The 72,089-nt window shown below is 41.8% G+C and overlaps 2 protein-coding genes across 6 annotated transcripts in view; both read left to right on the forward strand.

Moving 5' to 3' along the window:
• Nucleotides 1–4,264, forward strand: part of LOC306973408 (coiled-coil domain-containing protein 106-like) — a gene marked incomplete at its 5' end in the record, with an annotated part of 5,722 nt that extends 1,458 nt beyond the window's left edge. The window contains 6 exons of the mRNA XM_079570334.1: nucleotides 1–39; nucleotides 896–1,087; nucleotides 2,349–2,492; nucleotides 2,648–2,845; nucleotides 3,026–3,186; nucleotides 4,011–4,264. The exon at nucleotides 1–39 is cut by the window's left edge and continues 120 nt beyond it. Coding sequence (XP_079426460.1) covers nucleotides 1–39; nucleotides 896–1,087; nucleotides 2,349–2,492; nucleotides 2,648–2,845; nucleotides 3,026–3,186; nucleotides 4,011–4,166 — 890 coding nt within the window. The 3' untranslated portion in view covers nucleotides 4,167–4,264. The remainder of the gene's footprint in view (nucleotides 40–895; nucleotides 1,088–2,348; nucleotides 2,493–2,647; nucleotides 2,846–3,025; nucleotides 3,187–4,010) is intronic.
• Nucleotides 4,265–5,318: 1,054 nt separating this feature from the next.
• Nucleotides 5,319–49,675, forward strand: LOC306973841 (CCR4-NOT transcription complex subunit 3-like). Of its 5 annotated transcripts, none has more exons than XM_079570891.1 (19): nucleotides 5,319–5,576; nucleotides 9,303–9,359; nucleotides 19,194–19,261; nucleotides 19,320–19,409; nucleotides 22,096–22,185; nucleotides 26,715–26,843; nucleotides 28,583–28,678; nucleotides 31,618–31,746; nucleotides 31,932–32,022; nucleotides 32,169–32,302; nucleotides 34,470–34,526; nucleotides 35,787–36,750; nucleotides 40,021–40,144; nucleotides 40,285–40,429; nucleotides 41,771–41,861; nucleotides 42,173–42,374; nucleotides 47,295–47,427; nucleotides 47,637–47,762; nucleotides 49,281–49,675. In XM_079570891.1, the coding sequence occupies exons 2-19, from the start codon at nucleotides 9,335–9,337 to the stop codon at nucleotides 49,377–49,379; spliced, it is 2,793 nt and encodes a 930-aa protein (XP_079427017.1). In that variant the 5' UTR covers nucleotides 5,319–5,576; nucleotides 9,303–9,334; the 3' UTR covers nucleotides 49,380–49,675. The 5 variants fall into 5 exon arrangements, with proteins under 5 accessions (XP_079427017.1, XP_079427021.1, XP_079427018.1 ...); XM_079570895.1 differs by having other exon boundaries at nucleotides 40,039–40,144; nucleotides 42,173–42,371; XM_079570892.1 differs by having other exon boundaries at nucleotides 19,335–19,409.
• Nucleotides 49,676–72,089: the final 22,414 nt, after the last annotated feature.

Raw genomic sequence — 72,089 nt, forward strand, 5'->3', positions numbered from 1 at the left:
CAGCCTACCGCATGAACCACGGCCAGAGAATAGTGGACGGTATGAGGCATAATACAGCTCTTACAACTACTTCAGTGACTATTACTGCAAGTACCAACAGAAGTACTACATTTATAATAGTGCTTATTCTTTCAACTGTAAGAAGAGTTACTTTTGCAAACCACAAGTGCGTTCATCTTTGATGCTGTTCCTGTTTGCATTGTTACGACTCAGAGAACAACAGTCTGGCTGTTAATAAGGATGTGCAATTACAAGCTGTCAGGCTGTCAGGAAGCTGAACTCTCTCTCTTCCCTTCTGCTTCACAAACTGCGGTCCACTACAGCCCCTGAATCGCCCACACTTGTGTACATTTTGAAATGTCATTTAAATTTGCACCAAGGGTTTGAGAATAATGCAATTTCTTTTTCTCTGTTTGATTCATGTGGATGAAATGACAATAACATTTTCTTATCAAAAATCAATAGCAGTATTGCAGTAACTCAGTCATAATGTTTGTCATGCATTTTGCACTGGTCTGTTTTGACAATTCATATTAATAGCATATACTTTAATCAGTAATTCTTCACTTAGTATTAGACATTAATTTTATTTCATTTGCTTCAATACATTTATGATCAGGAGTCAGAGTCTTCAACCTTGCTTCCCTTAATGATCTACTCACAGCATTAGAATGACTGAAAGCTACTAATGCTTTGAGAATACTTGAACTATGAGGCTTCTCAGGACAGTTAGTATCCAATTACCAACATGCTACTTCAACGCAAAGAAGGAAAATGTATTTAGTTTCCTACAATGTGGAGACGTCACCTTCCATCAGCAAGGAAATATGAAAAAAAACAAACTTAAATGATCCAAAAAGGATTGACATGCACACATTTCTTCTCCTGGTTGCAGAGGGGGTGGTTCAGGAGCCGCTCCACTCCCCGTACAGCCCGTTCATCCTGGTGTCGAACCTGCGCGCCCACCTGTATGTGGCGCTGGAGAAGAACTCCTGGCTGCAGAAACGCATCGAGGAACTGGAGGAGGAGAGGAACTTCCTGCGCTGCCAGCTGGATCGCTTCATCGTCAGCATGAGGACGCAGGACGGTACGGAGCAAATCACAGGTCACCGAAGTCATACGGAAACATTGATTAATCTTGTTTGAGGAGAACTAAACTACATTTAGTCTTCTTATGAGAGACCAACAGGCCCGGTTTGAACCATGAGGCCGTCCTTCTGTGGACCCACCACCTGCAGGAGGAGCCATGGGGGGCTGGTGCAATGTGATTAAGAAAATGGATGGATGGATAAACTCCAGGGTTAACAGGGCTGCTACATAGTTAGACCCCATGAGGACAGCTTTATGTTGTTTGTGGAGGATCTTTCTAACTGAATGTGTAGCATTTGTGACTGTCAGAATGCAGTTTCACTTTGATTGCACATGAATAGGATATTTAAGTTTGCCAAATGGGTACAACTTTATGTCGATATCGGGCCGATATATGGGTATTTTATCAGATTATTGGCCGATTAAAGGCCAATACTGAAGCTGATAGCAACTTCCATGAGAAAAAATGGTACACCTTGGATCGTATTTAATATACTTTATGTTATGCAGACTTTTGCTTATAATTTCAGAACCATAAGAGACTTTTATTTTTGGAAACTGCTGATTTTGTCTTTGAAACAAGCTCTCTCTGGAGTACCCACGCTAAACATAAATGTCCTGAATAAATCATCCCTATGCTTTTAATAAAGCGCCCCCTGCTCCCACACCGGCCCGCGAGATGATTCAATCCGGCACCTGACTTGTAGAGCACAAATTCCTGAGCATGTCTAAAACAAAGTAAGTCTCTAACCCATTCCTGTGCGGAGTTATGAATTTGTAAATAATGCTCACTTCAGCCAGTAGGGGGCAGCTTAAAGAAAGGAAGTAATGCAATAGTATCTTACCACCAGTGCTGAGTGATTGAATAATAGTCCTGACAGGCTCATTATTATTCATTCATTGAAAAAAGTATATTCCCAATTTTGGCAATACACACCCGGTATATTTTAGCCCCCAGGGAAATTTACTTGGAGACCCCAGGTTCAAGACATTTTAAAAATTGTCCAAAAATATCAGCAATGCATTTCGGCATCAGCCAATCAACATGCCCAAAAATCGGCCTTTGAAAAACTCGACCCTCCTGTAGGTATAACACAGTTTCAGCAACATCCAGCGCCCAGGGCTCAGGGTCCGGGTACAAAGGCAGCAAAAATGTGTAGAATTTTAAAACTACTGTAAGAAACGTGCATCTGTTTTTCTCCGTGGTTGTTTTGTATTGTGTTTTGTATTGTTGTGAGTATTGTTGTGTTCACTGTCAGACTGGTGTGCAGACCCTCAGCGCAGCCTGAAGGTTCAGCCGGACAGCTCTCCGTCTCCTCCGTCTCCCATGACCACTCGATCGGGAATGGCCCTGAAGCGGCTGCAGGGAGGGCCCCGGACACGCCGCGCGACTGCAGTACCCGGTAATACATCCAGCTCAGCCTGACAATGTATTTATACACAGTTATTTTTGCTTTCAGATTGTAAGAAAATGCGATTACATTCTCCTATTATGTAATTCCTCAGACTTTAAACACTTCATATCATCCTGTTACATTTACTCCTGCTGTGGTTGTAGTGAAGCAGGAGTACCATGTGGAGGAGGAGAAGTTCTACACCGAGGATGAGTTTGTGGAGGAGGAGGAGGAGGAGGAGGAGGACGAAGAGTCGTCGGTGGAGAAGGGTTCGAAGAAGAGCCGCAGCAGAACGAGCGCAGAGCCGCGGATGAAGATGAGGCGCATCTTCAGGATCACGCACGGCCGCGAGAGGCAGAGAGGTCAGACCAGCAGCTCGGACTTTCACAAAAACATAACAATCATTTCAGAAGTGGTCACTGAACTCCTGCTCTCTGCATGTTCCTTATGACTTGGCGATATCCCGATTTATTTTCTCATATCAGTTTCAGGTTGTGACTTTGCACTTTGGACTTACAGTATGTTTACTCTGTCATCTATAGTGAAGGACCCAGACGGCGTGTTGATCCGGTATAAGAAGATCTTGACCACGTACCAGAGAGTGAGGAGCATGTCCCGGGCCTTTCAGATCCACGGAGTCGACAGGAACACCATGGCCTCCACCTCCCCCATCGCCGAACTGCTGCTGGTTTCTCCCGAGAAGGTGGGTAGGTTTAATGGAAAGGGTCAGGATATTTGGTACAGCTAAAAGTATCAATAATTTAAAAGAAAATACACCTAATAAAGATGTTAGTGGTGGTAGTGGGCAGTAATTTCAGTTATAGGACTATACCGTTACTTGGTTTTAGGGCTGAATGCAACAATATTAGGATTCTGAACAAAAGATGTATGATTGAGTAATTGTGCTGAGCGTACAGTTGTAGAAATGTGAGTTTTGAGTCCGATTAATATTTTGTCTGCTTTATCTAGAGCTCGAGCACAATAAATGTCCTTCATAGGAACTTCCTAGGATTTTGCTTGCAACTGTACCTATTTTCCTAGGGGAGTTCTTTTGCGCCTCAGTCATGGCCCCGTATCGACAGATGATGCAAAAAGTCAGAGCACTCTCCACAAAAGCATTGTAAAACGTTTTCAACATGATATACATAGTATGACCAGTGTAAATATGAAGTGTGAGTAGGTAAAAATTAAAGTGAGACATGAAAACATTCAGAACAACTGGCTTGGTGTCATTCTCAACTATTGACAGTACATTCAGTCATAGGTTGACTGTACGTACATCATGCACACCACAAGGCCAAATCTAACCCTCGGCCTCACTTAAGGCGCTAGAAGTAATTGCATGTATTAGATTTTCTATCTATACAAAAACGTTTTATGCAAGAAACATTTGATTTAACTTGTTGAGTTTGATAAGGAGGCTTTGTTCCTAATAAGCAACAATGTACAGAGGTGTGTGAGACCATAGTATGTACAGTATTTTGTGTTGTTTGTTGTACTAATTGCTGTGCATATGCCCTCCTGTAGGTGGCAGAAGTAGGAGAGTTTGAGGCCTCAAAGGAGAAGCTGCTGGATTACGCTCGCCGCTGCTACAAATCAATGGACGAAGAGACTCACTCCGTAGTCCAGAGCCTAAAGAAGACGCACAAACTGCTGCCCATCTCCTACAGGTTCAGAAACTGACCATGACCACAGGAGGCGGGTCGGGGTCAGCTGCTGAGATGAAGTCCAAAATAGTGTTACGTTTAAAAGTATTTGTTGATCCATGGACCTTTTGTGCCAAACGCTTTAAGTTGAAACTCAATCGATTTGTTTCTTTATGTTACTTAACCTTTTTCAATGAGAAAAGAGAAGATATATTTCTGTTATTTAAATACTATTTATGTTCATTCATTTTGGTGCAGATGTTCTTTCTGTAGGTTGATTATGTAAAGTCTATTGTTTATATGTAGATAAAATGTTGCAATGAACAAAAACATGAACCTCAGTGATTTGTACATAATATATTTGGAAAAGTAACCTTTGTGTTGGAGATATTCTTTGAAACTTGGGTTACACATACAGTTTACATGACAACAGCACCACCCAGAGGAAGTACGGAGGAACGACTGGACTACATGATTTTCTCATTCAAAAGTTTTGGACCAGCTGAAGATTATTGGCTTTTATATATTAGTTGACGATTTAATTTGAGTGATTATAGTCGTGTGCTTTTGTCAAGTTTCATATTGCAATATTTTTCACCGATCCTGGGCGGCATAGACGATGGCGTGTTTTTGCCTCTTACCCCGCCTGAACCAAACGCATTTTCTCCACTTCGGCTTTAACCAAATCTAAAAGCGTCTGGAGTGGAGAGCAGCAGTGTAATGCCTCATTTGAAAGCTCAGACATGCAAAACAAAGGGAACTTTTTGGTCACTTTTTTGTAGGTTTTTCATCGCTCTTTTTCATCACGTTTTTGTCATGTTTTTGTCACGTTTTTGTCACTTTTGTGGCTTTTTTCGTTACGTTGTGGTCGCTTTTTACTTGCGCTTTTGTCGCATTTTTATTGCTTTCCCGGCACATTTTTTTAATCGCTCTTTTTTTTCTTTTCTTTTTTTCTTTTGTGGCTTTTGTGTGTGTTTCCGTCACATTTTTGTTGCAATATCATTTTTCGTTTTTGTTTTTTGTTTTTCAGATTTAACTGGAGAAAATGTGAACGGTTCAAAATATGATTAAAAGTTGGAAACAATAAAAACACTACATTTCCCAGAATACACCGCAGCTCGCCCTTTAACCCTCGCCACCGACCAATCAAAACGAAGAGTTTAGCGGGAAGTTGTAAAAGTAGTATGTTTTGACGGACAGCTGTGTCGGCCCAATAGAAAAGCGGGAGATGCCTCAGCCGTCCAACCAGGGCCGAGGTGGGCGGGGCTTGTGTCCAGCGGGGCAGCGGAGGAGGAGGAGGTGTTCCTGGCGGCCATCTTGGATGTGCGGAGTGATTGTTTAGCGAGAAGAATTGACATTTTATTCAATAATAGCTTTTAAATCCACTCCCTGAAGATTTGCTGCAGACGCACGTGTAAAGAAACTAACTGGAAAAAAATCAGGTGAAGTAATCGGTGACAGAAAAGGTCTGAATGTATTTGCATGCTAGCTCTTGCCTCTGCCTCTCTCTCTTTTCCAAATTGTCTTGTTCCACATCAAACAGCGCAGCCGGTGGGAGCTGCAGCGCCCTCGCAACTTCCCTGCTCTTTTCCTGCCCCCCGAAGGCACCCCGACTCCCGATGTAGAAATATTACGCCTTATACTGGAGTTTGTTTGGAGAAGCGTGTGCAGCAGGATGGTGCCCAGGGGCTGCTGCAACTAAAGATGCCCGCATTGTTTATAAACATCCCGGGCTGTCCAGTCTGTGACACTGTGTCCTGTGTGGGGCTGTCCTGGTGCAAAGGCTGTTTTTTTAGAAATGGGAAAGGCATTTTAAATGTGCTTGGCTGTGTGCAGTAAGATGTGTCAGGACCATGGCTTCATGCCTCGCGCGCCTCATCTCTTTTGTAAACGCTCCAGCCTCCAGAGTTGAAGCTTACATTTTTACATTGTCCAGAAATGACAGAAACATGTTGTAACAGAATGATTGACTACATTCACACGTTGAAGACATTATCTTTATTTATTTTTTTACAATTTAATTTAAAGATTACTCACGTCCACAGATTCAAAGCCATTTATTGTCCTGTATTACACACACTGTTTACTTGTTTATTGGCAATATTCATGCTTAAATATTAGGGCTGGGACAAAATATCGGATCGGACTTGGATCGCAATACTTTGTGCTGCAATACCAAGTATCGTTACTTTATGAAGTATCGCAATGCTTTCAATACTTGTGTTTGGAGGCATTTTTTATCACATATTCCTTTGTTTTCCAGTAACCGTTACACAGCACTTTGTTACAGTTTGTGGTAAATGTCAAATGGCTTCTAAACTTTGGACCTGTGACTTTTTTGTGTGTGTACATTCTAAGGTAAACATATCACTTGTTATAGAAGAAGATCTTTATTTATTTCACAAAGCGCTTTACATGAGACTATACTACATTCGCTCCATACTCGGTGGTGGTATGGGGAAGCTACTGCTAGTTTGTAGCTTCCCACTGCATAAGTCTGCGCCAACACCATCATTCATCCTGGCCTATTGTACATGTTTTAGTGGTAGAGGAAACCGGAGTACCCAGAGGAAACCTACACAGACACGGGGAGTACATGCAAACTCCACACTGAAAGGCCCCGTCCATGTGGGAATCAAACCCTGGACCTTCTAGCTGTGAAGCCAGAGCGCTAACAGCTGCGCTACCGTGCCGCCAATACTTACTGTATCGCAATACGTATCGGATCGGCCCCTGGGTATCGTGATATCGTTGTCCCAGCCCTGTTAAATATGCAGTGATTAACATGATAGAACTGCATTCATCTCTGACCCAGTTACTACAGTTCTTTCTATTGAAGGCTGTGGGGAAACACAAGTGTACGCATTAAGCAACAGTTCAAAGCTAACCTGTGTATATTAAAGTGACCCTGTGATATTCTCTGATGGAGGACTGGTTTTTCGGTCCCACCTGCTCTTGTCTCTGTGCGTGATGCGAGCTTCATGTTTCAGTATTGACTCTTGTGTGGAGCTGCAGGCGGCTCCACTGGGGCTGCTTGATCAAGTTGTGTTGTTGTTTCTGTGGGACGCTCCGTTAGACTTTATGGATATAATGTAAACATGTGGTTTCTGTCTTTCAGGTCTAGTGTAAATGCTGATCATTTCTGCCTCTCATGTTGCCAGCACTGACGTTATTACATTTATAGAAATAGTTGAATTATCTCATGTGAGCTATAAAGATGAAAACTGATTTATACTCAATTTATCCACGTGAAACAGAGGATTGAAAGTGTATTTCTCTCAAACCCACCATGTGCCTATTGAATGAAATCTTAAATGTGTATATTTTTTGGGGTTAATGACTTTGAAGTGCTGGAGTGGAAAGAAAACAGCGCAAGCTTAGTTTTAATATGCAACAGTGGCTCGTCATCTTATAACAGGACAGGTTAGTGGTTCAAATAGACTGTTGACTGTCCCGGGCCGGTGGCACTGATTGGCTGCCTCGCTTATGACAATGTACCCCAGGGCAGCTACTCGCTACAATATTAGTTGCTTACCATCTTCAGGTGTGGATACCCATATTAAATTATGTGTCTTCTAGATCCACAAAACAGAACAATAATGTTCATTTATTCCATAAAAGACTATTTCTTTTAAATGTGTATAATTTCTTTGAGCTGAAACAATCAAGTCACTCCCTTGTAATATACGGTATTTGTCAATACCTGCTTTTGCTTTGATACTTCTATTTTTTCCGATATCAGTAGTGCCTAAACTCTCTCAACTGGTCAGGGTCCAAATGTGGGTCGCGGGATCGTTTTCTGTGGGTCGTGAGCCTTTACCAGAAAACATTACTTTAAAACGTTTAATACAGAAAAGGTATATTGTGCGCAAAGATGTTATTAGCATTTAGCCTCTCCCAGCATATTCCTATGGACCGAAACGGGTGTGAAGATAGAAACGACCACACTCTTACACATTTTCCCCTATTTAAATACAGTTACATGAGTAGTTACACGATCCAAGTATAGTCACACAAAATGAAACGTGGATTTTCTAAGCGGATAAAAAGGGGAACTATATTTTAAGGCGTAATAATACCTTAGGAGCACTTTGGCGTCTGTGTAGTAATATCTTCACTCCTAAATAATTCTGAAGATAATTCTCCTCCGCCTTACAACGTCACCCCCGTTTGGCCCCATAGAGGAGAGGAGGAGAGGCTAAATGCTAACAACATCTTTGGTCTTTTTGCGTGACTGAGCGCACGCGTAAAGACCAGACAGGTACGCATCAACTCGTCTAAGCTCCGGTAAGAACATATCTCATTATGGAAAAACGGTGGCCTGTTTCTTTAAAATGGCTTATTGGGTTGATTATGTTTTTTTTTTTTTTTTGTCATAATTTCAGCTTTTTGGCTTATTTAATGCTTATCGAACCATAATTTGTGTGGAAATTGTTCATTTACTTGTTATTGCAGGGTAATAGTGGGTCCTAATACCAGTTGAGAATCACTGGTTTAAAGCAGTACTAAGTAACTTAATAAATCCTTTCCGTAGTCCCTCTGGGGTAAATACAAATGTAAACCACAAATGCAACTTCGCTGCCACCAGGTAGGAGGCCCCATTACACACTAATGGAATCACAAAGAAGAAGCTAACAGGCTAACGGGCAAAGCTAACTGCGGGCTAGCACCACTTAAACTGTATTTACAGCCAAGTTTGAGTGAAAAAAATGATCTCCATTGAGTAATTGGATGTACAATATCCCTTTCTCCCTTTGTCTTTTCTGTCAGCGTAGTATTTACTCTCACGGACAATTAATGAGTAAAAAAACGCGAGTTACTTAGTACTGCTTTACCGGTACACAGCCCTAGTCAGCTGTTGGCTACTAAAGATGTGCTTGGTTAGTATTAGTGTTGACACGTCACTGCTGTGCTACATCGACCTTTATAATATGACCAAACAGCAAAGTAAATACTATTTGTCAATATTCTGGAAAAGAAAATCCTTTTCCCAAAGAGTGTCACCATGTAAGACAAAACTGTAGCTCTCAGTCATAACTTAATCTCCCACTCCTTTATTATCCCTGTCACCCAGTGTGAATGTGAACATACTCATAAATCAAATAGTATTTTGTGTTTGTAATCATAACCGCCCTCTCATATGCCTCTCTCCTCTTGTCTGTTGCAGTGAAAGAAGGCATGAAGACATCATCCTAGTCGTGAGTCATGGCCGATAAAAGGAAACTTCAAGGTGAGGGCCGTCTGGTGTTCGGAGGAGATGCAAATGAGCGTTTCGTTTGTTCTGGTTCAATCGTGTGTCATTTCGATCCGTCAGCGCCGCTACTTTCACGTCTCTGGATCACATCATTTCACTGTGCATTAATTAGTATTAGAATATTTAAATGACAAGGTTTCAGCGAGATTCAGGACCACGTTAAATCCTGATACTGAAGAAGTGAGTGTGTACATACTGTAGTGGTGGTAGCAGCAGCAGCAGTAGTAGTAGTCGCCAGTATCATTGCATCTGCCAAAACAGTGCCGTGCCCCTGTGGCGTCTTGTTGTTGTTGCTTTGCTATGAAAGCTGTCATCCCGCAGGTTTAAGCTTGCACAATGCACTAAATCAGATTGTGATCTCTGCTCACTCATGCTTTTGTCTCCCTGTTTTTAAAATTAGGACACTGAAATAAAAGAGCCGAATAAGACGTTTTTATGCACAATGTCACGAGTGGATACTGTCTGGAATAGTCCCAAAGTCATGATTTATTTTCAGCCTCTACGTCAAACTCTCTAGTAAACTGTGGTCTAATTGTTTCACCACTGATAAAAAACTAAAGATTATTTTGGCAGGACATTTTGTGTTAAAGGTACTAGACGGACTTCAAACATTTTAAAATTCTGCATCGATGCGATACGCGTATTGTCACGTACTCCATATATTGCTACGCTATAATGAGCGCAGCCCTAATCGTAACAGAGCCCCCTTTATAAAGATCTTCATTTTTATTGACTTCTCTAATGTTTAAAATGATAGCGCTTGTACGTAATTGACCTTTTTGTGACCAAATGGCTATGTGTGGTCAGCATGATGCATCAACTTTCGATCACAGCCGCCTCTACAGCGCTCCAGGGTCAATAGGTTTTCTGATGAGAGGGTCCACCAGCAGTGACAACCTACCAGAAACTCCGAAAACAGTTGATCCTGGAGCATCAATTGTTCATCCACTGTGATGGAAAGTAAAGGCACCATGCCGACCACTGGGTCATTATAAGGTCAAATACTCAATAATATTTATGTTTTTTTACATAAAAACTTCCATTATGCACCTTTAAATAACTGTTATGTATATAGCCTTAGCGATATTATTTATGTTTGACTAAACCATTTGAACATAGTACGTGGCATAGAAGGTAAGCAAATGGTTGTATTGGAAAGGTGGCACGGCAGCACAGTGGTTAGCGCTCGTGTTTCACAGCTGGAAGGTCCTGGGTTTGATTCCTGGACGGGGCCTTTCTGTGGAGTTTGCATGTTCTCCCCGTGTCTGCATAGGTTTCCAGTTTCCCCTACTACTAAAAACATGTACAATAGGCCAGGGTGGTGTAACACCGCCCTCTGGTGGCCAGAGGCGACTCCAAGAGACACTTGGATTCTAATGGGACTTCAAACATCCCAAGAACGGCTTAAAAGCCTGGCTCCAAAGAGTTTTCCTTTTTCTAAAAATCGCTGTGACCCATGTGACAATGCTGGGGAAGGTGAAATATTTTTAAACACACTGTTTTTTGTTTAAAAGCCCCAAAATTGGAAGCATTTTCAGTACATTGACTGGCTCCAGCGTCTGTCAATCAAGCTCTGGAGCTCTGTGAAGGCTCCGCCCACCCCGTGAGAGCAGGGCTTCCCGCCCTTTTGCCCTTTTAAGGCACAGGCTGCGTAGGAGGAGGCAAAGTGGCCATTAAGGTTCACACACGACTCGGGAACTTTTTCAATGAATGGGGCTGAATGAGACCCGCTCACCTTTATTATATTATATCTATGGGGACGACGGAGGGAAATTAGACCAAGGCTGCAATCGGGTGTGGCTTGTTTACATGCATGAGACCCATGTATGTTCACCAACATGCACTATCCTGGCCTAATAACTCCAAAAATTATAACTACGTCTACATTTTGCTTGGAAAAAAAGGACTTGTCAAAAAACACAGATGTTTTTGATGAATGAAGTGATTTGTCTCTTGTTAGTCAGTTATTCTCGCACGACGGGACAGACAGGAGCTCAATCTGGAGACGTTTGAAATCAGCCGTGGACACATGTCAGAACGATCCGCTGCTGACTTTGGTGTTTCTGCTTCTCCCTGTTTGTCAGCGCCGCGCTCCTCCTGCTCTTTCCTCCGTAAAATATTCAGACCGTGTTAGCGACCAGTCGAGTTGATGCTGACAGATATGAGCAGAGATGATGATGGTGCAACTAACCCCACGCGCGATCCACAAACGGGACGCCTAACCCACCCCGGGACCTTAGCATGAGCCTCGAGTCAAGCATTTCTCCGTCTCCCTTTGACGCTCCCTTAAGTTGGCGTTCGTCACCGCGGGCAACGAACAAAAAAAAAGAAAAAGAGAGATCGGCTTCGCACGGGCTTCGGCCTAGTTTTGCAGTAGGGCTGAATGAGAAATTGAAATTAGTATTAAAAGGTATTTACTTATTCATTTTGATTTCAGCATTCAGTTCACAAATCATTTAAGGCACTATATTTGATTTTATTTCTACAAATGGAATGAAATTTGTTTGGCTATAAGTATATCATCCTTTAATGTATTGTAAACTAAGGCATTTGATAGAAAAATACACATGCATTTTCAAGTTTCAGGCTAGTTTTCTGTAGCATATCTGTGAAATTAACCCTGCAAGTTGTGAAATGTCCCCTTTAAACTCATCCCTGTGAAGAATTTGGACGTGCCAGATATTTGTTAAGAATGAGTTCAGACTAGGGCCGCATGATATTGAAGAAACTTGCGATACCGCTGTGCAATATCACGATAAATAATAATAATAAACCATTTCAACACGATATGTTCCATTTCTAATTAAACACAAATAGCAAGTTAGTCGTTTTTCAGCAAATTGTGTCAAAACAAGACTTAAAGGGACTATACAGAGTTTAAGCCTTTTCCTCCCACTACATGTTCCAGCCATGTCCTAATGAATGAGCTCAGACCTGTTCACCACAACTGCCTCTAAAATCCTGCACTGTCACTCAAAAAGGTGTTAATTTGGGTCCGAAGTGCCGTAATGTACAAGCTTAAAGGGTTATTTCAGGATTTTTGACATAGGGCCTCGTTTCCTAGTTATCCAGAGTGTTGCTGATTTCTGGAGATATTTTTTTTGTAATTCAAGCAGTTCTTATATTTGAAGAGTTTCGTGGCGCTAGGCTAATGCAAGGCTAGCTCATTTCTATGGTATCAGCTAGCCTGCATTAAAAACAGCCTGACCCGCTCCATAGGGCACCGGAGGGAAATCACTTATAACACCAGACTAACCATATAAATGTCTGTGTCGAACATATCTCCATATGGTAAAAAAGTGGCCTGTTCCTTTAATAAAACGCTACATCAGCACCAGGAAATGTTTAACTAAAACTTTAACTTTTACACTTTTAGAAATTCAGTGCATTTTTTTGGCAGAGTTTGCAAAAAATGTGTCAATCTCAGTTGGATTAAGACTTTAGTGATGTTACGATATATTGTGGCTTCTGGTTATACGGATATTGCATCACCTAATATCGCAATATGATATTTTTTTTGCAATATATTGTGCAGCTCTAGGTCAGACCACAACTAACATCTTAATTTAGTAGCTTCCTCTGTTTATGGTCCGTTTACTTCCGTTTACTTCCAAAGTGGATTAAATTAATTTTATTTGCACTCCAGCCTCGGAGCAAGGACGACCTTGGGTGCTCGGTTTTTTCTCTACCCCCAAAGTCATGTACAATATTCCCTCTTGGGCCATTCATCAACAGAAAGAGAAAACAAGAAGTTCCAGTGGGACTTTCTTGGTTTGCGTTATTGTGGCTAATGTGAACATCATCTGACGCTAAAACCTCCAATAATCACTATTTGCCTTCATTTAGCATCGGTATCGGCGACTACTCTGAGCTTGGAGACGGGATACTTCGGTGTTTACAAAGGACGTTACGAAGTCTTTTGCTACCGGCTTCGTTTGAGCGCTCAAGTCGCGACGAAGGGTTCAGCGGAGTCTCGCGGCCCGACTTTTCCAACAAACAAAACGTCAGTCAAGTCGGAAACAAAACGCAAATCCTTCTCCAAAAGCCCGGCTCCTCCCCCGGCTCGAGAGCAGATCAAGCGCCGCGTTATGTATTATTACAGAGAGGAGCGAGACTTTCATCTAAAAATACCCCCGAGCAGCAGTATCTCCACATCGCGGCTGGTTAAGGTCACTCTCAAACTACAGTCACAGCTGTCAACTCTCCCCATTCACCGTTCTGGATTTTATCATCACACTCAAGTCTTTCTCACTGTTTGGTTTTTTTTTTGTGTGTTTGAAATTTCGCTGCGGAAGACGTGACCTTTACCAAAAATACCCAAGTAACTTTGAAAGTCCATTACGAAGCTAGTTTGGTTTAGGTGATGGTGAGTCTTGAAGTGACCATAAAACATCAATGGCGGCACTAGTGCATCGTTCTGCCCTAAAGTTAAATGTAACGTAGTCATGTGTTACAAGTCATGAGTTTCTATTTCTGGTTGCACTGTTTTTGCATGAAGAATATAGATGCAATATTACAGCTAAAAGCTCATAGTTGGTCAATACTCAATAACGGCCTGTGATAACGTAACGATATTTTGAAAAACATTTTACCAAACCATTTCGAGTTCAACACAGTTACACTGATACATCCAAAAAACATAATCAGATGGAACTAAATTAGGAAGGTCATGACTAAAACTATAGGGCTGTGCAAATACAAAAATAGCATAATCGAGAAAATAACGATTATTAAGGATGTCATTCTGCTTGTCCATCTATTGTTTGTGTGAGCAGGTCTGAGCCATTGAACTACCAGTGCTTTGTGATAACTTGTTGTATTTGTCGCTGTAAAAATGTATGAAAAAAATTATACGTAGCTCTTGAGATAAGCACTCACCTTTTCAGTGAAAGGAGACCAGCTGTTTAGAAGCCGCTTATATCCTTTGCCCAGGTGTTGGTTGTGCATAACTAAACTAGCTAACTAAAACTTTTCACAAACGGAGCTCAAAGCAAACTCGCATCATTTCCTGCCGCTGGGATGATTGTTTTTATTTCCTCCACATTTCACGTGCCAATGGCAAAGGCTTTTTATCCGACATGAAAACATTAGCGCTGTGTGATGATGTCATCAGGCTGTGCGGCTCGGTTTCCGTGACGTAGATCATTTGTTTAGAAACGCACACCCCCGAACACACCCCGCACCCCCACATGCCCCCCACACCATGTAAACACAAACACGTGAACAAGAGGCGCAAATGTTCGAAGCAGAAGACGCAGCAGCAGTTAGCGGCTAACAGTTTAGCATTATGACAGAAGTTTATAAAAAGATGGTGAACTGACAAACATGTGAGCGACCTGCTCTGATGCTGCAGAAATCCTCATGTTTATTAATCCAATATCTACAGGAGCCGTCAGGTCTTTTTCCTCTTCATGATCACAAAGCAAAGCAGCACCAGAGGAGAGGCTGAGGCGTTCAAGGGTTGCAGGAAAAAAAAATTCTGCACTGTAAACTTAGTTCTAAATGGAATTATTTTGTTCTAAATGCCAAAAAAGTGACAGACTTTCATGAAAGTGGCAGTTTAGCAAATAAATGTAAGTCTCAAAACGTTTACGTTGATACAGATCTTATTATGAGATTTCCGTATCTCATTGAATGCAATCAGACCAGCTTGTACAGTGTGGAGGGGAGTGAGGGGTGTGGGTGACGGGGGAGGCCAGGTGAGGGGTTCACTACTCCACCTACTGATGAAAAAAATTCAAAAAGACATTACTTAAGGCAGCTTTTAATAGTACTTTTTTTTAGGGATGCACCGATACCGATACCAGTATCGGGTATCGGGCCGATACCACAGGCTTGTACTCATACTCGTACTCATTCATGAGGTCCCGATACCATAAACCGATACCATTTGACGTGCGGCCAGCGCACCTACGAGGCGCACCTCTCAGCTGAGGAGAGAAGAAGCAACAAACTGGAGAATTCTTTAGTGCAAATACAATAATCCACATAGAGTTGACTTTATTACAGACGACACTCCCTAAACCAGAGTCTGTGCTGGATTTAACCAAAGCTTAATGTTGTTAGTGCTGCAGCATCTGCAGTGTTTACAACATACAGGCTAACGTTGCTAACTCGCGGCTAGCGCAGTTTTGGCCATTCTGACGCCCTTTTAAGCCCAGGGGTTTATTCATCTGAAAAACTAACCCAGCGACTAAAAAGTCCTCAGAAAATCCAAATAAAAGAGATACAGCATGTCCATATAGAGCGAAAATGAGCTGCAGCAGAACAATGAAAACGCTGTAGCTACTCGCTAAGTTGCTACAAACACATGAGAAAATCTACAGGAGCTGAAGTAAAGACGACAAGAGACCATTTAAGTAACATCTCAATACTATTGATAAATAAAAATATATGAATAAAGCACAGACATTGGGGAGCTTTTGGACATGGGCTTTTCTGTCTATGATGGACAGTGCAATAAAAATTTAAAATTATATTGAATGAAAATAAAAATAAATAAATAAATGGCATCAGCACAATTCTAATAACTGCTCTTAAATGTGCAGCCTACTTTACTTAAGGAAATGTACATGAGTAAATTTACTAATTACAAACCAATATGCTGTGGAAAAAAGTAAGAATGTTGAAGAAAATGCCTTGTACTCGTATTGGTATTCGGTATCGGCGAGTACTTAAATCCAAGTACTCGTACTCGTATCGGTTTTAGAAAAAGTGGTATCGGTGCATCCCTAACTTTTTTTTTTTTATCCAAAGAAAAATATTTTGCATAGTTGTTTTTTTTAACTATATCTATTGAGCTTTCTATTATGAAGTATTATGAAATATCTATTCCTTTTTGTTTTAAGTACAATAGGCCAGGATGAACGTGTGAATGAATGATGGTGGGCGGAGGAGGTGTCCGTTGGCGCAGATGTGCAGCCAGTCTGTCCCAAAGGGTCATGGAGGTAAAAAGTCCCACTAAGCCTCTATTAAAATACAAAGTCTTTCCTTCCTTAATTATTGTCCAACCCAAATTGGGGTTCAATTGTTTCAAAAATATGTAAATGACTTTGTTTCTCTCTAGTTTGTCGAATCCTTTTTGACTCCCTCAACCCGTGACTCACGGCATATTACAAATCCCGGCTCCTTTGTGTCTCGGCCAAACGCTGCTCACATGATGCAAACTCTGATTCTGATTTATTATTTTATTCGCACTCGTCGGCGGCAGAGGGGGGTATTTTTAGCTTTTCACTGCTAACGTGCGCCATTAAACAATTTGAGAAATCACAAAAGATCAGCATCGGGGGGAAACATACAGTGTGCGTTTGCGTCACAGAATATCCAGGTCAGAAATGATAAAAAGGGACTAAAATACTCACTTCCTGTTTAGTCAACGGCTCCTCGGTGTCGCGTGAATCTGGGACGTGGCTTCAAACCGACCGAGGATTTTTTATCATTACTAATGTGTCGCAATGTTAGTAAGTCATATATTAATCCTCATACGACATATTAGTTTAACTCGATGGGAAAATGAAAACAAATCTGACCACGATTATTACAAATCACACAAAATCGATCTGACAAAGCAACAAAAACAAATTCAGTGACTAGAAGGAAACTTTCCGTGCAGCATTGGTTCGATCTTTATGAACCAAACAAAGTGGAGCTCTGGGTTTAGGCAAAAAGCAAATAAAAAGCCACAACTGTGTCGGCATCCTTGCACACCTGATTTACTGAACGTTCACACTTGTGCACAAACAGATGTTGCTAAAGCTAAAGTGGTGCAAATCACAGGTGCAGGTGAGATTTCTGTCTCTCATAAACACTTTCAGGCCACAGCGTTATCAGATTGGCACCACGACTAACGGTTTCTAATAATAAGTCACGTGCAACGCTACCAAAAAGCATGCGCTAGTTTTAGTTGTACTTTGCAGTCTAGCACATGGCTTTGTAAATCATTTTTTCCCCCTATGTTTATACAAAGTTCGGATCAGGACCCAAAAAGTATGAAAATATATCACATGACCAGAGTCTGTCACGTGACTGTTATGGGATTTTATAATATTGGTTATCGGCCGATACAAGGCTGATGAGAGGCAGATATTTCCGTAACTGAACATGATAGAGACTTCCGTTTTTCGTGAAATCAGCTTCCTAGGCCTCAGAGGAGCCGAGAAACGTCAATCCCATGTTTTTACACCTCAGATGCTCTGATCATGTTTTATTTACATTTTATGTTGCTGAATTTTGGATATAATTTCGGAACCATATGAGATAAAGACTCACCTTTCAAGCGAGCTTCCTCTGAAGTACTAAACATGAATGTCCTGAATATATGAGCCCTATGCCTACTGCACCCCCCAAAGCTCCCCCTACTGTCGCAGTTCAACACTGACACATTTTATGTGTTAGAAGCATCAGACACAGGATCAAGAGACATAAAAAGAAATTGGCCAAAAATATGCATACCGGCATCCCCCCAAATCAGCATTGGCCTTAGAAAAACCCATATCCCATGGGCCTGGGCGAGTGGTGCCAGTGCTTGATTTATAAATCAGTAAATGAACTTAGGCCTGAGTCTGACCGATGTGGACTTTTGAGGGCCAATGCCGATATGAAGGGAGATGGCCCGATAGCCGATATATTGGCCGATATTTTAAGGAATTTAATTTGATGTATGTTTTAAAATGATTATTTTAGTAAAGATTTCAATCATATTGATACATCTATATCTGGGTTTCTCTCAGGCCGATATGGTCTATAATCCTGTGCATGAAGCTTCTAAACATGTCAGTGTTGAACTATAACAGAAGGGGGCGCTGTATGAGGGGCATAGGCCTGATTTATTCTGGACAATCTGTTATGTACTTCAGAGGGAGTTTGTTTGAAAAACAAAAGTCAGCAGGTTTCAAAACAAAAAATTGGCCTATGTCTCTATCTCTTATGGTTCAGAAATTATAGGCAAAAGTCTACAACATAAAACAGATAAGATCGGTGTACAAGCTTGAGACTGATTTTCACCCCGAAGTCTCTATCACTTCATCACCGGAGATATCGGCCTTTTCATCGACTGATATCGTCTGACAGCTGATACTGGAGATACCCAGATATGGGCCGGCCCTAAAATGAATTCCTGATTCATTAAGTGTTGGATTGGAAGAACAGGCCACCCTCAACACTCCCGTTAAACTCCAGTATGACTTTATTGTTTACGGATCGATGCGATAGTTACCAGGTCCTTTACCCTCACAAATCGAGAGACGGGGAATGTGCTGCACAGAGTTTGCCACCACAGAGCATGGGGTCATTGGGGTGGAGGAATAATTGTCCCTATACGTGAGTCTTTGTTTTGAACCACTTCAGTCCCGGTTTAGTCCTTTTATTCCCCGGGTTTGGATTTGATGGCAGCTAAGTGGCACTAAAAAGTTCGAATACCACTGCCTATTTTAAGCGACCTTTTCTGAACTATTTACCATTACTTTCTCACACAGAACGACATACCTTGGATTGGATTTTTTCATGTTGTTTTCCCGCCTCCTTCCCCGCCCCGCCCTTCCCCACGCACTAATGGAGCTGAGTGCTTAAAAATGTGGTGCTTTTTGTCAGAATTGTGTATGTAAAAGAGCGCAGTGCATCTGTGGTTTTGTAAATAATGCACTTTTACCAAATCAATCTTTCATGAAAAACAGTTTTAAGTGCCGAGATGTGGGAAAGCCTGATTTTTGAAAAGTAGCTCACCTGAATAAGTGCACAAAGGCCGGTTAATTCCATGTATTTGCGTGTGCGAAGTTTTACATCTTTCTGTTCTTCTGCTGTTCTTTTTTTCAGGGGAAATAGATCGATGTCTGAAAAAAGTAGCGGAGGGAGTGGAACAGTTCGAAGACATTTGGCAAAAGGTAAGAACGACGACTGCAGCAGCATGTAAAGATCTCTGCTTGAATTTGATTTTGTAAGTGTTTACATCCGCAGCTTCACAATGCAGCTAACGCGAACCAGAAGGAGAAATATGAAGCCGACCTCAAGAAAGAGATTAAAAAACTACAGGTGAGACACTCAAAGAGACGCCATTGGGAAGAAGAAGGGCACCACAAGTAGATTTCTCATTAATTTTTTAAAGAGATTCAAACATAAAAGAAAAACATACAAACAAGAAATACAAGAAAACTGGAAGGAAAAGTTTGATAATTGTAAATGAACATTGAAATATTTTTCGACTAAAGTGCTTTACATTAGCCAGGTTTTACCAGACCCCCCCGTACTTACTGCGTTTCCTAAATGGGTCTGGAACTTCTCAATTGAGCTCCGTTATCAGGTGGAAGGGTGAACTCCTTTGAAACGATTGGATCTGATTTCCGCTAGCGTTTGGTCGTGACGTATGTAATGCGCCCGAGTGAGTGAGGAGAGCCATCATAACTCTTGGGGTCATTCCTTGCACACTCCAAGGCTTCAATTTTAATTTCTGGATATTTGGGAGCTCGGCCAGGACGGATTGAAGAGCTTCCATTCCTTTCGTATCCGCCGCCATTGCCAAACTACAACCCGCAAATCGGTGCAAATGCTTGTGGTCGCTTACAACACCCGCCTCCCCGCAGCCACTGAGATCCTGCCCAGACGTAAGGCCAGGCTAACTTGCTTGTGGGACGGGTAGAAAAGACCCTCATGGTCGGAACGCATAGGCTGGTCCATGATTCAATAAAGGACGTTTAAGTTTTGCTATAGACTCATGTGCCTCGGACTTTTTTTCCTATTGACTGTAAGCAAGATCCCTATAATTCTCTATAGTTCTCCTTTTGTCATTGTCTGCATATGACCAGATATGTTATTATTTAGTCCTCCGGGCGGCGCGGTGGCGCAGCGGTTAGCGCTTGTGCTTCACAGCAAGAAGGTCCCGAGCTCAATTCCCACCTGGACCGGGCCTTTCTGTGTGGAGTTTGCATGTTCTCCCCATGTCTGCATCAGTGTTAATTTCGTCGACTAATATATTTAGTCTTAATTTTAGTCAAAGTGTTATTTTTGACGACTAAAATTGGACTAAAACTAAATTAAAAGTTGTTAATGAGACTAAAACTATGACTAAAATGTCCAGATATTTTAGTCGACTAAAATAAGACTAAATAAAAATGACTGAATGAGACTAAAATCATCCAAACTTCTATTGACCGTCTGAAAGAGCCTCAGATCATTTACAATCCCTGCTAAAGGAGCAGCTCTGAGCTTTGTTCATGTGGGAGCAGCTCCAGGAAGCAGAAGAACCAGATTAAGTATGATTATAATGAATATTATAAATGCAAAGTCGACTAAAACTAGACTAAAATTGAAACGATTTTTTTGACTAAATCTCGACTAAAATTAATTTGCATTTTAGTCAAAAGACTAAGACTGAAACTAAATTAAAATATATTGTCAAAATTGACACTGGTCTGCATAGGTTTCCTCCTGGTACTCCTGTTTCCCCTTACCATCTAAAACATGCACAATAAGTGAATCCTCCAAACAGGTGATTCTGACCATTAGCCTGGCTCCACATCTGGAGATGGGTCTGTGGGGGCGGCCCTGCCGTCGCCCCAGCGGCACCGAAGGATGGGTCAAAGGCAGAGGAAGAATTTCTCTACGGGGCAGTAAAGTTCACCTGAACCTTTACCCCCAGGAAAAAAAGTTAATTTTAAGAGAGATAAGATAAGAGATGGTACTTTATTGATCTCACAGATGGAGAAATTGCATTCGATGAGAGAGCATCCGGCAGCAGCACCCATTCAGTGCGCACCACTCTTTTTTTTTTCTTTGGTGAAAGATCGTTGTGTCGCGGCCGCCATCTTCACTGTTTTGGTCACAGGAGGAGCACTGGTTGATGGGAAATCCGTAGACGATGACCACGGCGGTGGAGCTCTTGCGCTTGGCCACGATGTTCTTGGCCACACAGGTGTAGTTGGCCGTGTCGGACAGACGCGCCTGCTTGATGATCAGGTTGTGGTCCACGGTGATGTAGAAGTTCCTGTCCTCGGCCGGGTCGATGATCTCGTTGTCCTTCAGCCACTCCACCCGCATGACCTTGGAGGATGGAGAAACTGTAGCTGCCCTCTGTCTTAAGTAGAGTAATAACATAAAATAGATACTTTATTTGTTTTCAGGTGCGTCAGAGGAAGGCATGGATTCCCAAACTTTTCATGCCTCAACCAACAACCTCCATTGTAATTAGCATTTATAATTATTCAAGTGGCAAAACATATGAAATTTAAATAAAATATGCTCCTTGCAATCAAATATACATCAAATTCAATGTCGGAAATGTAAAAATGTGTCTCGCGACCCCCACTTTGGGAACCACTAGAGTAAGGGGTCGTCCAAGGCTTCACCCAACGTAATAAGGAACCACTGTTACCTTGCGCTCATTAATAACAGACAGTTCTTCCCACAACAGACGTCTTTTCAATCCAATAATGCGCTCGTTTCTTCATAAACATCTCTCGGATTGAAATTGCTTTTGTGTTCCTGAATTTGACAAACGAGCCGACGCCGCCGAACTGCCCACAGCTCGATTCGTGTTTACGCTTGAGACTATTGCATTTCACCTCCGTCAGCCTGGAACCAAAAGTTCACCCTCATCATCCTCACCATCATTATGTATAAAAACTGTACAGAAACAAGCCCGTGCTCGTTCAATCTTCTCATGTATCTGGTGTCTGTGCTTTTCCTTCCCCCCGTCGCCTGCCTCCTTCTCTGGGACCCGCAGCGTCTCCGGGACCAGATCAAGACGTGGGTGGCATCCAACGAGATCAAAGACAAAAGGCAGCTCGTCGAGAACCGCAAACTTATAGAGACGGTGAGTAGGAACTGCACGGAGGAGAGCGAGACAGAGGGGTAGGAGGCAGGAATGAATATTTAACACAATAACTATAATAACTCCCCCGCTATAGGAGAACAGGAGACGCTTTATTCCACAGAAAGGGGGAAGCTCCGATTTCGAAAACCTAATGCATTTTAGAAATCCAATTGAAAGCGGATATCACAGATGATTTGTAAGAAAGAATGTAGTTTTGATTTGTGTAAAGGTTTCAGAAAGTTGTTGGGACATCTTTGTCTCAGAAATAGTCCTAAAGGTGATAGACTCTGATGCAATGATGGTAAGTTCTTTTTTAGTTATAACTGATTAGCAGATGTGTAAGAAACTGTGATGTAAGCAACACATTTGGCAGGAAAACTGTCTGGGTTTTCCTCTTTCGGAAAAGCCTGACAAACACCAAAAATGATAATGTGTTTTATTATTAACCTTTAGAGGCTGACCGATATATCGAGCTGATATTTAGGAATTTTTCGATATCGGTTATTGGCTGGTCTATTGCTGATAAACGCAGGTATCTCCGGAACCGAAAGTGAAAGCCTCAAGGGGACTCGGAAACATCACCATGAAAACCGGTCTGAAAAAAGCCTGTTAAACACAAGTTTCACCGACTAAACCTCAGTGATGCTGCAGCTCATTTCGATGCTCAGAACCTGGAAAATTAGATCGCTGAGTTAGTTTTAACCTCTGCAATTGTGTTTTTGATCACCACACAAAATGCTGCGGTTAGCATCAGTGTGCTAAAGCTAACGGCAGATGCTAATGTTAAACTCAACTAAGCAAGACTGCGGCAGAAACGATGATTGGATCACATAAAGAAATAAACTAAAACCACTGCACTACAGTGTTTGTGTTTTATTATATGAAATAACTGATCTAACATATCATCAGATCACTTTATGTAAGTTGTTAAATATTAGTGCCACCTAAAGCCTGTCATTTCCCCAAGGAAATAGTGTAGAATCGTCCAGTGATCCTTGTTTAATGTTTTTACATTATTTTTGGCTTTACCCAAATCTAAATGCTTCTGGACTGGATCTTACAGCCGAAAAACTGATCTTTTTCCCGGCGTTGTTGCATGTTGTAGTCACTTTGAAGTTTGTTTGTTTTTTGCCACTTTTTCGTCTCATTTTTGTCACTTTTTTTGTTGTCCTTTCGTTGATTTTTTTTCCTGTTTTGTGGCTTTGTTTGTGGCTATTTTGATACCTTTTTCAAGAAGCTTTTAGATATGGGTAAAGCCAAACTGGACAAAACGTGATCAGTTGAGGTGGGGGTTAAGAGGTTAATTTATCAGTTTTTCTTTATTTTCAACATCAGGTACTCAGATTCTCATTGAAGGCATTAAACTATGAATGAACACGTGGGATTATGTAGGAAACCAAAAAAGGGTGAAATAACTCAAAATATGTTTTAAATTCTTCAAAGATGCCCCCCTTTATTCTTTGAGGTCGTCCCTGAAATGGCTGAACAGTCTGTGAAGTCAAAACCATTTCTGTGACGACATGGTGAAGATTAATGAGAAAATGTCGCTTCTCTTTTGAAACTTGAACCCGTTGATGCAGCCTTGACCTTCACAGACGTGTTTCATGAAAGAAAAATAGCGCATTATTAAATTTCCTCCTGAATCTGTCACATGTTCATGAGTTTACACTGCTCCAGCTCAAGCCAATGCAGAACATGGCGTCCGTCCTGAAGTATTCCTCTGCCCTTGCCCTCCGCCTGAGCCCCTCTGAGCTTAGGCCGGGCCCAGGCGTGGATCTGGGTGGATTTGCGGCACCTGTCCCCAGCCGTGCGCGTGCAGCCGCTCAGGGTTTGATGAGCCCCATTGAGAGGCTCTGAATGCCAGCCACCTGCCCCACAATGAGCCCCCTCTGATGCCTTCAGTCAGCCACTCCAGAGCGGCACGTTTCCTGCGGTTTTGGGACGATCTACCCTGAAATTATCGGAGGTTTTGAAGGAAGTGGACTGGGATGGTTAGCGGCAGCTTGTGGATTCATAGAAAGAATCCAAGAGTGGCAGTTTTTTTGAACTAGCACTCAAGGATTTTGAACATTTTTCTGACTAATAACTTTACTTGGATGGTCGTGCTGCAGATTATTATTGCAATATTAGGTGACTCCATATCTATGTTATCGAAATAAGCCACAATACATCGCAAAATCACAGAGGTCTTACATTTGTAGTCCTCTCTGCTCTTTAAAGGATCTATACCTGATTTATTTTTTTTATTTTTTTCGTTTTATAGGGTAGAATACTTTTTGCCCCATAAAAGTATGTTGTAAATAGGGATGTACCGATCCGATATTCAGTGTCGGTATCGGTAGCTGATCTGGGCATTTTCAGAGTATCGGATCGGATGGGATTTGATGGTTGGACGAGTCCGATACAGAAGACGGCCGTGAATCTGCAGTCATGGATCTGCAGTGGCTCCATCCAGACTGGAGCCACTGCAGATCAAGGAGCACAAATTCACGGCCTTCATGCTATTGCTAAGCTAGGCTACTGATTTGATTTGATTTGATTTATTCTTATTATTGTGTTTGCACATAAGTAAGTGCCCACTTATTACCACATATAAAAAATGCCAACTGGTGAAACTGTTGTATCCATAGGCTATAATATATAATGATATATATTATACAAAAATATAATAATACAAAAAGTCTATATCGGATCGGCATCTGATCAGTATCGGCCACATGTAGCGTCAAAACATCAGATCGGGAGCTCCAAAAAGCGGGTTGGTGCATTCCCAGTTGTAAAAGTAGTAATTTGTGGAAAAAATCAGCCTGATGCGTGAAGTTTGTGTCGTATTGTGACTTTTTGTTGTGACGGTAAAGAATTAGCCATTTCATCACATTTTGAGTAAAAGGCTTCAAAATCGGGTATTGTCGCTTTAAGGATCAGCCCCTGTTGATCGTTTTCTGACAGGAAAGAACTGGGACTGGGCCACTTTTCATGGAACTTTTTCAGCTCCTTTCCTGCTTTCTAGTCAGACCAGGAACTCTTTGGTGACGTGGTTTGGCAGCAAGACGCGTATGTGAATCGCTGAATTTGACAGACATCTTTAATTATACATTAAAAACGCTAAATCCAGCTGCTAATTTCAGCCCAGCATTGTTCCCTCGTCAAAGACAGACCTGGAATAGTATTTGGGGTTTTGATTAATCCTCGGACAAAGCTGTTAAATTTAGCTGTTTCTTCTTCTACGGCGTCAGCGCCTCGTTCTGTACTTCCTGTTTACAATCGCGTCAATGTTGAAACACAAAAAAATTTCCTCCCCATTTTTAAAGCCAATAATCCGACATTATCGATTCTGATCTATTATGTGCTCGAGGTGTGTTTATCACTCACTGCTGGAGTTGCTAACCACGCCCAACCTGGAAGTTTTTGTTTTGTTTTTTTTAACTGTTCCTATAGCTGCCAGCAGGAGGAGCCCCAGTCAAGAATTTCACCAGCCCTTTCTCCTGCATTTCATTGTTACTATTTAATTCTTACAGAGATGTTTTCAAACTATAAAACGTAAAATATCAAAGCTGAAGCACCCAACGTAATGTTTTAACGTTTTGCATGACATGTCCACTTTAAATCTTAGATGTGTGGAGCTCCTCTTTGTCTTGTTTTCATCATGAAATGAAATGAAATGAAGCGATAACTCAGCAAATCCTTGTTTTGTTTTTTTCTGTGCAGCCCAATTTAATCTATTCTTCTGCTTTATAAACTTCCCCCGAGGTTTACACATTTAAACATGGCTAAAACCTTGAAATACTGAACTACGTAATGCAAAAATCCCATTTCACAGCACTTTTTTTTTTCTTTTTTTTTTTTTACATAATGGGACCCCGAGGCTGAGGGCATTATTATATTATGTAAACAATAGCCGTATGACCGTTCAGATAATGATGTAATCCGGGTGAATCAGCCCGCTCCTGTTTGACGCGTTGGTCTGAGCAGCTCCGAGGCCCGGCTTTGGCTCTGAATAGATCCTTTTCCAAGTGCGAAAAACTGTAAGTGACACACAATATGGCCCCTGTTCAGAGCTGGCACTGAAAGGTGTCGTGGCGAATTGTTTATGCCATCTGTGAACTCCCTCTGTCCGTCCCGAGGTACAGTCACTTACTACGGACCGGGCGCTGTTGCCATGCTAGATTTATAAATGCGGTTGGTTGAGAGGTTTATTTGCTTTAAATGTTAAACCTTCATGTACAGCATTTTCAAATCTAAACACAGACAGTCTGACCATTTCTCTGGAGATATCAGACCTGGTGCGATATAAGGAGCAAACTCGGAGACTATAGGGATGGGTCAAGATGGCGAGAACTTACTTTCCTACAGGGACAATAAAGTCGGATCTCAAGCCTTTAATTACTTGTTTTGCTACATTGTTTTTTTTTTTTTTATGTCAGACTTTATACTCGGGAGCCAGTATTTATCGTGACCCAGACTGGTTTTCTATTCAGATGATCCAGCGTCTAATAATACTTGTCTCGGTGCGTGTTTGATGTCCGCAGCAAATGGAGCGGTTCAAGGTCGTGGAGAGAGAAACCAAGACCAAAGCGTACTCTAAAGAAGGCCTCGGTCTGGCCCAGAAAGTGGACCCGGCTCAGAGGGAGAAGGAGGAGGTCGGCATGTGGCTTACGGTGAGTGAGAACTCGAGACTGTCTCTGATTTATTACACTTTAAGTTTGGACAATCATTAAAAATTACCTCGACTGAGACCATTTATTTATATTTGTCTCTTTCCTATTCTCCATCACTGTTTATACTTCAGAGAGTAAAACCTTTTATTATGAAGTTTGGAGACAGGAGGTCATGAGTTGAAAATTCAGTTGCACTTTACAGTAGGAGTGTGACAATATATTGATATTGTGATATATCGCAATATTATGCAGGGCGAAGCGATACCGACACTTTTTAGTCCAATATAAATACTTTTGATGATGTCGTGCATATAAATGAGGTAGCAGTGCTCCTCAGTTTGCACTCAATAGAAGAAGAATTCAGTCAGAACAGTAGAGGGCAGCACTTTGGACCAAACTCTGTCACTCAAATATATGATTTTTGATGATAGTTTATATAATTATAACATTAGTTTGCAGTTGATATATATTCCTTTTGAAACAGGACTGTGGTTTCTTGTTTATTTAAAAGTAAATGAAGTGATGACACGGACAGATCAATAGGCCCATTTTCAAGTCAAGGATCGTTATTCACTTATTTATCTAAGAAGAAGACGTACAAAGCACATGAAAACAACTATGAATGATGAATAATAGTATGTTTATTAAAATATTTCTTAAAAAATTGCGATGTATATTGCAGTATATTGATTATCACAATATCGGTGTCTCGCAAAGTTGTTGTTAACGTGAGCCATTTATCGGCTATCATATCGAATCGGCCCACCCCTACTTTACAGCACAGTTATTGCTGGGTTGCAGGTTTTAGAATATGATGAAGTCATCGGACCCAACGGGGGCAGGAGCCAGTTTTTCCTATTAACAGCTTACACTTATACATGTCATAGCTAAAAAGAAAATATATGAATTAAAAAAATGATCATTAATGTCAGTCACTGGGTCCATGATCTCTCTGTACAAGACCAAAAATTTCCTCAAAAACAAAATGATTTTTCCTCCATATAATAGTATAGGCCTTTAGAAAGCTGTGATGTCACCTGCAACCCAGTAATAACATGGTAATAGGTCTAAGGAAATAGCATGGTAGCTGATGACGCAGAAGGATGATGCATTTTGCAGCCCGGTTCATGTATTACAACCAAGAAATACTTCATATTTTTCCTGGAAAATTACAATCATTCACATACAATGAAACTTGTGTCTCTTCAGTAACCGGGGGTGAATTGTAGCGCATTATTTTAAACCACAAACATTACTTTCCAAGCGTACTCTATCAAGATGACCTCAAGTGGCGTCAAATCATTAAAAAAAAAAGACTCCACAAATAGTCGATTACCAGAGTAATTTCAGTGGCAGCCTGGATCGAGAACGGCGCAAAAGGACGCATTGTAACTTGAGTTTAATTTGTTTGCACCTTTTTTGATTGAAATCGTTCATTGTTAATGACGCCTCAGGCCGCTCTGCCGGGGCCATGTTCGAAAAGCTTCCTTCAGAGAAAACATACCGCTCTCTCAAATGCTCTGCTGTTTGCCATCCTAAGAGTTTCTTTCCACAAGCCGTGATTACTCTAAACAAGGCACCTTCATTTCCATTCATGAACTGATCCATTGTATTTTAATGCCGAGGATCTGCACCTCTTTGGAACTCTTTTACATTCCTGTTTCATTGTTTTGATTTCCCTGATGAGCCCGATGTTCCGTTAATGTGACCGTGAGTAACAAAGGTCCTTGTCTCTGCAGAACACGATAGACACGTTGAACATGCAGGTGGACCAGTTCGAGAGCGAAGTGGAGTCTTTGTCGGTCCAAACCAGGAAAAAGAAAGGGGACAAAGAGGTGAGTACCACCCACAATGCATCTGTCCAGCCTGCCCCCTTTCTGAAGACCCATGATGTTCTACCTGAGACCAGAATGAATGTTTGTCTGACAATATTATTATATATGCTGCAACTGCGAGTGAGATCTTACTGTGCAAACTCTTTCAAATGTTCTATTATTGATAAATCATTAAAACTGGGATCGAAAGTGCCCTATGTAGATGCATTGTTAAATTATAAGACGTGCTCAGTGCCTCTGCGTGCATTTGTTCCCCGCATTAGCAGAACATTGCTCATTGTGGTGCATCCCCACGAACTGGGCCATTATAGAATTAATATTGACTCCAGTGAAACGCGTTACATGACCCTCAAATGTACATTTCGGGACACATGTCCACGACACGCGTTCACTGATCTCGTAATGATAATTCCAGACTGTGCGAGACACTGCAGGCAAAACTTTTTATTACGGTGTGATTTAACCTATTTTAAATCTGTGGAATACTAGGGATGGATGTGTTGATACTTAATCCATTGCTTGATTTTTGAGCTTTTAACCTAACAATACAAGGTCAATTGTTGTTATTATTTAATAGATAATTTGACAATCAAGCAATCAAGACTTTATACAATTTTTCCAAAATCCTCTCAGCAACAGATTTTGTAACCAACTTCTCTCCAAAATAAACCTATAAATCTTAATTTCCCCTTTCCATGAATGAATGTTTTGGTCATATTTATTTCCACGTAAAAAGATTTAAATAAAAAAAAATCTTAAAAAATATACCAGTCTTACATTTATACCAATAAACTACAGTAAAAGTTTCAAAGGGATGTCTTTAAATGTGCCACACCTTCATTTACCTGCAATGTCTTGATTTCAAGATTTATTTTATTTGTCTCGAAGAAAATCCTCACGTTAACGAGGGATGCGCTGATCCGATATGATCCGATGGTATCGGATATTGTAGTTGATACTGGATACTGGTATCGGCTGCAAATATCTGATACTGAGCCGATAAAAACGAAATCTCTGAGAATATGAGCTTAGAACTTGGACAATTCATTCGCTGTTTTAGTTTTAACTTCCGCAAATGTATTTTTGATCATCGTGCACTGTGCTGCGGCTAGCAGTGCTAATGCTAACGTCAACTAATCAAAGCCGGGGCAGAAATGATGATTGGATCACCTAGTAAAATAAAGTAACTACTGCTAGAGCGGTCAAGTGTTTGCATTTTAGTTTATGGAATGTTAATAAAGAATAACTGATGTAAGATACCCCTCCTGGAACCGCCACCTTAACGTGGTGGAGGGGTTTGAGCGCCCGAATGATCCTGGGGGCTCTGTTGTCCGGGGCTTCGTGCCTCTGGTAGGGTCTCCCATGGCAAACTGGTCCTAGGTGACGGGTCAGACAAAGAGTGGTTCAGAAGCCCCTTATGAGAGACCAACAGGCCCGGTTAGAACCATGAGGCCGTCCTCCCGTTGACCCACCACCTGCAGGAGGAGCCATAAGGGGCTGGTGCAATGTGATTTGGGCAGCTCCAACGGCTGTCCCCACGACCCGGCAACGGACAAGTGGAAGAAAATGGATGGATGGATGGATGGATGGATGGATGATGTAAGATAGTCGAACCATTCACTTTTTTCACTCACAACAGCCACTTTTAAGAAAGTGTCTTATTGGTATCTCAAACCCCCAGTATCTGTATTGGAAGGGCAAAATCTGGACTGGTGCATCTCTAGCGTCAACAACAAACCCCGGTGTCGCCTTTGCTCTGAAACATAAACAAAAACATGAGTTTATGCTTTTACAGAGAGTGAAGGGACTTATGTGGAGAATTAAATATTGACATCCCAAGTGCGTTAATCCATTAGCAGCTCTTACGCTGCTGTACCTGAACTGTTTAAACTTTAATCAAGATGTTTTTGAGCTCTGGGAAACTACGATGAATAATTTGCTCTTAATTATTGATGTCCAGTGTGTTATGTGTCGCAAAGCCCCCAAAGTGTTCGATACATTACCATTATATAATACACTAATGCATAAGTGATGGCGTTGTTAAGTGAACGCCGTGCTTTGACAGGGCGTGAAATGTTCTTTATTATTGTGTTGCTGTGTGTGCCAGAACAGATATTTCTGTCTGAATAACCAACCACTTATTGAAATTATTAATAGTATTATGTCATACTGAAGTTGACTATTGCTGCTTGTGAAATTCTATTCAGATTTGATCAAGTCATTGGACTGCAAAGTTTTTCATCAGGGGTCACGACATTTGCCCAGTCTTCATGTCAAATGACCTTCTGTCACAAGTGATTGGAAGTGGGGGTGAGGTGTCTTGCCCAAGGACAGAATGGTAGCGTATCTTCTGGCTGGACTTGAACTGGTGACCATATGATTCATGGACTAATGCTTACTTAGACTTGACTTTTGCGCTAAACTCCATGCCCAAGCATTTCATTCAGTTTTGTACAATTTCCGAAAACTTGGTTGTTTCAAAATTTGACTCTCGCTGGTGGTGGTGACTGTCTTTATGTCCTTAGGCAAGACACTTCACCCACTTCCACATGAATGTAGTTTGTGAGAGAATGGTTGGTGGTGGGAGGGGCTTACGGTGCAGATTGGCAGCCTCGCCCTGTCAATCTACCCCAGGGCAGCTGTGGTTAGGACAAACTTGTGACACAGGCTTGTAAACTGCAAGTATAAGCCATTATTATTCTTACTTGTTAATATTATAAGAAATATTATTAGCCACTTACAAATCAGTGTGTCCAGATGGTGGTACATCACCGCACAACACTCAGCATCTCTTTAATTTACCTGAACATCTCACTGAAATGAAGGTGAAATCACTATGAGAGGATCTGGCGCATGCAGCAACGTTCCTACAACCTCTACAACTGGACGACTAATAGCAAGAGTGCTCCAACAGCAATCACATTATTCTGCTTTTGCAGAAACAGGACCGGATTGAGGAGCTGAAGAAGTTCATAGAGAGGCACCGGTTCCACATCCGGATGCTGGAGACCATTCTGAGGATGCTGGACAACGACTCAGTGCAGGTTGATTCCATTAGGAAGATCAAGGTAGGTCCAATTACTGTGGCTCCCTCAACAAACAAAAATCACTTATAATAGATATAGAAGGCAGGGTGTACAGACATAAGTGAGCATGCTCTTAAGGGGAAGGGTTTAGAACACATACAAAAACATAACAGGGAGACCGTCTGCTCACTGCTTACTCACTCCTCCTGTTTAACCTCTTCTTGAAGGATGATGTGGAATACTACATCGACTCCTCGCAAGATCCAGACTTCGAGGAGAACGAGTTTCTTTATGACGATCTGGACCTGGAAGACATTCGTAAGTACAGAGGTTCACATGGACGTAACGGCTGTTTACCACATAGTAGATACGACTCAATTTTATCATTTTATCATATCCAATATTTGGGTTACATCACCTGACCTGTCCACAAAGTAAAATCTTTTGTTCTGTTGTTCTGACAGCTCCTTCGTTGATGGCCACGTCTCCTACAGGACAATCGCACTTAGAAGATGAGCTCTTCCAGCACTCGAGCAGCACACCCACCTCCACCACCTCCTCATCCCCCATCCCGCCGTCCCCCGCAACATGCACTACAGTAAGTACACGATACTCTCTCCTGTTTACATGCACTACAGTAAGTACTCAACTCTCTCCTGTTTACATGTTCTACTGTAAGTACACGATACTCTCTCCTATTAACATCCACTACAGTAAATACACGATACCCTCTCCTCTTTACACGCACTACAGTAAGTACTCTGCTCTCTCCTATCTACATGTTCTGCAGTAAGTACACGATACTCTCCCATCGACATGCACAATGTATTTTAATGCTTTTATTATACATTCAGTTTGGGCATTTCTCTGGTTTAGACTTGGCTTATTCCCAGTTTAGACATAATTTGTTCTACTTCACATCTATTTCAGTCCTGATTTGATCTCTATCCAGGCCTGGTGTGGCGTGGAAAGTCAAATATTTTCTGAGGTAGTGAAAAAGTTTGAAAACCACTTCACTTCCCACCAGGAGTCGGCAAACTCGAGCTTCAAAAGAGCCTGTTTTCAAACCAAATGAAAGTCACACAGAGACGCAGCAGAACTTTCAATCGCAAACACCGAAGCTGTTAACATCGTTTAGATACTCGACCAGGGCGAATGCAATTAATATATGGTCAAAATGTAACGCGAAATCTTTGTTTATTTTTTAACCTCTTAACTGGGCACATTTTCTCCAGTTCAGCATTACCCTAATCTAAAAGCCTCTGGACTTGAGCTTGCAGCCTATAGGCCAGTATATCGCCTCATTTGAAAGCTAAGACCTACAAAACTGACTTTCCTTGCGTTGTCGTCACTTTTTCGTCGTATTTTAGGTGCGATCTTGTCAATCGATCTTGTTGCCGCTTTTTTTTTGTGTTCTTGTTTTGTTGCCTTTTCATTACTTTTTTGTTGCCTGTTTTGTTGTGTTTTTGACGCTTTTTTGTTGCTTGATTTGTTGCTTGTTTTGTTGCTTTTTCATCGCTTTTTTGTTGCTTGTTTTGTTGCTTTTTCATCACTTTTTTGTTGCTTGTTTTGTTGCTTTTTCATCACTTTTTTGTTGCTTGTTTTGTTGCTTTTTCATCGCTTTTTTGTTGCTTGTTTTGTTGCTTTTTCATCACTTTTTTGTTGCTTGTTTTGTTGCTTTTTCATCGCTTTTTTGTTGCTTGTTTTATTGCTTTGTCATCACTTTTTTGTTGCTTGTTTTGTTGCTTTTTCATCACCTTTTTTGTCTCCTGTTTTATTGCTTTTTCATCACTTTTTTGTTGCTTGTTTTGTTGCTTTTTCATCACTTTTTTGTTGCTTGTTTTGTTGCCTTTTCATCACCTTTTTTGTCTCCTGTTTTGTTGCTTTTTCATCACTTTTTCGTCGCTGTTTTTGTTGCTTCTTTGTAACCATTTTTTTCTTATTTTTCATCTAATTTTTTTCTGTCTTTTTTGCTTTTTTGTCACATTTTTGTCGCATGTTTTGTCGCTCTTTTTATGCTTTATTGGCTGCGTTTTCATCCTCATTCACTTCTCGTTTTTTTTCCGCTATTTTGAAGTTTTTTTTCAAGCTTTTAGATTAGGTAAAAGTCAAACTGTAGAAAATATGCCTGGTTAAGAGGTTAAGGTTATTCTGCTGCCTGAAAATATTTAAAATTTTGCTTTTTTATTCAATCCGAGCCTTAAAGAGCTTTGTGTCTGTGGCTGTGGAGATGTGGCTGCCTCTGTCTGGCATAACATGTGCATCACCTGAATAATTGAATTCATCCTGAGAGTAAAAAAACGAAACTAAAAATCATGTGCGAGGCATTTAGTAGCAAATATTAAGTCCAGTTGGATAAAAAAAATCATAAAGGTGCTTAAAACCGTATGTAGTTTCTCTTTTAAAAGTTGCACAAAGCCCGTGTTGCAGCTGCTGCCTCTACATCATGTATCTAAAGATGATGACAGTGTAATATTAGTAATTTGGTGAACCTGAGCCCTTTGTGAAGTCAGGTCAGACCAGTGTTTAACTCGGCACGGGGGATAATTGCCGCATTGTCGAGGCCTATTGCCTGCGTGTCACCTGTACTTTATTGCACCCACACGTAAAGGGAAAGACTACAGTAGGTGTTAAGATGACAGTGAGCAGACGGCTTTGGCCTGGAAAGAAGTTTTAAGACTAGTGTGCTGCGTTAAGTTATACTTGTGATGTCATTTTTATGATGAAATAAATGTGTGATTGATGAAGTTTTTGCTGCTCTTTAGGAAAACTCAGAGGACGACAAAAAGAGAGGGCGATCGACGGACAGTGAAATATGTCAAGTAAGTGTTGTGCTGCTCCGGCGTCACGTAGCGTCTGTTAAATTCTCTTTCTTTTTGTGGAGCCAGTGTAAATTTGATGTTGCTCTTAAACTTTTTAACCGACCACATTCAGAGAGTTCCTGTGAACGGTCACGTCTAGCACTCTTCAAATACAGGGGCCCCTCAGGGCTGCGTACTATCGCCATTGCTCTATATCATGTATACGGACAGGTCTGTCCATGAGAGCAGTTACATTATTGATACTGCACTATTGACCCTTTTGCACGGAGCAGACTCTGATCATGGTCCTGCTTTCATCCAGTTGTGCGATGACAACTCTCTCGACTTAAATGTGACAAAAACTAGCTTGTTGTTGAATCCAGAGAGCCCCAAACCGAGCTTTAGCTTTTTTATGACCAGAGAACAGCAAACAGAATTGCCCTTTGGGATGAATAAAGTTGATTTGATTTGATTTGAATCCCATTTTATGCCATTTAATTACTTTTAATGCCCCATGGAAACCCTGAATAAACAGTGTAGAACAAGAACTAAAATCAAATTTTTTATGAAGAGGTTTCCTTGTTAAGTTAATATAGAACAATGGACCGAGTGTGCGACCTTTTTTGTGGGGACTTCTGTGACTTTTTGGTCAGGCAGTGTAGAACAGAAAGCAGATCCAGTTTCTTCTCTGGCGTAAACATTCATTTTGTATATTAGAGGTAGACCAATATATCAGGATTTTACAAAATCAGCTATCGGCCGACGTAGCGCAGATAAAAGCCGATATCTCTGGGACCAAAAGATAGATGATAGAGACCGCCAATTTTTTGCATTGGAAAGAGCGAAGTCCTCCCACAACCTCGTAGGCCTCAGGGGAGCTGAGAAACATCACAATGAAAATTGGTTAGCTACAACTTTGTTAAATACGATACAAGTTTCACTAAACTTCAGTCAATATGGAAATGCTGCAAGTCATTTTGAGGCACAGAACCTGGAGAATTCAATCGCTGAGTTAGTTTTAACATCTGCAATTGTATGTTTGATCGACATGCAAGCTGCAGCTAGCAACATTATGCTAATGCTAGCAGCAGCTAATCAAGGCTGAGACAGAAACTATGATTGAATCACCTAAAGTATTACAATTTTGCAAAATATCAGCCAAATATATCGGTCGAAAATATCGGCCATGCATATCGGTCTCAGCCTTAGAAAAACCCATATCGGTCGACCTCTAGTAACTATAGTTTAACGCCTAACACGACTCCCTCTCTTCTTTTGCAGTCTCCTGTGAAAAACGGAAACCCGTCGCTGCTCTCCTCCTCTTCCTCGTCTTCTTCCTCCTCGTCCTCTTCCTCCTCCGTTTCGGCCCTCACCTCATCCGCCTTCGTCTCCATGGCGAGCATGGCGGGGGGCGGGTCCAACAGCATCAGCAGCAGCATCATCAGCAACATGGGAAACATCGGCAACATGAGCAGCAGCAGCCTCAGCCTCCTCCCGGCCGCGATCCACCTGTCCAACAACACGTCAGCGGGCAGCTACAGCAGCGCCATGCAGCAGCCCCCGCACCCCTCCACACAGCCGCCGCAAATCCTCCAGGCCAAAATCCCAAGCTCCGCCCCATCTGCCGCGCTCCCCTCTGTCCCGAGCGTAAACAGCCACCCCGCGGGACCGTCCCCTCCCAACGTGAGCATGCAGGGGCAGCTCACGCCCGTGTCGCAGCCTCCCATAGGCTCCACATCCAATAGTTTAGGGCTAAGCTTGGGGCTGTCGCTCGGGAAAGCCCCGGGCTCCATGGCGACCAGCCCCATGTCCAGCGGGCTCGGGTTATCGGGGATGCCGGCGTCCCTCAGCGCGCTGTCGAGCCTGTTATCGAGCTCCACCCCAACGCCGTACGCCCAAGCAGCGGCGGTGGGAACGACGTCGGGGCTGCCCGGGTCGTTAGGCGGGGTCGGGGTGAGCACGTCCTTGTGCTCGGTCACAGTAGGGGGTCCCACGTCCAGCTCGGTGGTGGGCAGCAGTATCGGGGCGAGTATTTTGGGCTTAGGGTCCTCAGGTTCCTCCGGGGGGCTGCTGGGGTCTTCGTTGGGGTCTTCGCTGGTCTCTCAAAGCCCAGCGTCGAGCCTGGCGCCGGGCAGCGGAGTGGGCGTCATCGGCAGCAACGGAGCCAACTCAGGGTCCAGCAGCGGAGGGAGCGGGGCGCTGTCCGTGAGGTCGCCCAGCCAGCAGAAGCAGAACGGCAACACGAGTGAGTACCGGTCAAGGACTGCAGCGACACACATTAATAAGAGATAGGACTTTATTGATCCGGCAATAAGCCGAATGCCCATCTCGACTGCGCATGCGAGGGCCAATCAGGTTCAGAAACCTCAGCCCAAACAAACCACTCCACCATTGAAATGTGAGAGCGAGTTCAGGTATTGCAAATATTTATGTTGTCAATATCTTAAAAACGATGGAAAAGTCAGACTGCGGCTCCGTAGGCAGGAGTGGATCATAGCAGAACAGGGCTGACCATAGTGGACCATAGTGGACTATAGAGGACCATAGTGGACCATAGTGGACTATAGAGGACCATAGTGGACCATAGTGGACTATAGAGGACCATAGTGGACCATAGTGGACCATAGCGGACCATAGTGGACCATAGCGGACAGGGGAACGACAGGACCTGGGATCAGCCTGACACAGACACCGCCGCTGTTTAAATCATTTAAATTTGTCTTGAAATCACAGAGAAAATTTTAAAAACGGTGTTGATGTTAAATATAGAGGGTACATTTCCGTCTGTCAAATTAGCGATCGATTAGATACTGTATGTTGTTCACCATCAGATCACTTGTAAAATAATACAAATACGGTATTTGGCATAGCCTATATGTGTATGTGGATCTCTCTGGTCACAATTGTTGTTTTATTTCTCATTTCAGTTTAAATGTAATAAATGTCAGCAACATGAGGCCACAGTTTCAGACCCTGGACTTTGTCCAACAGTCGCCTTCAATGTTCAGAATTTTTTTTCTCACATAGTTATTCCAACTATGTGAACAAGGACTGCTCGTCACTTTTGAAGCATCTCTACAGATGAACGGCGGTTCTGTTCTTTCCGTTTCTGTCTTATCTCCGTACGAAGCCCTGGTTGTAAAAATAGACTTTAAGCTAATATTGTGGCAAACTCCACAGAGACGACAACAATGCTTTAAATCCTGAACTTTCCAGCGGTTAAATCCAAATCCAATTCAGAGCTTTCTTCGTTGCTTTATGCTACCTGTCAATATTGTTTGGGAGCCAAAAGAAATTCCATTACCCCTAATGCAACAGGCGACCCTAGATGGGCATTCGGCTTATAGAGAAAGTAGGTGGAGCAAATGGTCAGGCAAGCAAGTTATAGTAGAAGAAAGGCACCTTATGTACATCTTTTGTACAATGGATAAAAAAGGGCAAATACACATTCTTTTATACTGTATTATCCTACCTAGGAAAAACAATTGTCTGTATCTGGGGTCCTATGTGTCATTATAAATCAGGGTCTTGCTAGAATGACTAAGGATTTAATTATTATTTACCACTGTATCTACCTGAAAAAGACGTCATTAAGAAATCTCTTGCGCGTCATTCTGTTCAGTCACGGAAATGCCCTTTGAGTTTGGTCTGGTGAAACCGAGCTCCCGACCTCAAAGAAAAGGAAAGTAGTGTTTAACGGCTCTTCAATGTAAACCTACACAGCACTCAGCCTCCACCGCTCTGAATAACCACAATGATAATCAGTCTTGTTTTACCTCCGCATTCGCACTCCCAGCGCTCTTCAAGTGCCTTTGTTATCGACGCAGGAATCTCATCACGGCAGAGCCTCCTCGCAGGAAGCAAATAATTCATTGGTGACTGCATTATCGAGAGAGAAACAGGGGCCGCTTTAACAAGAGCCGCGGCGGAGGCTGTGGATCCCACTAATAGTTAATTACACAGAGCGGGCGCGGGAAGCTGGGGACGTCTGCAGTGTTGAAAGATAGGATTAATGTTGGAGATACATGGAGGTTCAAATGACTTATTTATCACTAAAAAGTGAACCAGGATAATGCTGGAGAAAAGTAGTTTATGGGAATTAACAGAAATATATAGGAATTAATGGGAACAAACGGGGAATTAACACAAGTGAAGGTTGCTTCTTCACAGACAGATAAACTGAAACTGAAACTGAAGCATAAACATTTCATAGTTTTACACTGACATATCTATCACAGCAGAGATGAAAAGTCTCAAAGAAATTATCATCCTCGTCTGACACCAGGGAGAGGACAGAGTTTTAGTTTGTGACCGATACAAGGAAGAGCTTTTGGAAACCGAACAGACTCACTCTGTATTTGTGTCCACCTTGCATATATTCATCAAGAGTGTGCAGTATTACAATATTATATTGTTTTATTATGCGGCTCTTCACAACATAAGTAGAACGCTCCATTGATTTGAATGGGATTTTCCAACGTTCTACCGGTCATTATTTTTTGATAGTGGACTTCTGATAAAAATAATGACCGCTGCCAATAGCAACGGAATTCGTGCTTGTACAGGTCTTTTATATCACTCCGCACGTACGTAGTAGCGGACACTATCTCAGTCCCCATCACTGTGAGAGAATTTGGGGGAATCGCTCGTGAACTTAACATGAGTCCGACTTTCAACTTACCCAGAGATTCACCACCATTTCTCCAACTGCACCTTCATCTGCACCTTCATCCCCTCTGCTTCGCGTCGGGGTCCGGTTCGCCCTGTCGGTACTTATTTTCCCGATAATGACCAGCGTTCTATACATTCTCCCTTACTTAAAAGTCTAGAATTTAGGTCGGTTCTGTGTAATGCTGCTGGGTGACTACAAGGTCAAATACGCACAAATATGAACTTTTTTTGCATAATGCGCCTTTAAATTCACCCGTCTCTGACTCAGATCATGACAAACACTGACCAATACTGTACGACGAGCTGCATTAAACAGAACCGACCTAAATATAGACTTTTAAAACATTATAATATTGTTATACTGCACACACTTGATGATTATATATACAAAGTGGACACAAATACGGAATGAGTTTGTTCAGTTTCCAAAAGCTCTTCTTTGTTTCGGCCACAAACTAAAACTCTGTCGTCGTCAAACCCTGGTGTCGGACGGAGATGATGATTTCTTTGAGACTTTTCATCAACTTTTTAGATTTTTATGTGGGAAATCAACTTTTTCCCACATAAAAAGTTGATCATGCTCCTTTTGCCAATCCCATTGTGATAAAGCAAAATCACTATTTACAACTTTGCTGTTTCTCCCACCACTCATTAGAAAGAGAATGAATGACTTTACTCTATGGTCCTCACACTTCCTGGTGTCGGGGTGTGACATCGCCAAAGTTTCTGGAATATGTCAGGAAATGTACATTTTTTTAGGGTTTGTTGCCAGGTAACTGATTGAGAAGTAGTACTTTTCGCTCGGCTGATAGAATACTGGGACAGTTAAAGAAATGAAGAGTAGCCTTCCTTTGTCTCGCAGGTTACAGCGCCATCGTGGCCGACAGCACAACAGACTTAACCCTCAGCAGTGCCAGCCAATCACAGAGCAGCCAGTCCTCGTCTCTCTCCTCCACAACCAACCAGCTGTAAGTCCACTTTTCATTGATAATCATTCTGACAAAAGCTGCGACAAAATCCTGTAAACACAAATCATAAGATACAACTGTAAGTGAAGTAAACAGGACTGTCTCTTTTCTAACCGTGTGTTTTCCCCTCGTCTCCTCAGTAAAGACAGCGGTCCCAGTTTGTTGGCCTCCATGAGTTTCTCGTCCAGTTCGCCATCGCCCGCCTCCTTCAGTGAAGCCAAAACAGGAAGTGGGTCTCTACTGAACGGACCGCTGTCGTACTCTCAGCCCGGGGACAGCATCAAGGTCAGAGGGCACGGCGAGGACGTTTTTTGGGTCAATTTTTCACATTGTGGGATTACGTACATTATGGTTTTAAGTTGAATTTCCTGATCGTATGTGCGACATTGTGAAATAAACTAAAGAAAACAATAGAAAGCAAAGTCATCACATTTTTTGGTGATGAAACAAGGCCTTGAATGCCATTTTATTGGATTCAAACTGGTTTTAAATCCTAAATTTTACCGGAAATTAATGGCATTGTGCGACTTTTATTGCTCTAAAGTTGAGAGAGGCTTCACATAATGCTAAAAGTGATTTAAAAAAAGATGCAGAGGATGTAATTGAAAAAACACAGGTCTACAAACTAAAAACAACAAGTGCAGCCTCGCAACAAACTGCCCTTTCTCATTTGTTCTAAATTTATTTCATTCATTTATAAAACAACAAAAGATCCTGAGGTAACTGAGGCACATTTGTACAGCAGCTTCTTCCTCTGAGCTAAAAAAAAACAATCGATTTGACCTACCAACTCAATTTTTAAATCAAATCCATTTTTTCACAGCCTTTAAATGGAGTAAAAGTAGGAGCTCTGCCTGGAAAGCACCAAAAGCCTCCAGGGAAGGAAGGGGAGTGACTACACTCTCAAACCACATCAACCTAACCAATAACAAAGTATACAAAACCATAATTAAATCATATTTAAGCAATATAATGGATGACTTAAAGAATGCCGGAAAATTCAATCCCCCTGGAAGTCAATCCCAGCTCTGCATCTGTCAGCTTACTAATTAGAGGTCTTCCCTCTAATTAGTTAGCTGACAGCACTAAACATAAACAAAACATTAAAAACTAGTCAACTACACTAGACCAAATCAAGTAGCAATACAGAAAAGTAATAAGCACATTTAAAATTCCTTCATTCCTCTGTTTGATGCAATGAATGCTAATCTGATGCACTGATTTCTTTGGCTGTTGTGGTATCAAAATGGCATTAAAACGCATTATATTTGACTTCCTGCTACTTGTGTAAACCCAGTCTTGAGTTTAATTGTAATTTCCACACCCAAAAATGCTGTGTAGGTGTATAAGTACAAAACATCATTAATGTGCTGGTTTACAAGGAGCAAACTCAGCGCTAAGGCCCTGGAACTTTCTCCTCCACATCAGGTGCATCAGATGTTGAAAGACGGGCAGAAAGCTATTCTATTAAAATAAATCATGAGGCAACTAAAACTGAGAGTGCAAATATTACAAAATGAGATTGTAATGCCTTTGCACCCCGTGGATCCGGGCCTGAAGCTGACAGTCATGCGGAGTCCACCTGTATGTGCATGTCTGTAAAGTGCTTCTGTTTTCCCTCTGCAGGAGCCTCTGAGCAGCCTGAAGTCCATGGCCGAGCGGGCGGCACACAGCTCAGGGTTAGATGGAGACGTCACCTCCATGCACCTCAGCACAGGTACAAACCCCCCCCCCCCCTCTCGGTGTAACTCTTAAGATGACGGGAAATGCTGCGGAAAGGGGAAAAGTTGTTCAAAGACCTGTCAGCCACCGCTCCTGGAGTCCTGAATAAAAACTGCTGATAATGACAGCTTTAACTTCTCCGCCCATTGGGTTCTGTGCAGTTTCAGTCCTTTCTTTATTTTAGGTCTGGTTTTGTCCCGCTATTAGACCTCCTATCACCTTGCTAATTACGATTTTATTGAATTTGGTGTGAAATTTTGTTGTATCAAGAACCATCCTAATTGTAAATGTCCCCTCCCTCTTCAGACATGTTCCCCAGCTCCACGGCTCCGTCGGGCCCGCCCTCGGCCCCTCAGCCCTCTCTGTCGGAGGTGAACATCCCGCCTTCGCTCGGAGTCTGTCCCCTGGGGCCCGTCCCGCTCTCCAAAGACCAGGTTTACCAGCAGGCCATGGAGGAGGCGGCCTGGACGCACATGCCCCACCCGTCTGACTCCGAGAGAATCAGGTTTTAGCTATTTTACCATTTTACTTCTTTTTTTTTAATATGTTTATCGTAGTTCAGGCGCACTGGGAAGCTTTAATACTGACACATAACTGATCACGGCAATGCAGCGCAAAAGTTACACAATGGCCTCAATCTACTGTTCCAAATTATTATGCAAATCATTGTTTCAATACATTTTAAAGCTTGTAAAGAACTGACAATGGTCATTTGTTGAAGCATTAGGAGGTCATATTTACTGAAATCAAAAGCTGTTTCAATCAAAAACATCTTAACAGGTCAAGGTATTTAACATAGGAGTCTTTCTTTGATCCAAGGCCATTAAACTCCATGAGTTTTTGGAGAGTTTCTGCTTGGATTTCTTTGCTGGATGTCAGAATAGCCTCCCAGAGCTGCTGTTAGTTAGGGAAAGCACGCCGACTTGCTCTCTCCCCATGATTCTGGCCCAAAACATGACTCCGCCCCCTCCTTGCTGACGTCACAGCCTTGTAGGGACATGGTGGCCATTCACCAACCATCCACTAGTCCATCCATCTGACCATCCAGGGTTACACGGCCTCATCAGTGAACAAGACTGTTTGAAAATGAGTCTTCATGTATTTCTGATCCACTGCAGCCGTTTCTGTTCATGAGCTTCAATTAACAGTTTGGGGGAGGCCTGATAGAAGGTTTATGCACAACTGCAGCCTCTGGAGGGTCCTACACCTTGATGTTCAGGACACTCCAGAGGCACCAGCAGCTTCAAATACCTGTTTGCTGCTTTGTTGCAGCTGTTCTCTTAATCTGAAACCGTCCTCATTGTACCTTTATCTGCACAAACCTGTGTGTGCTCTGAATCAGCCACAAATCTCTTATCAGTATGATGAATACGCTGAATCTTTCATGAAATATCAAAGGTTTTCATACCTAGTCCAAGGCATTCAATTATTTCACGCTTTTCATCAGCAGAGAGATCCTTTTTCTTTCCCTTATTGCTTGAAAATGTTGGTCTGTTAATAATGTTAGAAGCGTAAAATATATATTTTAAAACTTGGCACAATTCCCCACCCCAACATGATCATTTGATTCACCTGCTGCCACATTCAGAACAGTTTCAGAATCAATCACTGTACACGATATACAAACATGGCCTATTTAAAACAATTAAGTCATAATCAAGCCGGCACGTCCTGGCGTTTGCGTTGGCTCCTACCTGCGCACGAACAGAAAGGCTTCAATTAGAGCCGCGGGCGCCGCCGGTGTTTTTCTCGGCGCGGCCCACACAGCCGTCATTGACATTTAAAGCCCAACACTTAAATCCTCTTGTTGCAGTGTTTCCGTTGTTTTAGAGGAGAGCCCCAACCCACAGGGCCAAAAGTGTCCGAGCTTTACCGACTTGCTGCATTTTAGCGGTCTTTTACCCCGACTTAAAGTGTGCGTGGGATTTGGGGGAATCCATTAGAAACGTGTGTTGCTGCCACATAAGTGTTGCAGTGCAGAAAGGATGACCATACACGGGAGAACTGAAGGCGGATTAGCTGTGTGGGATGAATTAGGCAGCGATGGATGTTTTTTTTTTCCCTTTAAAGTTGGTTTGGTAGAAGCTAAAATAAATGGCAATCATAAGGATCCTGTTTGACTTTAGATTTGTTTTGTGTAGTTGCTCAAATTCATACTAGATAAAACAGTTTGTGTTCACAGTTATTATGCTAATGACATTTTTCTCAGATTTTCTAAAGTGCCATCTCAAATTCAAGATTATGTTTCTCTCATCCTTGATTGTGGAGGGGGGGAGGGGGAAGAGGGGTGGGAGGGAGGGCAGGGAGTTCAGCTTCCCGATGGCCCTGTGTACGAAACTGTTCCTCAGTCGACTGGAACTGACGCGTAGATTCCGCAGTCTCCTCCCTGAAGGCTTAACCTTGAAGAGACTGTGATGGTGCGAAGGGTCCCTGGCCATTTTGACGGCTTTGCGGGTGAGACGGGTGGAGAACATCTCCTTAGTAGAGGGGAGAGGGGCTCCGCAGATCTTCTCCACTGCTCTCACGTTTGCGCTGACTCCTTCGGCTCCTTTGTCAGGATGCTCACCTGTAGTCCCTCTGAAGAAGTTGACAGTCAGCATAATTTTCAAACCTTTAACTGTCAGAGGATTATGTGAATGTGATTGAAAAACCTCCCAATGATAGCAGTATTTTTATTTTTATTTTCAAAAATATATATAGTAAACTCAAAATGACTGTTCAGAATGATTATCCACAACAGCGTTTCAATACAATTTATAGGTTGTAAAGAACTGAAAATAGTCATTTATAAATTTGGAGCAATTGATATTTGATAGCAGCTTCAATCAAGCATCCATTAAACTTGTGAGTTTTTGGGTAATTTCTGCTTAGATTACTTTACTTACCGCCAGAGTGGATGTTTGACGTGAAGTCCAAAGTGTAGCTCGGGGGCCAAATTTGGCCCTCCAACCAATTTCTGGTGGCCCTCATCATCAGAGATGTTCTTTTTCTACACTATTCTAGACAGAGCTGGTGTGAAGGTTTTAAGCATAAGCAAAGGTTTGGGACACTGTCTAAACCTCGGCTCAATACATCCAGTCGAATGTTTCACTGTACTGACTTAAAAAAAAAAGAAAAAAAAATTGGTCAGGACTGTGCATGTTAATGAACATACACTGGTTTGTAGCCGTCCATTGTCCCACAGTCGCACTCTTAAACACACTCTCATTCATCCTGTTGTAAATGTTTTAATAAAAAAAAAACATAATACTACAAATAATTTATACATTTTGGAAAGTCAACTTGTGGCTTTCTTCATTCAGGGTAAAATATTGCAGTGTATTATAATGAAAAATCATAACTGTAATACTTTGTTCAATAGAATATTGTATTGCAATACATGTCATATCAGGCCCTCAGTATCGTGATATGTATTGGATGGTGACAAAAGTGTGTCGTCCCGGCTTTATTAAATTGGTTTGTTTTTATGGAATGGATCAGGAGTCCTTGAAATCTCTGCTTGTTTGACGACACAATCCCAAACTCTGTTCCGTTGTTATGAGCGAACATTATAACATAGTTAAAACCCCCAGAATGTGAGTTATATTTGCCTTTCAACACAAATCGTCTGTGCTGCTTCTGACACATGGGGCGATTGGAGTTCTATGTCTTTACACACGAGAAACACCAGAAATGCATTGTCTTAGTGCGGATTAGCATGTCATCAGAATGTTGGCGGCCTCATTTGTGACTAATCGCCAAAACGCCTGATGGAAAGGCGGAGCTGATAATGCGGGTTTGTCCTAAAAGGCTCTGTTTGTGGGAAAAGTGCATCTGGGAACAGTGAACTTTCCAACTTTGTGTGGATGCATTTGGGATATCGATCTATTCGGGTCAATAGCTTCACAGAATCTGGTGCAGTGTCCCCAAAACAGTTTCCCCAAGCGCAGCCGCTGAAAACTATTGCAATCAGCCTCTTTTCTACTCACTTGTGTTGTTGTCGTACTTTTCCACCAAGTTCATGGGAGAGAACGAGAAGAGTAAAGATTCTAGTGAAGCAGGATCATAATTTCAGATGGAGAGGAGTTTATGAATTGGTTCTCAACCAGCGTCTCTGGACCCAAAAGTGCCAACATTCTCCAACAATGACAGTTTGAGACATGCTTGAATAGTTTTTGAAAGGTCACAGCATATTGTAATATTCTGCACAATTTACTGTTTTTGGGAAAAATACCAATCATATTATAAACTGAACCATGTTATTTTTATCAGAGTTTGGGTCAACAAACCTGCCATATTAACACACTGAGTGCCAACAATCCAGACCATTTTCATGATGTTTGTAGCCCCACACAGTGTATTCTATGTTATAGCTATGGACACACGCTATGGCTCGTTTGAAAGAGGAGACTCTAAGCTCTCCGTAGGTGAGAACAGTTTAATTTTATGTGCCTTGGGTTCCTGAGAAATCCTAAGCTAAACAGAGGCTAGTTATGATCAAAATCACTGATTTTATTTTTTCTACAAAAGGAGATATAGCGTGTTTTATGAAACACTCTCCGTTCTGAGTAACTCCTCTCTCCTCTCTGGACGGACACTAACGTTATGGGAAGAGACAAATGCCTAAATATCTCAGTTTCAAGTAAATTTTCAAACACCACTTGTTGCCGCAGATCGATCGCTTTCGCTCATTATCGCGTGTGCATTTAAACAGCCTGGTTCCCGGATTGAAGACTTTAACAGGATGTTTCTCAGCCGTCCTTGGACTGATTATGACCATTTAAAAACTGAGAGAAATGTTAAAATCTCAACTGTTTCAGTCTTACCATGGGAAGCCGCTCTGCTTTGTCAAACGCACTCCAGAGAGCGAGAGAGAAGTGTCGGCTCTATTAAGCGTTAGTCATCGTACAGTTAAGAGATTTGTGGCTGATTCACACACACACACACACACGGATTTGTGCAGATAAAAGCACAATGAGGACGGTTTCTGCCAGACATATACATCAGATTAAGAGAACCTGGACCAGCAGGCATCAAGACTTGGGCTGTAAAGATGTTTTTTTTTTTTTTTTCTAGTAGTACCTGAACTTTTTTTCTGATACCATCCTGGTTTAATGGTACCCAGCCCTAAAAGTAATTAAAGTGTCATGTGGCCGAAGCTTAGGGTTAGACTCATCAGCTCTAATGCGAAGAGAACACATGAACATAATTGCAAAGACCACGTGAAATCAGAAGTTGGCCAAGGAAAGCTCTGACTGGAATCCATACATTTGGTTTATCTGAGGGTTGAACGCCGTCCAATCGTGACAGTTGGGAGAGTTGGTGAGTCAGGATTTGAGGAGAAATTACTCGCTGTAAACATTCTGAAAACAATAAAAGGGTGTAAACATGGTTAGATTAATCTCAAAAGTACCTCGGTATTAACAGTTTCCTTGTGTGTGTGTTACAGGCAGTACCTGATGAGGAACCCCTGTCCCACGCTGCCTTTCCACCACCAGGTGCCGCCTCCTCACTCCGACTCTGTGGAGTTCTACCAGAGACTGTCCACGGAGACGCTCTTCTTCATCTTCTACTACCTGGAGGTCAGCGCTAAAGCCGAGGCGCCGCATTTTTGACCATGGGGGTTAATGAAATGGACTGCAATTATTTAAGCACTACGAAAAGTCTTTGGGGGAAAAAAGCTGAATGTCTTGTCTCCATATGGTCCTTTACTAACATGTTTTATGTCCAAGAACCTCTTATTTTCATCCTACTGTACTCAGTCATTGTAATAACTTTGTCTTTTCCACAGGGCACTAAGGCCCAGTATCTGGCAGCCAAAGCCCTGAAGAAGCAGTCGTGGAGGTTTCACACCAAATACATGATGTGGTTTCAGAGACACGAGGAGCCCAAGACCATCACAGATGAGTTTGAACAGGTTAATGGAAAACTCTTGATCCTAAATATTTTATAGACCCCATTTAGCTTTTGGAGATTGGGTTTAGCGGAAGGTTTAGCTTCTCTCGGCTTTCATCGCACTTCTCTCGACAAGTTGAATTCAATCAAGGTTCGTACGAGGATGTTTTTCATGTTTCCTTTAATTACATGCTTTAATTAATCATTTTATTGTTTATGGAGCAACCAGGCAGTAATAAGCAGTAATGAATTATTGATTGCTGCTGTACTTTTGAGGAGTAAATGAATCCTGCAGTTTCAGTCTGCCTCCACTGCTTAAGTCTCCTGCAGACATTCTTACCTTTAATCAGACTTGTTTTGGACTCGTTCCGGTCATTTTAGAGTACGAGAGTTTGTACTGTATTAGGGCCCAAACAAATCCAGACTTCCACCTCCCAAATCTGTTCACATTCTGGGCCCAAACCCAGATCAAAGGAGCTTTTACGCTTTATGCAACTCCATTCTTGTCCCACACTCTGGACCAGAACCACATGACTCTCTGTAATAATAATAATACATTTTATTTGAGGCGCCTTTCAAGACACTCAAGGTCATCGTGCAACAAAGTACAAAGGAATTACAACATTAAAATCACAACGCATAGCTTTGTTCAGCATTTACATTTGTACTAGGGATGGGCAATATGGGCAATTGACGCTTTACATTGCATTGTTAGACAGATGGATAGATAGATAGATGGATAGATAGATAGATGGATGGATGGATGGATGGATGGATGGATGGATGGATGGATGGATGGATGGATAGATATCTTCATCACAGACTCAAAATCAAAAGACAAACAGGTAAAAAAAAAAACATCGAGACTTTCAAGAGGCCGTCATACCAATGTTTCCACAGCTGCGAGGTGTAACGTACAGCACTGCACACACTTTGGACAACAAAACAATCACAAAAAATCCCTACCAATCTGAGCAATCGGCCCCTCCCACCGCCACCAACCACTCAGTCACAACATTCACCCCAGGCTTCCTGGTGTTCCCAAACAGTCTCACGTCCAAGGACTAACCAGGCCCTTCCTGCTTAGCAGGAGGGGGGGAGGTGGCGCAGCATGTGAGTCCATGTGAGCTGAAGCCGTTGTTTCTTGTGTATCAGGTGTGGTCTCCTGCTCTGTGCTCAAGCCCTGGTTGCAAACGGTCTGACTACTTCCAATCCAATACATTTTGTTTAAAACGCACTATTAAAAACAACAAAGTTGACCAAAGTGCCGTGCTTTCTCCCATTTTTGTCTCTTTTCATCATCAATGGAGAAATTCACTTGTTCCATCAGCTCTCAGGAAACACTTGTTGACAGGGAATGTGCAATCAAGTAACAGTAGCTAGAGGTATCGTCATGGTTACGGTATCGCCATTAAAAAGGTGCGTCAACGTAATGATATCGCTTTAGTCTTCGGTGAAAATAACACTGATGTAAAGTATCTAAAGTATTCACTTTGATGATTTTACATAACCTCTTAACCGCTTACTTCTTTCTTCCCAGGGAACATACATTTACTTCGACTATGAGAAATGGGGCCAGAGAAAGAAGGAAGGTTTCACGTTCGAGTACCGGTATCTGGAGGACAGGGACTTACAGTGACACCCCCACCCCCCTCCGCCATCATCCACAACGGGACGGTCCCAGGGACAAATGGACCTCCCGGACACCAATGAGGAGCGCACACACACTCACACACGAAGGGGAGGTCTGACCCGATTCCACCTCACATTCCTGGATTAGACCTCCGCTCGCCATCGGGGCAGGCCTGGACGGGATCAGGGGCTCAATATGGACTCGTTTATACGGCCCTCCCTAAAACTGTCCCGCTGCTATCGAACCACCGGGGCCGGGTTTCCTCCGCCCACCTCTCAACTGGATACGCTTTGGCTTTGACTTCCTCCCCCCATCTCCGTTTTCCGTTTGTGTCGGGAATTATGTTTCTTTTTTTTTTTTATGCTTTTGTTTTTGTTAACCCCATGAGAACCAAAGAAGACTGGTTTAGTCCCATTTTTGAAGAAATAAAAGGCAGCTAGACTAGAAACTTCTAACAACGTTCAACCCTTAAGCTTTGCTGAATCGGTGAGCGGCAGTTCTGCGGCGGCGGGGCAAGAAACGAGGAGGTTTATTCCCCCTTTTCTGTTAGGATCATGTTTTTATTTCTTTTATCAAGAATCATAAGGTAGGTCGTGTTTTATATGGCTGTGTAAAACATGTACAAAGGGAGGACAGGTAAATTAAAGCCACACTGTGTTTTAAGTTAAAGGGATATTTCAGGATTTTTGACATAGGGCCTCATTTCCTAGTTATCCAGAGTGTTGTTGATTGCTGGAGATTTTTTTTTCTCTTCTTAATTCATGCAGTTCTTATATTAGAAGAGTTTCGTGGTGCTATGCTAGTGCTAGGCTAGTGCATGTCTATGGTAACTAGTAGCCTGCATTAAAAACAGTCTGACCAAAGCACAGACCACCCGAGGCAAATCACTTATAACATCAGACGACCCATATAAATGTCTGTGTTGACTGAATAATTGTTTAAATATTACCATTTTGCATTTAAAATAACTTATATTTGAGCAGCATCAGCTTCCTGGTTGTAAGCTACGCAGCGGCGGAGTGATCTGCGAGGTTATTGGATCTACAGTAGTTTGTTTACCTGTGGCCGGCGTTACTACACATGGAATTCAGAAAAGGAGCTTTCTACAAATCAGATATGGCAACGTTTGGAGGACAATCTGATGATTTTGAAGAGGTTTTTAATGCAGGCTACTAGTTACCATAGATATGCGCTAGCCTAGCACTAGCCTAGCACCACTAAACTCTTCAAATATAAGGACTGCATGAATAAAAAATAAATTAAGAAACACTCAAAAAATCAACAACACTCTGGAGAACTAGGAAATGAGGCCCTATGTCAAAAATCCTGAAATATCCCTGTAAATAAAAAAAAAGAAGCTTATTATGAAATAATCAAGCTTGAATTGGAAATATCTTTATTATGATGTTGGAGCCAGTATTGAAAATATCAATCGTCGGTCTTCATATCAATACAATCAAAATGTAATATTTTGTCACTCCCTGTTGCTTTTCTGCTATTTCTTTTTATTCCTCCTTAATTATCAAAGATTATGACTTTGTTAATGAATTTCCCCAGTGTCAATGCTTTTTAATGTTATCGACCGATATCATAAAACTATTATACTTGTCGTCCATCCCTCATTGTAAAGCACTGAAGACGAGCACAAGTAACTGCTTAAAACTTTAGAAAACAGTGAAAAAAACTTTTATTCCAGCACTTGAATTCAAAATGGAGTTCATAATAAGAATAGATCTAATCCCATCACACTACATTACGTCCAGAAGGTCCCAGATGATTTTCTTGCCCCTCTGCTGCCTCGCGAACGGCCCTCGCCCTGGTCCGTGGACAGTCCGCCCCTGGACGCTCTCTTAGCACTTCACGGACACGCTGAGGTCCCGCCGCCATCGCGCAGTGGGTTTAAAAATATCGCCCCGAGCAGGAGGAGGAGGAGGAAGAGGTGGAGGGGGCAGCTTGGAGCGTCGGGACCCGGTGCGGGGCAGGCGCTCGTCACGTCGCACTTTTCAGGAAAGTTACACTATGGAAACACCATGAGGTAATGTTTCCGCTCTGGCACAGTGATCCTGAACTAATGTTGGCCTCCTGCGCTCAAAAAGAAACCAGTTCAAAGGGATAATCTAGAAAAAAAAAGCATTCTCTATTGATCTGTTCTCATCCTTTATTCCTCAGGGTTTCTGCGGGGCATCGAAAAGCATTCAACTCATTAGATTGTGTCAAAAATAAAGGCCTTAAACATTACATTTTGTTCTAATAATGACATTGCTCCACATAAATGTATCAAACTTACACAATTCTGATCTAAAACACACCCTCTGCGGAACATTCCAGGTTTTAACTTCTGCAAATTCTCCCTTTGTCACACAGTTTTCTAGAGGGCGCCAATATTAGAGGACACTGTGCTGTTACTGCGAAGGAAAAGGCCAGTTCACTTGACTTTTATTAACATCGTAGTTTTTGCTTTAGGAGCTTGTTCCCATTGGCTGCACTGGAGAATGACTCGCTGTGGAGAGTGTGAAATCTTTCAGGTTTTGAATCCTCTCTCCAGCAACTCGCCTCCCTCTAAAAACCTCTGCTTCTGTTCACTTAAAGGCCCCTTACCAGATTATGGTTTGTTTTCTGTTGTTTTTTAATAATGGTCTCTCGTTATTGTTTGTTTCTAGCATCCCGATTCTTCACAGGGATGAGATTTTAAGGCAAGACGCGGCAGGTGAATACATAGATTTTTGTAAATGTGAAGATTTTAGCTATAATTTTCTCCCTTGAAATCTCAGTTTTCGTGTCAGAGTATAGAAAACTCCACACTTACCCCGTATGATGCTTATTTTTACTCACTTTGCAAAGCCGGCTTTCCCTCACATATTCATTCACAAATATTGACATATTTCAATTCAACGTGTCCTGCGATGGGTCCCCGAGATGACGCTATAATCCAAATATGGTCATTCCCTTTCTGGGAGCCGCCCGTACGAAAGACCAGAGAAGTGGACTCACGCACACGTTACAAAACTTAAGAGCTGTTTTTCTCAAAATTAGGTTTTTGTTCCACTCATGCAACGATCTCACCACTTTAGTTGCTCTTGGACTTAACTAGATTCTGATTTATTGAGCTTTGAACACAAAAAAACAAGGCAAAATTTGATTTTTTTTCACTTGAATAGCTCGATCATTACCTAAACAAGATCTAAAAACCCCTCTGAAAATAATACATTTAAATCCAGGTCTATCCATTAGTTAGATTTAGTTGAAAATATCAGCAATTTTGACAATTTTTAGGCATAAAATGTCAAAACTTAAAATGATAAAACTTGCAACACATTTTTTTCTCATATTTATGTCAGAAATCTACAGCAGAAGTTTCAGATTGATATCACTAAATGTAATTCTCTTCCCTATTCACCTGCAGTGTCTCGCCTTTGCTAAACATCACAGTGTTCTAATTCTCAGTGATTCTGATTAGTTGCAGGTCATCGATTTCCTCGCACATGTCTGCTTTTACAAAACAGCAAATCAGGTACAGGGCCTTTAACATAACATTCCTATAATGCAACTTTCCAAAGTGGTTTTTACCTTCACCAACTTTGCTCCGGCGTTTTGAGTTTTAAACTTCCAGCTCGTGCGCCTGAATCATTTATACCTAAATGTGGTTTTTCGACAAAGTGGGTTTTATCGGCGGCGCCGCCTCGAGTGAACCGGCTCTTTCCGCTGCGAGTTGCTTTTTTCGCTTTTCCGGACGGGAACGCGGTGCCCCGAACATCTCCCCCTGTGACCTCTGACCTCTGAACCAGCAGCGAAACCTCCTCCCGCTCCTCGTTTGTACCTGCTCTGTCTAAAGCGCCTCAAACTGGTCTGCAGTGGATTTAACCACCTATTCATAGTTTTCAGTGTTTGAAGCTGTTCATTATGGCGATGAATTATGATCAAATTAATATTGTGAGGACATTATTGCAGAATCCTACTAAACCATTTCAACACGGTTTGTTCCATTAAATTTCAAAATGTCAAAGCAAGACTTCAATAAGCTAAATCACCCAATCCAAGGCTACAATAGGATGAATTTGGACTGACTAAACTTTTTTTGTTCATTTTTTTAACTTGTCGCTGTTTTTAATTTCTAGATAAAATTGTAAATCTCAGGCTGACGAATATTGTTGCCTTTTATAGTTGGGGAAACTTAACACTTTATAATAACTACACTTTATTTAGCCTTAAAGGGATATTTCAGGATTTTTCACATAGGGCCTCATTTCCTTGTTATCCAGAGTGTTGTTGTTTTTTAATTCTTGCAGTCCTTATGTTTTAAGAGTTTCGTGGTGCTAGGCTAGTGCTAGGCTAGTGCATGTCTATGGTAACTAGTAGCCTGAATTACAAACAGTCTGACCCGCTCCACAGTGCACCTGAGGCAAATCACTTATAACACCAGACTACCCATATAAATGTCTGTGTCGATAGAATCATTTTAACCATTTTGCATTTAAAAGAACTTGAGCTACGCAATGGCGGAGTGATCTGCTAGAAAATAATCCCTCATAATGCGGTACTTAATGTGATGCAAAGTCAGTTTTATCAACACAGACATTTATAGCAGTAGTCTGGTGTTATAAGTGATTTGCCTCAGGTGCACTGTGCTTGGTTCAGACTGTTTTTAATGGAGGCTACTAGTTACCATAGACATGCACTAGTCTAGCACCACGAAACTCTTCAAATATAAGGACTGCATGACTTAAAAACATATATATCTCCAGAAATCAACAACACTCTGGATCAGTGGTTCCCCTCGGGGGGTCGCAAGGCCTTGGGTGGGGGTCCCTATATGATTTTCAGAGATATCAGGATATTTTTGAGTGTAAAACAGCCTCTATAATTTGTGAAATCCATTCAAGTATAAAAAATAAACAGTTTAATTACATAATACCTTGATTTTAAAATATTTTTCTGCCTTAAAGTCTCATAAGAGGCAATAACTTTATACAATATGGGTCCCGAGTTGTTGCCGTGTCAATTTTTTGGGTCCCAGCCAAATAAGTTTGGGAACCCCTCCTCTAGATAACCAGGATGATGAGGCCCTATGTCAAAAATCCTGAAATATCCCTTTAATATCCCTTTAACTTCATTAGTTAAGCGTGACTAACACTTAATAACTACTACAGTTAATGCGTAACTCATAATGCATAGTTCATCACTTATTCATTGGGTAGTAGTTATTAAGTGTTAGTTACACTTAGATAATGAAGTGTTCATGATTAATTAACTGTTAACTCATCATTTGTTATGGCTAAATAAGGTGTAGTTACTTAATTTGATATGTTATATACGTCACCAAATCGTCAAGCAACAGAAAAGGGTTTTTATTTTATAACATTTTTATTATAGCAAAAAATCTTAATTTTTAACTATGTTTTGTGGGTCGTTGAAGAAGGCACTTTATTGAAGTTAAATGGCTGAAATCAACACGTCAGCGATGTCACCCGAAAACTATGACTACAAGGCGTTTTCATTCAGTGAACTGCAAGCGTAGTAAAGAATAATGATACTTTATCCATTTACATAATCTTTAAAAGCTTATTTTTTATTCTCGTGTTCCAATTCCAGATTATGTAAAAGCCGCGTGTTAAACCTTTAAGTTTGTGTTTAAATGTTGATCTTCGTTTTAGAAGAAAGACCTGAAATCCGCCATGAGCTTAGTGTTTTTTTGAGATTTATTTGCAAAAACCGCGCCTCTTCAGACCAGTTTGAGGAGCTTTAGTTAAACTCGCCTCCCGTCCCGTGGCCCCGCCCCCTCTCGTGTCCAGGTAGAAGTTTCCTCATTTCTCAGGAAGATCTTTTGTCAGAGGAAATGTCTCGCCAGCAGAACAACCTTTCTACAATCTCGCCCGAAACTGTCGCTCGACGCCGGCGTGTGGGCCCGGGTCATTTCAAACCTTTCCTTTATCCTCAAGCTGCACTTTCGGGCGCCGCATTACGTGAGAACAGCTCGAAATGTGACGAAACGCTCACGCCGGCGTGTCATTCAGCTGCATTCTGTGATCGATTCAGTGCGTAAATGTTTAATAAATGAAGTATTTGCTAAAGCGTTACAGTGTTTCCACGAAATCCATCACAAAATGCGGTTTTATTACACGACGAGGTGAAAGATTTTTTAACATTTTGACCGTAATGTTTCGACAGAATGCGGCTAAACAGACCATCTCTCCTTTTTTTCTCCAAGACACGAGGAAAGCATTTTAAACACGTTTTTTTTTTTAAAGATGGCGTGAAGTTTTCTAGCCAAACGGACTTGATTTGTGATTTGTGATTTGTGACGGACAGTCCTGCTTTTAACCCCTCGTTTACTTTGGGAGCGTCGAGAGGAAAAACCAGCTCAATGTGAATCTCTCTCTGTCTCTCCTCTAAAGTGTTGTACAGACTGGACAGACCTCTGCTGTTTTCGTTTGTCACCCGGACAGTATGAAATAATGACACTTTCGACAAATCCTAATAACGAATAACCATGAATAAAGGATTGTAAGATATTAATAAAAGAATTACTTTTCAGAAAACGTTCTTTGGTTTGTCGTTTATTAACAACTTTTAACTTTACCTGGAGGTTACTTTTAGGTTTTCACTGCTGATTGAACCGTATCCATGGTTACATATACATTCCATTCCAGAAACCTACCAGAAAAAAAAACAATGAAATAAAATTGATCCTGAAGCATCATAGGAGCCGCTGGGATGGAAAATGAGGGCGCCAAGCTATACCTATACAGCCACTGGGTCACTGAAAGGTCATTTACACACAAATATACACTTTTTTAATGCATAAAAAAACTGAATTCTTTCAATTTTCAGGTCCTTTACTTGTAAACGTTCACCTGGAAACAAAAATATACCTAATCTTAACAATAACATGTTAATTATTCGCTGATTCAATGTTTCACAATAGGTTTATTCAGAAAATACTAACTTCCATCCATCGATTTTCTTCTGCTCTATCCGGGCCGGGTCGCGGGGGCAGCAGTCTCAGCAGGGATGCCCAGACTTCCCGATCCAGACACACCTCCTCCAGCTGTTCTGGGGGGGACCCCGAGGCGACATCAGGCCAGCTCGGAGACATAGTCCCACCAGCGTGCCCTGGGCCTTCCACGAGGCCTTGTCCCAATAGGACATGCCTGGAGGGAGGTGACCTGGAAGCATCCAGAACAGATGCCCGAGCCACCTCAGCTGCTACTTTCGATGTAAAGGAGCACCGACTCTACTCCGAGCTCCTCCCGGGTAACTGAGCGCCTCACCCGATCTCGAAGGGTGCGCCCAGCCACCCTGCGAACGAAACTTTCAGCCGCTTGTATTTGCGATCTTATCCTTTCGGTCAAAATCTCTTCTGAAAACTCTTTGTCACTAATATGTCAATGAAATGAAGCCATGCATTTAAACCTGGCTCAATCCATTTCAGATTTTGACGCCAAAAATATTATATTAAAACAAACGATCACAAAAATAATATGTTAACCGGTCATGAACTTGAAACACATTATTATCTCATAGTCATTTCAGTAATCTACAGCATAAGTTTCAAATTGATATCACTCCATTTAAAAGATTTCCTCATTCACCTGTAGTGTTTCACATACAACCTTCCGGAAACATTTTTACTAACATTATTTTATGGTTATATCAACGCTCTCCTAACCGTGGTTTGCTGCAACCTGAAGAAAAATTTTAACCTTCTCTCAAATTCACTGTAACACTCACAAAAACTAAAAAAAAAAAATCACTTTTTGCATGGTTGGATCTTTACAAGGTCCTAAGTTACAGCAACTCAGAGCTGCCAGTGTGACTGAAACATTTTTGACTGTGCTTTCTCCCCAGTAATTAAGAAATGGTCTTTTAAGTCCTTTGATGTTGAGTTTGAGTTGAAGCATTTTGAGAAACTGTCTTTAAACTTAATTTTCCATGTTAATACAAGCCTTTCAAGGTCTGCACAGATTAAAAAATAAGATAAAACTCAACAAAATCGCAGTAATTCTTTTGTTTATCCTTTTATTTGATGTAGCCCAGTAACAAACAAAGCTGGGACCGTCTCGTAACAAGGATTTGGTCCAAGTGTCCCATCTCCGAACCCTTCTTCTGGGCCGTTTGTTTGTGAACTCCCTGTAACCTAATGTTATTATATAAACATGAGTCGTGCTGATGCATCTGTGCGGCGAGTTCATAAAAGCTTTATTCCTGTCCCGTTGAGGAATAATGCAGGCCCAGGTAAGAGGTGGGACGTCCTGCTGGACTGTTGGGGGGGTTTGGAGAGTGGCAGGTGACACTAATGCAGTTTACAGGCTTTCACGCCAACACTTCCCATCGAGAGGCTGTGACGAAACGTGGCGTTACGTAAACAAAACAAAAACAGGACTTTAAATTGATAAACTTACGATCAGAATCAGAATGAGGTTTATTGCCAGTGTTTGGGAAGGTGCATTCACAAATTAGGATGTTTTTTCTCAATTGTGAAACAAGAAATAAGTCTATGAAGATGTCCAAAATAAAAAAGAACAGGAAGACAAGATAAGATATCGTAAAGACAGTAGTTAGGAAAACACACTGCAGATTATTTTAGTCGTAATTGAAATCAGGATTATTCAAACGATTATTTGTTGCCTTAGAAAAAAAAGGCTTTATTTTATTTATATATTTATTGATGAAAAAAACTATGCTGAATATTTTCTGTTTTCTGAAACGTCATAAAAGTACAAATGATTTCAAGTTTGCCTCGATTAAGGAGAGGTTTCTGTTTCACACCTGCCCCCTGCTGGCCGGCCCTCACACCTGCGCAAGTAAACCGAGCAGCGCGGCCTTATGACATCATCACACAGCGCTGTTTGTTTTTATCTCAGGCAAAAGCATGAGCCGTGGCAAGTGAAATGCGAAGGGAAAATAACCCCAGCGCCATGAAATAATGCAAGAAAAAAAATTAATAGAAACTATAAAAAATATATTTTTTCGATTATGCTAATTTTGTAATCGTTTAGTGTAATAATCGAAATTTTAATCAAATTTCGATGAATTACACAGCCCTACTGCATACACATAATATAGACAGCAGATGTGAATATAACTGTACAAAGAGGTTGTTAATAACTGGTGCCAATTTAGAGCAAATACAGTCATAACTGTCGAAGCTAATAAAGAGTAATATACACACATTTTCATATATTGACATACATTTCAAATTAAATGTCCAGATCCAAAAAATAAAGGTTGTAGTAAGTTGTTAGTATGATAATTGGTAACTGCACCGCAAAAACTGCAGTGCTAAAATTTCAGGGTTAAATATATTGGAGTTGTTTTTAACACTTTTTTATTACTTTGGGTGTTAAATAGTGTCCAGTATAGGAGTTATCTGCCAGTGTTGATTGGTCCAGAGTGAATTTAACACCTAAATGATTAATTTAGCACCTCCCAGTCCACCTGGTTCTCACGGCAAAGACAGAGGACCCGTTTGAACTGGTTTGAGCCAGTTTAAACACATGGTGGACCTACACAAGACATTTGCTGCTGCTCTCTTCGGTAAGCACATTTTAAAGTAAAGTATTTCTTAATTATTAACTTTCTACTCAGCAGAAATAACATCTTTAGTGAAGGCAAAGCCAAATTTATCAAAGTTAATAATGTGGATGTGTTTTTGCCAACAGGCCCTGTCTTTGCTCAACCACATTACGGACAACAGCTTGATTTTCCAAAATATGAGACAGACATTTCAGCACCGCCAGAAGCTTGTAAATGACACTGATACAAGTAGTAGGACACATAAGGTTTGGTGTGTTCATTTTGATGCTTTGTGTAGTGGCTTGTTTGTACAGTGGTCAGTCTGATATTATTGTTTTTAGGTTAATCAGGACATCACACTTTCATTTGACGAAGAAACCGCTACCAGATATGGGATGTTTTCATCAAACAAGGCATTGTCCACTTAACTCAATACCTGAGCTTCGGTGCCTGATACAGGGGGGTCTGCATCAGCATCATCTGGAAATACCCTTGGTGAAGAAACAAGTGAGTATTGTCACATTGTGGTGGTATTTTTCATCCATCCATCCATTTTCTTCCACTTGTCCGTTTCCGGGTCATGGGGGCCGCTGTTGGAGCTGCCCAAATCACATTGCACCAGCCCCTTATGGCTCCACCTGCAGGTGGGTCCACGGAGGGACGGCCTCATGATTCTAACCGGGCCTGTTGGTCTCTCATCAGGGGCTTCTGAACCGCTCTTTGTCTGACCCGTCACCTAGGACCTGTTTGCCATGGGAGACCCTATCAGGGGCACGAAGAGCTCCCAAGATCATTCGAGTGCTCAAACCCCCCCACCACGTTAAGGTGGCGGTTCCAGGAGGGGGTGGTGGTATTTTTGATTTCCATAAAGATCACTTACGATATCCAATGAGTTATCTGCATTTAGCTTACGATGACAAAATGGCGTCCCTTTGCTCCTGACTCATCTCCCTCTACCACCGCCTGGAGGACCAACAGCTCACAAAATCAGTGCATCTGACATCTTCACAAGGTAAGATATTTTTGATTGATTATCAAGTGTTCAATCTTTTACATTTACCATTTATGAATAACAGTGCCGCTTGTACTTTTTTTTTGGTGTGCCTCAGGCACCATCTCCGGAATCACAAAAGTAAATTTGGTGCCACTACAGTAAAAAATGTAGAAGGTATTGAAGATTATCCATACTTTGTCAAGTTTGAAATGTATAAACATATTATTGAGATACATTTCAAAATAAAGGTCCAAACCCTAAAAATAAAGTTTGTAGTAAGTTGTTAGTGTAATAATTGGTAACTGTTGTAAATTTAGTGTCACTACATTGAAAACTGTAGAAGCTATTGAAGAGTAATATCCATAAATTGATATATATATATCATTTTCAAAATAAATGTCCAGATCCAAAAAATAAAGTTGTAAATTTCTAATCTAATAATTGATAACTGGTGCCAATTTAGTGCTGTAGAAGGTATTGAAGAATATCCATGAATGGTCATATTTCTGCATACATTTCAAAATAAAGGTCCAGACCTTAAAAGTAAAGGTTGTAGTAAGTTTCTAGTATAGTCAATGGTAAGTGGTGTAAATTTAGTGTCACTACAGTGAAAACTGTAGAAGCTATTGAAGAGTAATATCCATAAATTGTTATATTTTTTGTATGGATTTCAAAATAAAGGCTCAGACCTAAAAATAAAGGTTGCTAGATGATAATTGGTAACTAGTGTAAATTTGGTGCCACTACAGTAAAAAAAAACTGTAGAAGGTATTGAAGATTATCCATACATTGTCATATTTGAAATTTATGTGAACATATTTGTTGATATACATTTCACAATAAAGGTCCAGACCTTTCTTCTTCCCTGATGAAATGGGCATTTTCCAAGATGACAAGGCCCGGATTCATCAGGCTCACATTGTTGAAGAGTGGAACTGTATTTGATCAAAGTACGCAGTGTAAAAAAGTGTCATACGAGTGCGTTCATGTAGTTTCAGATCTACTACCTCGACCTCCTCGCCCCCCCCCCCCCCCCCCCCCCCCCCCGTCCTGTCCTTGTGTACAGCTGTTTACCCCTGGCCTGCCCCGTCCCGGCATATGGAGCGCGGTGTGGGGCCATATGCGCATGTTGTGCTGTTTGGACTCGGATCCCGGATGAATGTAGGGCACCTCCGAACAGACTCACCCCAGGACAGGGCTGCAGATGTGGGGTAAGTAACGGGGCCGACGGGGGGTCATCTTTCTGGGTCTGAGCGAAATGTGTCACAGGGACGTCTGGGGTGGTTTGATGGCGCCGAGGAACATGATCATTTACTTCAATGCAGCCTAGTTTTTAAGGCGAGAGATATATTAGACTATTAATTATATTGTAAAGATCCATCTGGGGGAAAAGTACTTCAAAATGTTGTCAAGTACAAGAAGGAAAAATGGAGACAAAGTGTATAAAAAAACAAAATTTGAGAATACAGACTTTAAAGTATTGTACTGCCATCTGTAGATCGTCTTACCCAAAGGAAATGACCATATTTGGGTTACACGGTGTTGCAAAAGAGGGTGACGGTCAACCTGGGGATAGAAGGTATGTGTGGCTTAGCTGTGAGTCTCGCCCGGATACCTCCTCGTTTGTCAATTTTTTGTAGTGCCTCTTCCAGTGGCTGCAGGTGTGGGGGCTCTTGGTGTCTCTTCAGTGTTTCAAAAGAAGACATTTGTGGGTCTCAAATGTCTTTAGCTCATAAGCTGCTGTTTGTTTGGAAGGTTTTCTCTGCTGACGGAGCCTCTGACTAGAAAACCAACAAAACAAGTGATCCTGGAGCGTTGTAGAGACCGCCCTGATCGAAAGTAAAGGCGCCATGTTGACCACTCGCACAGCCGCTGGGTCACTACAAGGTCATATACTCACTTTTTCTTGCACAAAAAGTTGCATAATGCTGCTTTAACATGGATTATTCAGTATTGAGTGGAGCGTTATAGGGAAGGGAATCTTATTTGTATAGCACTTTTCATATGACACAAGCCACACCCAAAGCGCTTCACATGAAAGGGAGGAGGTTCATTCACTCCATGCTGATGGTGGTTTGTAGCCACAGTTTCACCTGGGACAGACTGACAGAAGCGAGGCGGCTCACATCTGCGCCAACGGTCCCTCTGACCACCACCGACCACTCACACATAGGCATTGGGTGAAGTGAAGGAGCTGGGATTCGAACCCTCCGATCACGAGACGACCCGCTCTGCCATCCTGTATATAAACCTGTATAGTTCCACTTCCTGATTTTCTATCAATCTCACCATAAGCCCCTTCCACCCACCTCGTCTTGCTCCCCTTCGCTGTGCAGCTGTTTCAATAAAGAGAGAAAACAATAACAGACCACATGTGCCACTGTCGCTCCCACTGTTCTCACTAAAACACACTCAAAGTCAAACCTTTTACTGAAAAACATCATTAAAACTAATTTTCCTTTCACATTTTTATTTCAATCTGAGGCAGTTGTTAAACCTCTTAACTCCCATCTGAACCAAACGCATTCTCTCCAGTTCAGCTTTACCCAAATCTGAAAGCTTCTTGACTGGCGCTCACAGCCCATAGGCCAGAGTAACGGTGCATTTGAAAGCTAAGACCGCGCTGTTACCATGTCGTCACTTTTTGTCGCATTTTTGTCACTTTTTTTGTCACATTTTTATCTCTTTTTAATCACTTTTTTGTCACATCTTTCTTACTTTTTTGTTGCATTTTTGTTGCTTTTTTGTCACTTTTTTTGTAACTGTTTTGTTGCATGTTTGCCATGTTTTGTTGCTTTTTTGTTACTTTTCTGCCACGTTTTTGTCAAATTTTTGTCACATTTTTGTTGCGTTTATGTCTCGTTTTCATCACTATTTTGGCACTCATTTTCACTTTTAATAGGAATCAAACTTGTGAAAGTGCACTCACTTCAGGTGGGAGTTAAGAGGTTAAGTACCCACACCCCTGGTTGGGAAACACGCACTGCAATATATGACAGTTTAACAATACATTTTGAGGCTCAATATTTGTCGTCAGTACATTAATTTGTATTTCCCATCATTTTTCTCCCATTTTTCTAATGTAATACTTTATTTTTTACCCACAGTAAGTTGTGTTTCCCGCTACTGTTTCATGTTCATTGTGGAATATTTTATATAAAGAACTTTTTGAGTTAGTTTCTGTCGCATTATAGGGCCTTCCGTAATATTGTATATTATCGTGATACCTTCCTACCTCAATACATTGAACTTTAGATTTTCTTATGGTGACAGGCCTAGATATCGATCATATTAATCAAATCAGAAGCGATACTTTGCGGTCGATGTGCCAGTGAAGTGTCGACAGTGAGTCACATCCAGCTCTCCCTGGAGAGACGAGCACGTGGTGGAGGAGGAAGCCACACGTTCCTTTATTTCTTTCCTTCAAACCGTGCGACTTTTGAAGAACATTCCTCTCGGTCTGCTTCGTGCTCGTACCTCGGAGCGCGGGGACGCCATCTTTGCTTTGACCTACATTCCAGGTTTGATGCTTATCCGTTCATACATGTTACTATAGAGACGGGCCACGGAGGCGGGAGATGCCCCGGGAAGATTCACAAGTTTTTCAGGATTCTGTTTTCCGCCCGTTTAGACGGAGACGGAGGTGTAAAAGAGGTCGCTTTGAGCAGGATAATGCGATTCTTTTTTTTTGGTTGTGGCGTTTTTGGCCTAATATCGAGTACAGCATGTGAACAGCCTGCAGGGGATGCTCAACTATGAGTCAAACGTGCAGCAGCCAGTCGGCGGAGAGCAACAAGCTGTACCATAATCAGCAGAGTGTGTGAAGAACATCCAGGTCTGTCTGTACCATTCAGAACCAACCCTGCAAGAAGTCCATATCAAAGGGTTTCAAGGACACGAATATTTACCTTGTTTAAGACATTTTCACTCATTGAGACGTTTTTCTTGATCGGACCAAGATTACTTTGCTTGTTTGATGATATTTCCGATCAGTGCTAAAGTAAATCTCGCTTGAAACAATAAAGTAAAAATGCCAATGGGAAAAGAGCGTTTTTCTTACCCCACTGGTAAAGAAAATAACCTGAAGTAAAGAGGAAAAAATGTATTGAAACAAGTCAGAAACATCTTAGAACAAGTGAAATATTCCAGTGAAAATGCCCAAATATATTGTAACTGGTCAAAACGACTCAAATTTAAAGGTCCTATATCATGCAAAATCAACTTTTTGGAGCTTTTAACTATGTTGTTATGCTGCTTCCTTATCAAAAACACCCCCAGAGTGTTTTTTTTGGCTTCATTCATGCAGTTCTAAGCAATCCTCCTGAATCCAGCTCCGCCCTCTCCTGGACTGAGTTGTGACATTCTGGCGTTTTTTACATCATAGTGTAAAACAGCTTTTCCATTATTTCTGTTGTAAGAAAGAAAAAAGTGCCGAGGTGTCCCTGCAGAGAAAACAAACTCTGAGCGTCTGAACGGATGTCATGTTTGCACTGAAAGCTGTGAAGGAGCTCTTTCTAACCTACTATGGACACCTGTTATTTTTTCTTACCTTTCTTCATTTCTTATTGAAACAGCTGCACAGCGAAGGGGAGCAAGACAAGAGGGTGGGAGGGGCAGGCCCACCTTAATGTACCCATAGGCCCCGGGGCTTAAACAGAATTGTCGGCCTCACCCCCCTCAGTGCAAACCCTAACCCTGACCTATAACCTGCACCCTAAATCCCACAAAAACCCTAACCCTGCTACTCCTACATGTATCCCTCTGGGCCAGGTGGGGCGGGCTTCTCCACTACACGTTCAGCTTACTCATTAATGTAAGCAATCAGAGCCATCTTATGAACTTTATTGTTTTCATGCTCACTTATTCTCACAGAGGTGAAGAAAAAAAAATGTATGTATTTTTTTTTTGTAGGCCCCTGGGCTCCAGAACATTCAAGCCCAGTGGTTAAGGCGGCCCTGGGGTTGATAGAAAATCAGGAAGTGAAGCTATACAGGATTATATACAGGATGGTAGAGCAGGTTGTCTCGTGATCGGAAGGTTGTGGGTTTGAATCCCAGCTCCCGCAGATGCACACTGTTGTTGTGTCCTTGGGCAAGACACTTCACCCTCCTCACCTTTGGGCCTGATGAAGGTAGAAAAGCGCTCTATAAGTGGAGACCATTCACCATTTATTACCAAATACCTGGAGAAAACACTTTCAAACAGTGGCTCTCAACTGCTGTCATTTTAACAGGCCCAAGTAGTGATTCTATACTTGTTCTGTACATTTTAAAATGAATGTTTTTTGAAAACCAGTTGAGAACCACTGCTTTAAAATGATACATTTTACTTTCATTAACTTATATAAATGTCCAGTCCAGTGTTCCTGACCACTGTGAGTGTCCAGAGTTGAATAAATAGACCTCTTGTGTTACATTTTGAGTACACGAGTGAGAGTAAGCCTGGTCCAGTCCAATTGAAATCTCTTCTATCTGTCAAAAGCTCCCACAGTTTCAGGTTGTTGTTGTTGTGTCAATGTGCAAGACACCTCGGCCACTTCCTCGGCCCATATTTCTCGTCTATTGTAGGTTATACTGTACATGTTTTGTCTGGTTTTGTGAAGCAGCCCTTTCAGCTTTGTGCAACGCCGACTCGTCGGAGAAAGGGACATTGTTTGGCCGCCGCTGTTGCCGCGGTAACCTAATGATCACGGGGGTCAAAGGTGATTAACCTGGCTCACACCGGTCGTTGTTCGCGTCAGAGGGTCCAGTCCTGACCTGATTTCAATCTCAGCTCGGGACAGAACACACACACACTTTTTAGAAACGTCACCGAGGTCCACCGGAGAGAATCCGAGGGGACGCCCACTCGGACAACCACCTCTACACCTCTTTCTCCAACAGCGTGGTCACCCGATAACCGCTGACGGTTTGAGGCGGCCTGCTCTGAATCCTGACCCAGTTTCTGTGCAAACATCTGAGACCAGATCGGCCCAATTCAAAGACGCCCTCCTTCGCTCTGAGCCCCGATCGGTCAATAACTTACACTAACTTATGCCTATTTCCCGGACAATAAGTCACATTTAAAGAAATCAGAAATGAAATAAAATAGGCCAGTGTGGTCCTGTGGCGCTCACAGATTCTGCTGAGCTCAGGGCGACCAGGCTTCTCCGCTAAAACCCCTGGACTCAACATAAAATATTAACATTATGGGAGAGCAGGTAACAGGAAGCAGCGGGACTGAAGGAGAGAAATGTTCAGGCCTCAGTGCTTTGAACGAGGCTGAACGCAGGGCAAAAAGAACATTTACTACTGTTATATACGGCACTGCAGGGGTTTTCAACACGCGGCAAGAACTTCCCGGGTTTGTGTGGAGGCTCTTCCAGGTTCTGTGCCACTAAAAACACGCACAATGGGGACCCCTCAGGCACCATAAACCTTCTGTAAGGAATTCACTGAGGGAGAGAAAAGTTCAGATGAAACTAATTGGCAGCAACATGACTTAATATGACTTATTTATCATTTTATAGAAAAGCATAGATTTGTGTCTATTAAAAAGTCATTTATTCCCACAGTTATTTGCCGTCCCATCTCAAGTTGTGTTTCACTCACACAGACCTTACCCATATCTTTAGAAATTAGAAGGTCTTGGCTTTCAAATGAGGAATTACACTGACATATAGGCTGTAAGTTCTCCTGTCAATACGCCTAAGATGGCAGGTTAAATAAACTATGGGGAATGATTGCTAATTTCTTGATTCCACTGCAATGATTCATTTGATTACACTCATTATATTGCCTTGTGTTAAAAGTTCTTCTAAAAAGAAACCGGTGTATTTTAACAATTTTCTTATACCTCGTGTTTTTTGAAAAACCTTAAAACATAATATAGTTTTTTAAAAATCGATACCAGTACTTTAACAATATTTGGTTTACGATAGGGATACCAATACCTGAACGATACTTTTGGAATACTTTTATTTGTCGTCTAGAACCAGAAAACAGAACAATAATGTGTGATATGCAAATTTACAATGTCAAGAAATGGGTGAAAATGTGTGGGGAATTATTTGGGGATTGGGAGAAATTGTGGCAAAAATAGGGGATAAATTGGTGAAAATGTATGGAAAAAATGGAGGGGATGTTAGTAGTAAAAATGTGCAAAAGCTAGAGGAACAAAATAGGAAAACGAGAAAAAATTGGGTAAAAAAAAATGGGTCAAACAATGTGCAACAACATCAATAAAATAGAGAAAGAATTTGGGCAAAAATGTAAAAAACAAACAAAAACAACAACATTTATTTGAGTTTAAAGGGACTATACAAAGTACAAAAATGTTAAAACTAAGTATTTTCCTCCCCCCACATGTTCCAGCCATGTCCTAATGTGTAGAATGAGCTCAGACCCGTTCGCCACAACTGCCTCTACAATCCTGCATTGTCACTCAAAACGTTATTACTTCGGGTCTGAAGTGCCGTCATGCTCGAGCTTAATATAGAAGGTGCAGTTACGCGTGAGACCTGAGGTGACAGTAGTGAGTATAAAATGACCAACTTGCATCTCGTCTCTTTAACAAGCAACACCGATCCCTGAACGATACTTTTTGAATGCTTCTATTTGTCGTCTAGAACCAGAAAACAGAGTGATTTGCATATTTACAATATTGAGATCAACTCCAATGGCAAAAGAGAAAAAAAAAGAGAAAAAATTGGGGCAAAAATATATATTTTTTTTAAATGGGGCAAACATTGGGCAAACAGCATCCAACAGCATCATAACTTGGATCTAAAGATAGAGTTACTATACTATATTATATTCTGTTTGTGTTTAAAGAACCCATTCTATACTTCCTTTGTGATTATCTTAACATTAATATGGTCAAAATACAAGTGAAATCATTAGTCAAATCAACCTTTTAATGTAGCCTACATATAAATAATGTAAAAAATAACCTGTCATTATAAGATAGCTTATTTTTACACACATTTCCTGTCTATTTGCACGCCATACATGTTTCTTGAGAGCTGATATAAGCAAATTTCTCCATTGTGAGATCACTAAAGTCCTTGAAATCGACAATTATATCGATGCCTCCAAACTCCCTCCACTTCTCCTTTAATCCTCACTTTGTAGTAGAATATAAACCACTCCGGCTTTAAGTGGCCGGCTCGTTTCACCTTTATGCAAAAACCTCCACTATATATTTACGCATAATTCTGGTTCCAGCTCTCGCATGACACGAGCGGAGCATAAAAGCCTAAACCCGCGGCTCTCTCTGCCGGCTCTCCTGACTCAGCCCTGCTCAAAGAACCTCTCTCCTCCCGCACCTATTCACCCAGAAGGAAGCTCCGCCGCATCCTGCCTTTAAATAAAGCATTCATTTGCATAAACATGAATAAATGAAGGGCTCAAAGTGAATCTAATTTCATGTCCTGGGCGCGCCGCGCAGTCTCTGTTACGGCGCACGGGGACACGGTGACTGATTGTATTCAACGCGCTGTAATGGCCGGAGCCTGTAATGATAAGCGGGCGAACGGCGGGGCCCCAGGAATCCAATAAAAGCCCGGTTTCAAACTGCGCGGAGATTGTGTTAACAAAGCTGCGGCGCCTTAATAGTCCAATACCGGGGAGCAAATGCACTGGCGATTGCTTTAAACACGGATGAAATGTATTCGCGTGTGTTTTGGAGTAAAAGGATCGTTCATTGTGTTGTTTGTGTTGTAGCACAGGGGGGCGGGCGATATGAGCGTTTACTTAGAGCCTATTGGTCTTTACATTGTCCCAGGTTCAATCCTTTAAACTGGATGAAAGGTCTCACTGTGTGGCTTTAGCAGTTCCAAAGGTAACAGCCGAGATCTACGTTTTAACCTGTGGAATAAAACCACATATTGTAATAATGTGTCAAGGAAACAAGGAAAAAAGTCATCTAGAAATATGAACCGTTTTCTTGAAATACGCACATTTGTCCTGGATTTGAACCAATTTGAAGAACTCTGTCCATGAGGCAAGTGTTTTACATTAAAGCTGTCCTAAGCGATGCCTTTTATGATTTTTTTCATCAGTAGGTGGAGTAGTGAACTCTGCTCTGCCCCCACCCCACCCGCCCCGCCGCCCACATCCAGGGTCGGACTGGCCATATGTCCATTCTGGAAGAGCACAGAAGGGCCACTGGCTCTAGGGCCACCGGTCTGGCCTCTCACTTTACTTTACCCTTACCCCCGGGCGTCACCGAGCTTTACCCAAATCTAAAAGCTTAAAAGAAAGGCATCCAACAACAAAAATGTGCTGGAAAAGCAACAAAAAAGTGACAAAAACACAACAAAATGTGACGAAAACGTGGCGACAAAGCAATGAAAGAAGCGATGAAAAAACTACAATGACATGAAAAAAACAAACAAACGAAAAGCAAGAGACGAAACGAAAAAGTGACAAAAAGTGACGAAAACACGCCAAAAAGCCACAAAAAATGAATGAAAAAGCAGCAAAAAACATGACAAAAATGCAGTGACCACGTGACAAAAAGTTGCCATCACTTTTCCAGATTTTAGCTTTCAAATGAGGCGTTACAGTGTTGCTCTCCAGTCAAGAAGCCTTTTGATTTGGGTAAAGCCGAACTGGAGAAAATGCTCTCGGTTAAAGCGGGCGGTAAGAGGTTAACGAATGTATTTGTGAAAGTGTCACATTTACGCTAATTTGGGCCAGGCTGGCCAGAGTCCCAGTCCGCCCCTCACTCCCCTCCACACTGTTTAGACCACACGCTGCTCTGACTGGCAAAACGGGATCACTTAGAGCAGCTTTAAGAAAAACAAAAAAAAATCATTGAATCTACTTATTTCTAGTGTAATACATTGTTTATTTAGGGTTTAGGGTCAGCAAATGTGAGGTAAATTGTGTTTCACTCCCACAGATCTTACACATAGTTTTAAAAACTAGAAGGTCTTGGCTTTCAAATGAGGGCTCACACAGGAAAATAGGCTGTAAGCTCTCCAGTCAATACGCTTTGAGATTTGGATTTGCACAATTGCTAACTCTAACCATAAAGGGGCTAGATGCAAGTTGGCCATTTTATGCTCACTACTGCCACCTCAGGTTTACACATGTAACTGCACCTTCTATATTAAGCTCGTGCATGACAGCACTTCGAACCCGAAGTAACACCTTTTTGAGTGACAGTGCAGGATTGTAGAGGCAGTTGTGGTGAACAGGTCTGAGCTCATTCTACACATTAGGACATGGCTGAAACATGTCGGGGGAGGAAAATACTTCATTTTAACATTTTGAAACTCCGTATAGTCCCTGAAATCTAACTCTCACCCTAAGATGAATAAAACTGCCCATTTACAACCTGTCCATAAGAGGCTCATTCAGCAAAACAAACTAAATTGAATGTATTTAAATTTAAACAACAAATTCAATCAAACTCATACATTTGGATTATTTTGTGCTTCAGCCTCTTTTTAAAACCTCTATCAAATGGACAGATCATTCCTCAGTCTGGATCCATTAAAGTAGAAGCTGGACTGTCCATAAGACGGACACACGCTGTTGTTTTAAAGCGTAACGGAGTGAAAATCTCGCTACCTTTTGCACTGTAGTTACATAATGCACAGTCTTCCACAGGCTAATCCCCAGCCGCTGACCAAGATCCACGCTCCAGATCTGGAGACGGGTCCCTGGGCGCCGCTCCTGACAGGTTTTCCCGAGGCGCTGGTGGAAGCGCCGGCTGAGCACAAATTTCCCCACAGGGACAATAAAAAGTCTAGAAAAGGGTTCATGTCTTTAAATCTCTGCCTGTAGTGGATAAACGCGCTGAAACAGAACTCTGCTGCTTGTCGTCATCCTCTCGCTGCAGCGCTGGTTTCCCTGTGGTGCCGCCCTGACAGACAGAGACATGTAGCGTTCTGCCCTGTTAGCTGCGCGCTGACCCTGAGCGCATTCATGTGAGCGCCGCTTTTCCACTGACATGCCACTGTGCACAGTCCACTATATACAGAGACACTGCCTACAGCGTGCGAGCCCTGCATCAGGCACTGCGCTGTATGCACATGGAGCGGGCACATCGAGCTGCAGCCAAGCAACTCTGAGGAAATGGAACTTCGATTGGATGGATTCTGCAGAACTTTTCATCAACATTATTTTGAAATAACTATACTTTCAGCTGAACCTGCACTTTGTCCCATACGTTTGTTAAGTGATGATGTCATTGCTCTACTTCCGGGTAAAACGGAGCTTTAGCCCTATTCACTAAAATGGGATTTTGCTGATTTTAAAGCAATACTAAGTAACTTGTTTACCTTAATAAATCCTTTCCGTAGTCCCTGTGGGTGTAATACAAGTGTTAATGGGATGATTGAGGGTCTTTCATCTCCCCCCGGCGTCTCTGGCCAGAAAACCTTGCTTGCAACTTGACTGCCACCGGGTCCGAGCACCAATGCACACTAATGGAATCACGAAGAAGAAGCTAACAGGCTAACGGGCAAAGCTAACAGCGGGCTAGCGCCACTTAAACAGTATTTACAGCAAGTAAACAAGTTCGGGTGAAAAATAATATCCCCCTCTCCCTTTGTCTTTTCTGTCAGCGTAGTATTTACTCTCACGGACAATTAATAAGTAAAAAAATGCAACATGCTACGACACCTGCAGTGGCGCTTATGGCCTCTAGGGGCATGAGTTACTTAGTACTGCTTTAACCTGCTGTAGAGACAACTACAAGTCTCTGTTTAAACACCTGATCTGATGGACAGTGTTTAACTCACAGTGGGAGAAATCATTTGTAGTTTGTCCTGCGAGCGCTTAAAGAAGCAGCTGAGGTGTGGTGTCCACTCACACACACATACCTAGATGGTATCACCAGACCACAAATTAAGTTCCCATACAGGGGAAATAGGTTAACGAGAGATAAGGTGAGTGTGTCAATGGGTAACAAAGTTCAAATCCCGACACTCAGGATTGAGTGGAGTGAATCCAGAAACTTGAGAAACTTGAGAATAATGCCCTGAAGAATCAAATCAAATAAAGGACTTTAAATTCATCGGAGTACCCCGCATCTCTTTTTCTCAGGAGAAAAAGGTTAATTGAAGTTGACCCCTTTGTTTTCTCAGAGTGACGCCCTCAGGAGACCAGAAATGTTACGATGTGGTGGGGATTCGACCCAAAAGCAAAAACAGCCAAAACAGGTTTAAAGGAAATTTAATGGCAAAGGCCAAGAACAAACAAAAATGCAAAACTCAC

This window comes from Gobius niger (assembly GCF_951799975.1).
Source record: "Gobius niger genome assembly, chromosome: 14".
In the NCBI taxonomy this organism is placed as follows: Eukaryota; Metazoa; Chordata; class Actinopteri; order Gobiiformes; family Gobiidae; genus Gobius; species Gobius niger.

What these genes read in the sequence shown, in the direction of transcription:
- LOC306973841 (XM_079570891.1), top strand. Translation starts at nt 9,335, where the DNA reads ATGGCCGATAAAAGGAAACTTCAAG. An exon ending in AAAAGAAAGGGGACAAAGAG is followed by an intron (nt 28,679 to 31,617) that starts GTGAGTACCACC and finishes CTGCTTTTGCAG; the next exon opens with AAACAGGACCGGATTGAGGA. An exon ending in TCACAGATGAGTTTGAACAG is followed by an intron (nt 47,763 to 49,280) that starts GTTAATGGAAAA and finishes CTTTCTTCCCAG; the next exon opens with GGAACATACATTTACTTCGA.